The sequence below is a fragment of the Bidens hawaiensis genome, unplaced genomic scaffold (genome assembly GCF_021521415.1).
Source record: "Bidens hawaiensis isolate Kalapana, Puna unplaced genomic scaffold, B.hawaiensis_p1.1 tig00008634_1, whole genome shotgun sequence".
NCBI lineage: Eukaryota > Viridiplantae > Streptophyta > Magnoliopsida > Asterales > Asteraceae > Bidens > Bidens hawaiensis.
The window spans coordinates 230,563-302,651 of NW_027491623.1; the positions used below are offsets into that span (position 1 = coordinate 230,563).

The 72,089-nt window shown below is 36.9% G+C and overlaps 1 protein-coding gene, 1 long non-coding RNA gene and 2 pseudogenes across 3 annotated transcripts in view; 2 read left to right on the forward strand and 2 right to left on the reverse strand.

Moving 5' to 3' along the window:
* Positions 1-2,981, reverse strand: part of LOC143529666 (uncharacterized) — a 4,430-nt gene extending 1,449 nt beyond the window's left edge. The window contains exons 1-4 of the mRNA XM_077025408.1: positions 2,915-2,981; positions 1,138-1,911; positions 251-1,049; positions 1-119 (exon numbers count right to left, since the gene is read on the reverse strand). The exon at positions 1-119 is cut by the window's left edge and continues 1,064 nt beyond it. Coding sequence (XP_076881523.1) covers positions 1-119; positions 251-1,049; positions 1,138-1,669 — 1,450 coding nt within the window. The 5' untranslated portion in view covers positions 1,670-1,911; positions 2,915-2,981. The remainder of the gene's footprint in view (positions 120-250; positions 1,050-1,137; positions 1,912-2,914) is intronic.
* Positions 2,982-8,827: 5,846 nt separating this feature from the next.
* LOC143529650 (uncharacterized) lies at positions 8,828-10,610 on the forward strand. The gene is made up of 3 exons (XR_013134706.1): positions 8,828-9,106; positions 10,118-10,371; positions 10,454-10,610. It is a non-coding gene; the product is annotated as an uncharacterized LOC143529650 (long non-coding RNA).
* A 5,046-nt stretch (positions 10,611-15,656) lies between these two features.
* Positions 15,657-17,004, reverse strand: LOC143529651 (transcription termination factor MTERF15, mitochondrial pseudogene; annotated as a pseudogene).
* Positions 17,005-31,826: 14,822 nt separating this feature from the next.
* Positions 31,827-36,022, forward strand: LOC143529652 (RHOMBOID-like protein 12, mitochondrial; annotated as a pseudogene). Its single transcript, XR_013134707.1, has 8 exons — positions 31,827-32,307; positions 33,246-33,369; positions 33,467-33,586; positions 33,684-33,793; positions 34,876-34,920; positions 35,007-35,111; positions 35,436-35,477; positions 35,660-36,022. The product of XR_013134707.1 is annotated as an RHOMBOID-like protein 12, mitochondrial (transcript).
* Positions 36,023-72,089: the final 36,067 nt, after the last annotated feature.

A 72,089-nucleotide genomic window follows, 5' to 3' on the forward strand; every position in this document is an offset into this window, starting at 1 on the left:
GACATGTGGCCCCACGAAAGCACCTGCCCCGACGAAAATCATGACAAATTTCTTGTGATTGATTTGTATTCCTTCTACTATAAGGAGACCTACTCCTGTCTCTTTTCCTGGGAGACCAGCTGCCAAACACACATTTTGAGAAATCTTAAAAGCTTTTAGAACACATATCGATGAGTTTTAGCATAATAATATCATAGTGATAAGGTGACTACTTGCGAATTAAAAAAACAACAATAAATTAATATGGTACCTGCGCGATGGGCTACGTTTATCTCTCCTCCGTGGACTCCTTCTCCACCTTCCATAAGGAGACCGACTTCTACGCCTTTCATAAGGAGATCGACTTCTACTCCTACTTCTACCTCTTTTAACACGCTTCCGGGAAGAATAATCATCAGAATCACTATCACTACCACCTCTTTTCACCACTCTCCCAAACTCATCGGTTTTTAATTTAGCATTATTATTTTCCTTCTGGGCCCCACTATTTTTAGGACCAGAAGTACTATCACCTTCCAAACGATTATTTTGTTTTGTGGAAGCACCACCATCAGTTCTGTTCTCCAACTTCTCCTTCTCTAAGGAAGGTTCCGAAACTTTAGATATTATATTCAAAGAACCTTCCACCACATGCACAGGTAATGTAGAGTGTTCTTTGTCTTGTGGGGAGACTGCTACAGGACTAACATTTTCAAAATGAGGGTCGTTATCATTTTCAGAGTTATCATCAGAAGCATAGCCTTGTATAAGTCTAAACGGGCTTTGCTCTGACTGGTTCGTCTCTTGATATAAATTTATCTTGTCTTCTGTTTTGCAATCTAAAGATGATTCAGAAACCGCAGCGCCAAGTATCAACTTTGACTTTTCAATATGTGTATCTTTGAGAGTGAGATTGGGCCCTATAGTGTTGTTGTTTGTACCTTGTTCAATCGCTCGAGTGGATTCATTTTCTGCTTTTATATCAACTTCGTTGGATATAAAGGCAGCTTCATGTTTTACGTTCCCAAATGTATTGCCAGTAGCTGGCTCTTCGGGATGTGTAATATCATCTAAGAGAAAAAAAAAAGCCAAATAAAGTGAACCCTTTGCAGTATATAAAAATTATAACACATATATCATAAATTGAAATAAGTTAACCTTCCATATCCATGTCAGAACCACCAGGGGAATGCGAGGTATCTTCTTGCAATGTGGCAACCGCTGATGGTTTTAAAGATAAATCCCTATTATGCCCTTTTTCAAGCATAAATTTTCTTTTCATCCATTTAAAATACTCATGTGAAATTGCAGCTTCACTTCCTGGTGCTCCACCAAACAAAAACTCAAAATCTGGATTACCAGCCTCTTTCTGACGTGTTATATCTTCAAACTTTTCGCCATTTTTAGCAATATACTGACATAAAATCTCGATTTGCTTGGCAATTTTCTCATCTCTAGGTGGAGGTGGAGGGACATCAGAACCAATAACATGACTGTTGCCATCAATAGGCGGAGGAAGAGGTGGTGGTCCGGGAGGCGGAGCTGATGGTTGTGGCGGTAGCACAAACGATCCGGGTGGTGGAGCAGGTGTGAAGTAGGCTGAAGACGGTGGAGGAAGCCGCGGGTGGCGGTTGGACTCTATAAAACTGCTGCCCTGGTGGTGGAATTCTTGGAATTTGATGTTGACCATGAGGAGGAACCAGAGCCGGTGGCGGCATGCGTTGACTCTGACCCCAGCTCATGTAAGTTTGACCCGAGGTCAACGTTCCACCTGAAGGAACAGGAGCAGGAGCGGGCGTGACATATTGTGGACGGGGTGGTACCAGGCCCCTGTATTGCTGATAGTTCCCTTGATTATTCATGGCACCGGTGCCTCAAACTACACTAAAACTCAGACTCACAGCAACAGATTCACCAGCAAAGCCTCCATTACTGCCATGTCACCATAAATTAAAACGTTTATAGTTAAATGTAGAAAACACTTCATTCTATAGAAAAAAAAAATTATAAAACACCTAGATAAACAGAAACCTATGGGCTATGGCAACATCTGCAAACCCTAACTTACAGTGCACTCTGTTATATATATTGAAAGTTTGAAACCTAACAGATATGATTCATGAACCATGAACAACACCTAGGGCAACATCTGCATACCCGATAACATAGCACTGGCTAAAACTTAGACTCCCAACAACAAACTCACAAGCAAAGGCTCCACAACTGCAGATTAATGAGATTAAGGGGCTGTTTGGGATTCCTTATTTATGCTCCTTATAGCTTATAACTTATGGGTTATAAGTGATAAGGTGTTTGGGAAAGTTGAGTTTTGTGAGCGTATAAGGTATAAGTTACAACATTGTAACTTATACCTTATGCCTTAAATAAGGTATAAGGAGGTAAAATAAGGAAACCCAAACACCCCCTAACTACGTAGAAACTTTGACAGCATATATTCAAACCCTAACTCATACTGTGCTCTGTTATATCTACACAAACCCTAGGGCAACATCTCATAATCGATTTCCGACACAGCGAATTGTATTTAAACAAAATCTGGATACCTAATTTTCGAAACATAGAACCGGCTAAAACTCAGGCTCTTAACAACTAATTAACCAGCAAAGCCTCCCTTACTGCCACGTCACCATAAATGAAAATGTCTATAGTTCAATGTATGAATCAGAGATGCAAATTAATGATATTAAGTTATAAACTACGTACAAACTTTGACAGCGGATATGTAAACCCTAACTTATACTGTGCTCTGTTATGCATACGCAAACCCTAGGGCAACATCAGCAATCATATTCGAATTATAGCATGGCGAAATGAATCTAAACAAGATCTGGATACCTAATTTTCGATTCGAAACGAAACGTAACGTAATGTAATACATGTAAATTTAATGAATCAGATATGAGAATTGGATTACCTGTGAAATGAAATCACGAATCGAGTATGTTGGTGCAGGAATTTGCAAAGCTTATAGGATTGATTAACTTGTAGAATATAAGTTAATCCAAACACTTAAAAAAAGCTTATAAAAAAAAAAGCTATAAGCTAATTTTATATATAAGCATAAGCTTAAAAATAAAAGCTAGGCCAAACACCCCCTAAAACATTTCTAAAACATAGATCCTACAAAACTCATTACCCACCTAGTTTAGTTTATTGTTATTAAAAACCTTTTATTCCAATCAGGAAATCGCTTTAATGTAGCTCCATTATGCGGGCTTTGGCTGTTTGGAAAGATGGGGCAGGTTTAGAAGAGCTGGTGCTACCGCTCCTTAAACTTCCAGTGATGTGGGATTGCCAACATAAAGAAGAGGGGGGGGGATATCAAGCAGTGCCCCCGGAAGGTAGCGGACGGTCATTACACAGCGACGATCAAAGTCCTGTGTTCATCCAGGGTCGCGCCTGCCGGGGGGAATACTTTGAGAGCATTGATTGATAAACATCCTGTGGTGGACCCCCCGACCATGCCCTCCGTCGTGCCATCGGAACCAACCTTGCAGGTGGACGGTGATTGTGTGTTGGAATGTATTAAAACCTTCCCGAAAGGTACATCTTGTGGGAGGGATGGTTTGCGGGCCCAACATATTTTAGATGCTTTCTGTGGCTAGGGGTCTCCGACCGCCTTCGGGCTCTTAAAGGCCATCACTGATGTTGTCAACTTGTGGCTTGGGGGGCTTTGTCCAAAAGTTCTAGCGGAGTTCATTGCTTCGGCACCGTTGACCCCCCTGTTGAAGCCTGACAATGGAATTAGACCCATCGCAGTGGGGGCCATTTGGATAAGATTGGTGTCGAAAGTCGCTATGAGTAAAATAGGGAAAAAGGTTGCTGCTTATCTAGGGGATTTCCAATTCGGGGTTGGGATCCCTAATGGGGCAGAAGCGGTATTGCATAGTGCTAACAGATTTTTGAGCGCGTTTCATTCTGACGGGTCCCTGGCTATGCTCACTGTTGATTTTTCTAACGCCTTCAACGAGGTGGATCGGACGACCCTTCTCAGGGAAGTTAGCTGCATGTGTTCATCCATCTTCCCATGGGTCCAGTTTTTATATGCCCGCCCCGCCCGTTTATATGTGAGGGATACTCATATCGGGGCTTTTACTGGGGTGCAGCAAAGGGACCCCCTTGGCCCTCTTCTTTTTGCGTTGGTCCTTCATCCGCTCATCCTTAGGGTGCAGGGGACCTGTCCCTTGCCCTTCCATGCTTGGTATTTAGACGATGGCACTATTATTGGTAAGGCTGAGGAGGTCGCTAGAGCGTTGGGCATTATTCGCTCAGAGGGGGCGTCTCTAGGGCTTAGGCTTAATATTCGAAAAACAGAGGTTTTTTGGCCGTCATGTGATGATTCGAAGAAAGTGTCGGGTTTATTCCCTGGAGAGATTAGCAGGCCTGCGATGGGAGTTAAACTCTTGAGGGGAGCGGTTAGTCGGGATGCAGGGTTTATTCGGTCTTTGGCAACTAAAAGAGCTTTGAGGGCGGTTGAACTTATGAAATGCCTGCCGGACCTGAGGGACCCCCAAAGTGAGCTCCTTTTGTTGCGCTCGTGCATGGGGGTTGCTAAGTTAGTGTTTGGGCTCCGGACATGTCAACCTGAACATGTCAAAGAGGCTGTGTCCATCTTTTATGCGGGCCTGCGGGGGGCAATTGAAGATATTGTTGTGTGTGGAGGACCGCATTTTGGGGACCTCCAGTGGAGGTTGGCTTCCTTCCCTATGCGTTGCGGAGGCTTAGGAATTTTCTCGGCTGAGGATGTCTCCGCGTACGCATTTGTGGCTTCCAGGTCTCAGTCGTGGAAATTGCAAGACCACGTCCTGCGAAACGCTGGTGTTACGGGGGTAGATCCTGACTACTCTTTTGCACTTGGTAATATTGGAACAACTCTCCCGAACTGTGACATTCGTCAATTTCGGGTCACTTTTGTTATGTAAACCCGACCCGTTTGTAACCCGAACATTTCAAATATATAAAATATTGGATCTTGTCATTTAAAATATATAAAATAATGGTTTTTTATATTATGCATTGTTTGACCATTTAAACATACCCATTTTTATGCAAACCATAAAAGAATCTTTATACCCAACCCTTCACTCCTTCCCTATATATACACACCCATCTTCTTCATTTTACTCTTGCTACATCTCCAAAAACTCTCTCAAAACTCCATAGATTCAAGGTTGTTATTTCTTATATATTCTTGAAGTTTTGACTTCTCAAGTCAAACTAACTATAGTCTTTCATTCTAACTTGTTCATCTAACATTACTAACTCTTGAATATGGTGGTACAACATATATATAATACACACCCCTTGTTTCCTTTATTTGTTACTTCACCGACTTTGGTTGGTTAAGTTTCAAATGTCATAAGGCAAGGCTTCATGGAGGACTTCGTGTTCTTGATATATATTTACACACACATAACTTATTATACATATCACTTATGACTAACTTCTAACCCTTTAGTTTGTTCATCTTATTTACAAGTTCCATGGTGTGGGTTTGTATAAGACTAACCTCGGTTTAACCGAAACTAGTCCAAATCGGAAACTGAACTTTTGTTTACTAGTTTTGTTAAAATAGTTGTTTAAACATGTTTATTGCTAGATTTGAGTTTCAAAAATCATTTTTACAAGTTCTTTGATATTAAGCATATGAAATCCATCTATGAACTCGTTGAGAGATGGAAACCGAACTAAACCGAAACTTTTGCTTAAAAGACTTGTAGTTAACTTTTTTTGTTGTAAAATTTAAGTTTTCTTCATTTATAAACCAATATACAAGTTCTATGATATTTGGGCATGTAGAAACCATCTATTAACTATTTGTGAGATGGAGACCGAACCAAACCGAACTATACCGACTTTTACTCGCTTAAGACATACAAGTATGTTTTTAGCTATCAAGACTTGTATATTTCTTTAAAAACATAGTTTACAAACTGATTTTAATTATTTTCTTAAGTACTTGGAATAGTTGGATCCAACTTGATCTCATAACATAGTTTGGACCGACAAAACCGAACACTCGCTTAACGTGCGTTGTTAGTTCTAAACAATAGATCTACATACTTGGTTAAGTGTTAGTATGTTTTAATGAGTTATCTCATAACAATTAATATTTTGGAAAGTTGACTTTGGGTTTGACCATTTGTCAAGACCCGAACCGACAACCCGAACACTCATTAAAAACCCGTTTAGTATCTTTAGCCTAATGGAACTTGCATTTTAGCATTTTCCCCACCTTATTACTTAACATTGGTTAAGTAAATATTAAGGTTAGATACTTTAACCCGGTTTTGAGCAAACTTACATTTTTTAAAAGGGTTATTATTATAAATTCTTAAATAGTTACATTTTAAACCTTGAACTTTAATTGATTAGTTTTTGCAACAATTATTTTATTTAAAGATCTTCAAGACAACCTTTCTAAATCCAAGACTTTCTTTTATTTAGGCTTCATACGTTAAACTCGTCGTTCCGGCAAATCTCCAAATAATCAATCTTTCAAGTTTATTACTTGAATGTGAGTAACTTCATACCCCGTTTTCTATCTTTTATTTTGGGGGTGACATTTCAACTTATCTAAACTAAATGTTTTATACTTGGGTCTTAAACCACAAACGTTGTTGTATACATTACTTGAATAATTGCTCGATTTGGTGTTCTATGCTTATTTGACTATGTGTTTATCGCTTTTGTATGGTGGAACTATAAATCTTAGACCATTTGGCAATCCCTCATGGCAAGTTGTGGTTAACGTAATGCAATTAACGATAACTATAAAATCCTAAACTATTTGGCAACCCCTTATAGTTGGGTGTCGCTAACTTGTTAGCGATAACTATTTATCCAAGTTTATAGCTATTATTTATGGTTTTGTATACTAGTTTTGTGGCCTTTCATACTATATATCTATTGTTCAAACTTATGAATTGCTCACCAACCTTTGTGTTGATAAACTTTATTTTATGAAATGTTACAGGTTTGCATCTAGGTTGATTATGGAGTTCGGTGAAGAAAACGTCACAAATACCGTTAGGATATTAGCAAAAATGAACAATATTTGATTTGCTATATTTTGTTATATTTTGTTGTATTTGAGTTATGAATATTTGGTTATGTGACATTTTCGATGTTGTGAAATGAAATGAGTTTGTTAAATATTGTCGCTTTAAATAGTGTCATGCGCTTATGAGCAATCGTTGCACCCCGGCATGTTCCGCCGCCTTTGGTCGGGGTGTGACACGAACCTTGATATAGGCGATTTTACTGATAAGGAGACCGCCCCCAAGAAACCTCAACAAACCTTGGCGAGTGCTTTTTATGGTAAACACGTACATGATTTGGAGGAGCGATTCGATATGACCCCGAGACAAAAGGCAGTTTTAGCTTGTCTCAAGGGGGCTCATGCCCAGGATTTTTTGACTGTTGTGCCCATTGAAGGTCTTGGGCAACGGATGTCGGCAGTTGAATACAGAGCCATACTTAAATACCGGCTTATGATTCCCCTTTTCCTTCCAGATGAATTATGCCCCATTTGTAAAAAAGCTTGTTTGGATAGATTTGGTGAGCATGCCCTCCACTGTAAGGAATTGTCGGGATTCAAGTATCGTCATGACTGGGTTAGAGATGTGTTATGGGATGTGCTTAGACGTGCCGGGATCTCAGCCAAGAAAGAGGCACCTGTTAACTTTTTGACTGATCCGCGTGAGGGAAGATCTACCCTGCGTCCTGCGGATGTTCTTGTGTTTGGCTGGGCAGGGGGTAAGCATGCGTGTGTTGACCTCACTGGGGTGTCCATGTTGGTGGGGCTGAGAGACAGTGGCTTCGTACCGGGACAGGCGGTTTTGAGAGCGGAGTCTAGGAAGGTTGCTAAGCATGAGACATTGTGTTTGAAGAATCAGCACGTGTTCATTCCATTTGCCTTCGACACTTTTGGATCCCTAGCTCCCGAGGCAGTTTGCTTCTTGGAGCGGGTGCAGAAGGTGGTCCAGAGTTACTCGCAGAGCCCAAGTAACCAAGGATTTATATTTAGTAGAATAAGCTTTGCGATTCAAAAGGGGATAGCGGCACAGCTTGTTACTCGTTTACCCATTATCCAGATGTAGTTCGGTTTGTGTCTGAACAATATTTTCTCATCAAACCTAAATCCCAAAATTCTTCCAACTCATCGTACTATAGCCCCTCTCCATGGCCTGCACCACCGCCGGTGCCGACAACAAAATAGCCCCTCGATCTCCATTGTCGCCACCACTACCATCGCCCCTCTCCACTATATCTACACAGTACACATTCATTCGCAACACCCGACAACCTCAAAACCCCTAATCTCTTTCTCTTATCTTCACCTGGTAATAATAATAATAATATTATTGTTATTAACTCTTTTTTTCATCTAATAATATTATTCAATTGTATTTAATTTCACAAATCATGCCGATTTCATCTTTTTGTAAGTTTAGATTATGATTGAAGGTTTAGGTTTAATATGTTTAATTTGAAATTTGTGTATTAATTAGCTGATTTGTTGTGATAACGGTGATAGGTTAATCGTTGTTGATTGATTGATTGATTATTATTATTATTATGATTATGATCTTATACAGTAGTTAAGGAGATTTATGATTTTCATGCTGGCTGTAGAGCTATGTTGTACATAAATGTTCTTATACAGTGGTTTTTCCATCAACAATCTTTGTGGTGGCTAATATTTATAAAAGTAAGCGGTGAAGCACTTGCGGTGATGGTGAACAAACCCCAAAGGTAACTTAAACTATATTTCGTTTTTATTTATAATATATCTATATTTTAATTTTAATAAATATTAGCATATGATGCTACCTCTGATTAATAGGTTACCATATCTATTGCAAGAGAAGTTGCTGATGTCACTCGCCTGGGCATTGAGGTCCGTCTTTTTTTTATAATTTAAGGGGTGCTTAAATGCGTGTTTTTAAACTGGTTATATGATATTGAATAATCATATATACTATATTTTTGTAATATAAATTATTTAATTTTAGGTAGCCATAGTTGGTGAAGGAAACATCTTCCGTGGAACCTCATAAGCTAGAAGTTGTGGTTTCGATCGTTCATATGCTGATTACATTGGGTAAAACTTCAGTCACTCTTTTCTTAGTAAAGCTATAATTTTCTCTCTTGGGGTCTATAAAGTTTGTATCTTTTTACTATAGAGATTTTTAATAATTTTTTTCTAACTTTTTAGATATGTTAAACTTGTGAGGAAGCATGAATTAGAAATATCTCTCCGCGGTTTGGATCCTATCAGTCTAGGCTTAACATGGAAATCACTAGGAGACGTGGAGACCTGAAGTTCATAAGTAAGTCCACGAGTTATTCTTTTTGTTATGTTTTGCATATGTTTAGAGATGATAAAATGGTCAAAATGCGTATCTTTATTTCTGTGGTTATGTCTAATCCTTTCAATTATAAATGTAGAAAGATTTGGTTCACGAGTGGGCTTTAGATTTTTCTCTCCATAAATTTGTTGAGGTAATTAACCACCTCTTTCATTTAATTTCGTCAATTTTAATGATCATGAAGTTGATCATGTATTCTCTTATTATTATTGTTATTGTTATTGTTATATATTTGGTGACATAGCCTACGCTTAAAAAGATTAAATTTTTCTTATCAAAATAAACACAATGAGTTTAGTACGCAATGGGTCTTTTAAATTTGTTAAAAATCTAACTCAACATAGCATATTATGATTTTGAGGTTTTAGATTATGTAAAAAATTGTTATTTTGCAGTTCTATTCAAGGTTTTTGATTTAGGATTGTAAATTATTTTGATTTAGGAGAATATCAAACTCACTTTATTCAATATGAGATTTAGATTCTTAGTCTAGGTCAATATTTCTAAAGCTATGGAAATAATGTGTGAATGAATACGCATTTGAATGGGTGTGGCTGATGCAACTTGAGATTTAAGTCTAGGCTAATATATTGTTTTTAAGTTATTTATTTCACCGTTTTTAAATCTGATTATTGACATAGTTACATGTTTTTATTTAGGCTGGAATTTCCATTATGGAAGGTTATTGTACTTGATTTTAAGTCAATTTGTAGTTTATACATTTTATTAATCGGAACAGATAGATAGACGGTTTGATTTGATGGTTGGTGGAAAAGAGAATTTTGATTTCACTGAACTTGGATTCACTTTATCTTCATTGAGTTGTGAAAGTAGTTACGACAACATTGCTAGACCTCAATGCAGCTACACAGGTAAGCTTCTACAAGTCATCTTTTTTCAGCTTTCATAGGTCAATTTTGACCAATATTTAATGAATCATTACCGGACTTTGACTCAGATATTGGTCACAGTGAAAGTTATTTTAATCAATTATGAGGTTAGTTTCGTCTTCTGTTTCAGTTTGGTATAGATTGTGTGCGTATTGTGATGATATAAATAATCCTTTGTTTTCATTGTAGAAGACAGAAAACTTGAAAATAGAGAAAAATGGTGTAAATGAGATTGAAAGCTATTTCAGATGGAAAATTGGTTGTGTTACTTTTATTTGGTTGACATGTATACATTAATTTCACTTTTAATAAGTCAATAATCATGCATGTGTTGATTATTTAGGAATTATTGATCATAATATGTTTGAATAATCAGATTTTATTTGATCTGGTCCGAAATGACTTTGAAACCGGTTTGGGTAAAACGGGTTTCGATTTGATCCATAATTTGATTCTGGTTTGAGAGTACACATGCTCAAGCCTGTTAGAAGCGAACCGATCTAGATTTTCCACTTATAAGTTGGTTTCTAGACTAATCTGTTTTGGGCCGGACCGATATTTACTTCGTTTTGAGTCGAGCTGAACCGATTTTAAAATCAATTTGATTCGGTCCAAATTCAGGTTTTGTGCATCTCCATTTGGATGTTATCTAACTTTATTGTATGAATCATTTTTATTTGTGTTGATAAATTATTCGAATCAGCGTATTTTAAGTGTGTGTTCATCTATTCTGAGCTTCCAAATGATTTTAAGTTATATAGTTTTTACCTTTTACTTTATTGTTGAATTGTCAATTTGGTGAAATCATATATGTTCCACTTTAGTTTTATGTATGTAAGCAGTTTGGAAAGTTTAAAGCGCTTTGCTAATCGTTTGGAGAGTGGCACGATGGTCAATTTTTTTATCATGGATCTTAAGACGGACATAATTGCAGGTTTCAACAATTAGTTTGGAAAGTTTAAAGTTTTTTTCCTAATAGTTTGGAAGGTTAACGCACGATGCTGAAGTTTTTTTGATCAATAATGTTATGCCACCTTGAAAGTTCTTTAGTTTGGAAAGTGTACTATGCCACAGTTTTTGCAAATGTTCTTATGCTTGCTAGAAACAGTTGCTAACTATCTATACCAAAACCATCACCCTATATGTATTACATGAATTATATTTATTAACGTTTTAAAAATAATTATTAACGTTTTAAAAATAATTTATATACATGGTCTTGCTTTATACTCTTCTGAACTGCTTAATGGTCTAGGAATATCCGGACTACCAAACCACAAACTGGTGCTAAAAGTTGGTGTTCCTGTTATGCTCCTTAGAAATCTTAACCAGAAAAAAGGCTTATGTAACGGTACTCGACTACAAATTATATCTTTAAGTACTCGTGTAGTTGAAGCCAAAATTATTTCTGGAACTAACATTGGTCATAGAGTTTTGATCCATAGATCGCCACTGACTCCATCAGACAACAAAATAGCATGCAAATTTCAAAGACGACAATTTCCCCTTGCAGTATGTTTCGCGATGACGATAAACAAAAGCCAAGGTCAATCATTATCAAGGGTTAGTTTTTACTTAAAAGAATACGTATTCTCACATGAACAACTATACGTCGCCTTGTCAAGAGTTACAAGCATGTGTGGGCTTAGAAAGTTTCTGATTCTTGATAAACAAGGTAATCTGACCAATACAACCACAAATGTTATGTACAAGAAAAATTTTTCTAATTTATAAAAGACGTGGGTAATGTTTTTTTATAATTCTTGTAACTTTAATGTAATTTGTAATTGTATTAACAATATATGACAATTGCGTTATTGATTGTATATTGCTTAATGTTTAAATATTAAAATTTTCATTAATTGCCCGTGTAATACACATGTCTCAAACTAGTTAACCATAAAACGGTATAGCAAGTCATGTGTCACGTTCGGATGAAAAATAACAATGAAGGATTTGAACTAGGGCTTGTAAAAAGGTTGTCGGTTCGAATCCGAAGCCTACCGGGTTTTCGTCTCACCGTGTGTTACGCCAGAGAGATTTGCTCGTATGGTGACACGACTGTCAAGTGGCAATCGGCGGTATGGTTTTCCGGGGGACGTCCAATCCAAACTCTGAAGCCAACGTGGGTCCGGTTAAGACAACATAGTATGGCCAAAGTGGGGCATCGGAGCTCTCCAAATTTGGAGAGTGTGGTAGCCTATATACAAGAAAGTCGCCGTTCTAAAAAAGGTTATTAATCGGGTCAGGGAAAAACAGACCTCCTGGTACTTCTATATGGGGGTGCAAACTTGCCAAGCTACTCGAGCTTGGATCGATAAAAAGCTCGAAACGAGTCAAGGCCGAGCTCGAGTCTTGTATGTAAAGCTCGTTTAGAGTCGTCGAGCCTTAACGAGCCTTTTGTATTTTTATTTTTTACCTCGTTTGGACTTCTATATATTAACTTAACAATTATCATCCGAACTCGAGCCAAGCTTTGGCTCAATTAAGGTTTTTTTTTCCAACATATATAAAAATAATAAAAATGTATATAAATTAATTCGTAGATAATAAACGAGTCAAGCTTGAGCTCTCATGAATCCAAACGAGCGGAGCTCGAGCCTACTCAAGCTCGGGTTCGGTTCCTTTACACCCCTAGTCCCACTATCCAAAACAAACATAAAAATAAAGGAATGTGTAAGGACAACATCAAAGCTGTTCAAAAAGGAAAATCTGGTGTCTTTTTTGTCTATCTTTGGGTATGGAATGTAAAACATTTTTGTGAAAGACTTTAACTACATCTTTCACATCTAAATGTCTCATTGTTTTAAATGTTGTTTCCAGTGGCATAGCTTTATTATTGTATACCGATGGTAGAATAACTCATTCTCATTCTCGATTTAAAATTCAAATAAATTTGATGATATAAAACGACTATATTTGTAATACATTTTTTTTACATAATATGAAGAGATTTAATTATCTTTTTTTTATTTGTATTAAATTAAAAAAAAATTAAAGAAAATTGTATTAAATTATTCATTGTAATTTATATATTAATTTATCTCGTATAATACACAGGTTTCTAAACATAGTAGTAATATAACATACATTAAGGGATTAAGGGACATGGCAATTAATGGTTAAAGCTTATATATTTGAACCATCAATCCACCGAGTAAGAAATATACCCTCCCGTGAAACGCGAACATCACATACTAGTTTTAAACACACAATTGTTGTGGCTGCAAACACAGGAATGTATATGGGTCGACTATTGCCAACATTTGAACCTAAAACTGATATATCGATCTGATTCAACGAATAACTTATGAGCATAGATAAGGTGTTTGATAGAAAAAAAATAGAGATAATTATAATTTTTGTCCGGTTGAATTAGCTAAATTATGAAATGAGTCTTTTTTGAAAATGACTTTCACTATTTATCATTTATATGAATTTTTGGCTCATTTTTAGTCCTTTACACTAACGGGTGTTAAGTTTTTCAGTTAGATCACCTCATGACATTTTAGTCATTTTTTCATTCAAGGGCCATTTTAGTCATTTATCTTTAAATTTAGTATTAGTCTTACAGTTATATTCATTTGCACAAATAGCCCTTCAATGATAAATTGACTAAATTGCCCTCATATGCACAGCATATGAGGTGATCTAACTAAAAAACTTAACATACGTTAGTATAAAGAGCTAAAAACGAGCCAAAAATTCATATAAAAGATAAAGAGTGAAAGTCATTTTCGAAAAAACCTATTCCATAATTTAACTAATTCAAAAGGATAAAAATTTTAAAATTTTAAAAATATATATATATCACCTCATCACACGCCACCCACCCCATTGGTGGCAGCGGTTGGCAGGAAAGATAGCGATGAGGGTGTGTTGGTCGCAGCGATGGCGACAACGAAGGTAGAGCTGTGGTAGCGGTAATGGATGGTGCCGACAGTGGTCGCAGTGATGGCGACAACGAAGGTGGAGCTGTGGTAGCAGTGATGGGATGGTGCCGGCAGCAACGACTATGGTGGAGCGGCAGTGGCGGCAACAAATAGGCGAAGTTAAACGATGGTAATGGGGGATGCTAACCCATTTTAAAGGTAACTCAATTTGACCCGTTGACGAATTTAAGTTAGGAAAACAACATAGGAGAGGCACACAAGTGAGACGTAATCTTAACAAACATAAAGTATGTTTTGACATCATGAATGCGATAATGTGTTCGTGTAAGAAACGCTACCGGATCTGTGTATCTTGAGGACCATGCCATGGTTTGGAACAACAGTCAAATCAAAAATACTTTCCTAACCAGTTTTCATATAGACCAACAACCCCTTTAACTACTCTTTTAACATAAAAGTCCGGTCATGAGGTCTAACCATCGGGGATGGCCTAATGGTGTTTTTCATGTTACAGGTTACACAATCAGGCCTTCGAGCACATGACAAGTTACAAAATTGATGCAACACCATTCTTTGAATCGACCTATTGTTATCTTTCAAGATTCTTTTAATTAAACGTTCACCTTTTCTTCCATGATTAAGTTTGATCCACGTTTGCCCATGATCTTTTACATAAAAGTCATTGTGGCTGATCGTTTGTCTGCAGTTTTCATGATCTACGTCCTCCACGACGTTAGCTGCGAGACCAGACAGTGGTGGTCCCTTTGAGACACAACCACCTGAACTTTTTACGGGTAGGGTTCAAACAAGCATCCATCCTGCAGTAAGCAAAACAAATAATGAAATCCATCAATACGTGTGAAGAGAATAACTACATTTTCAAGTGATGTGAAATTAAATACACCGGAAGCAACACATACCCATGAAATAACATAATGCGCAACAAATTTAAAATAATATAACGTGACAATTTCGGTTCAGTTACATACAAATGGGTAGACTTGGATTGTGTTTAATCTATTAAAACAGGTAAAATGAGGCTAAACTTATAACTGGAAAAAGAAACAGGTCAAACTAGCTGAGTGGATCATGTGAGTCAAAATTCACTTGAACTGTATTCAAATGTGTAAAACCTACTAAATCGCTTTGTTAATAATCATAGATGCATAAGTCACTTGAACTGTATTCACAGCATATTCTTTATAGACTCAGTTGCATTTCTTTGAAGGATTGAAAACAAATAATTCAAACTAATTCTCAACTCTTGAATCACCAGCACATTAAACTAAAAACCACCAAAAAGAACATATCTTTCAAACTTTAATTCTTTAAAAGTTAGTTTTTTTTATATATTTGGTTAATTTGCTTGTTAAACATGAGTGGCTGAAAACAAATCTTTATAACTATAATGCAAGTGTCATATAATAAACTCAATGGAAACACAAATATCATGATACCTTTCTATGGTTGAACTTTACCCAAATGCTTCAAATAATCATTCGTTAATCCATTAACGAATGTGTTCCATAAAAGACCTAATGTTCTTCAAATCCTCTTTAGAATCCGAATACTTTGGCGGCTTAAAAAGCTTCCACAATCCTTCCGGATGCCCACATCTAACCTTAACATCCACAAACCTCCCATATATCTTCTCACATTCCGGATACGGTTTCACATAAAGATTATAAAACCTCAACCTACTAAACTTAACCAAAGACCTCAACCCGACTTCATCACCTATCCCGCCTTTCGATCTCAAATACTCAATCACATTATAACGAGGAACGATTTGTTTCTCAAAACTTACCCCTAAATACTCGGGAACATCAACCAAACAAATAACATCAAACCTCATTACGTTCGTTAAAAACTCGATCTTTTTATCAATTTCATCCAACTCATACAAAATCACCCTCGGTTCCCGCCACAATACACCAAACGCGTCTCTATACAACAGCCCGTGTTCGTGCAAGCAATCGATTCTCAACTTAACATTATAACAAGCCCTAAACGCCCCGTCACTAAAAATCCTTTCTTTAATCGGAACCCGACATTTCAAACTGTTTAACATCCTCAAATACCTCGACAACTCTCCCACTTCCGAACTAAGAATTCTCGGGTTCTTAACAATCTCATCCCTAATCTCGTTCGGTTTAAACCCCATCTCCGTAAACTCACAAACCAACGGCTTCAACTTACTACCGAACCCGAAAATCCCGGGATAACTTCCGATCACCGAGTCTATCCTACTCCTATGAATCCCAATCCCTAACAAGAACTCAACTTTCCCCCAAATTTGCTCTTCACTCATCGTAATAATATCCGGAAACTCCTCTAAAACCCTAGTTATCGTACCCGAGCTAAACCGAAACCCCTTTAAATGTTCAATAGACCGTAAAACCTCATCCGGGGACAAATCAAACTTCCGGGAAACTTCAAGAATGTTCCGAATCACCTTTGGGTTACCACCGGTGTCTAAAAACGATAATCTTGAAATACCCAATTCCCAATTTTTTAAAAACTGGATATCTAGAACCCTGGGGCAGTTGTAAACGGTGGGGATGATGAAATTGGTTGATGGGTTGAATGAAGATAGGATTTTTAATGATTTTTCGATGTGGGTATGTGTTGAATTGAGTAAAAATTGATTCTTTTTGAAGAAATTGTGAAGGTCGGATAGTGGGAAGCCGTATTGGTGGAAAAGATTTGAGAGGTGAGTTGGGTTGGTGGTGATTGGTGAAGAGGAGTAATTATTATTATTATTATTAGGGGTTTGAAAGATTGGTTTTGATTTGGAGAAGAAGAGTGTTTTTCTTGTTGTGAGTCTATACGCCATTGACGATGAACTGTAGACCAGCTCACCTCCAGGATAATTGGAGACTTGGAATCCGATTTTTGTTTATAACTGTAGGGGTGAAAACAAGCTTAGCCAAGCCCTCGAGTTTGACTAGGCTTGAGCTAAGCTCGTTTAATTTATACAGAGTTCGAGCTAGAGCTCGGCTCGTTTCGAGCTTTATTTTCAAAGCTCGAGCTAAGTTCACTAGCAGATTTTCAAGCTCGAGCTCGTCTTAGGCTCCACTCGTTTACTATACTTATCAATTAATATTTTATATAATTATAACTATTTTCATATATTTAATAGTTTTATGTATAAAATAATACATATTATTTGATTATTTTATTTATTTTATCATAATATTATATATATTACTTAATAGTAATTAAATATATATTTTAAGAATTGTATTAATGACAGTCCCGTGACTTGGCTCAAGCTCGATAATTGAAGCTCAGGCTTGTCTCAATGAAGCTTGGCTCGATCGAGCTTTCAAACAAACCGATCACGAGTAGCTCACGAGCAGCTCGACATTTTACACCCCTAATTATTATTAGATGCAAAAATACAAGGCAACATTTCATGTAACAATTTTTTTCATAACAACCAACAAAGTTTGACAATCCGGGTATATCAATTGCAAAAGACTATCTACGTCTGTGATTTCAGATAATGACGTTAACCCGTAATGCCACAAATTCTTGAGGAAATCCACTGCATGAAAGCTCATTATGATAAAACCGTTGTCTCGTACACGTCTTTTTGTCATAAACCAGAGATCAACAAGTGAAATAATACTTTTATTTTTTCATGACAAAGCAAATTTCCATTAAAAACAAAGCATCTAGCAAGAAGCTAGGCTATGAGTACATAAACACACAGTTGCTACTTACAAGCTAGAGTTGAAATCATACTAGTTGTTTCACGAAATAAAGTTATGGTGGAAGATATTTTAACCAATTTAGGGAATGACCTTCTCCACTAAGTAGATGAGTAATATCCAATTCTCCATTTTATGTGAATTATTATGTCTATATAGTTAATATACTTAGTAATGCCAACTCTTTGAAGAGGATGATTCGATAACTAATATCTATACATTGTATATTCATATGTTTGTAATACAAACACAATTGTAGTGTTGCACTTCCACCACCATGCATCAAGAAATATGCGAACTACGTGGAGTCCTACACTAGGGATGTTAATGGGTTGGGTTTAGGTATTTCTAAACCCATACCTGATTATGAAAGCCTGATTATGAAAACACATACCTGATTATGTAATTAATTAGGTAATTACATGTCGGTTTTCGGGTTTTGTCAAGACAAAATATAGCTCATCGATTACAAAATAACAATTACCTTAAAAATAAAATGCCTCAAATAATTGTTATAAACAAGTTATAACAAATAATATATTTAAAATAGTTAGAGAAGACTTTATATTAATATAGAAAAAATTATGTCAGATACATCATGTATATAATCAGGTAAGTGAGTCAATGTTATCTGATAATCGGGCATATTACAATTCCCAAATTCATCCCAAACCCACGAAGAATTTCAAAACTAATCCAAACTCTAATGGGTGATGTATTATTTACCCATACCAATTATGTCAAGTTTCGGGTTACACTATCTTCTCTAAGATAATCGGTCAAAAAATAATAATAATTAAAAATATATGTTTGAAAAGTTGCAGAGGGTTGATCATCATTCCACTCTCCCACTACACTATGCAGAGGCTCTTCTCCTTCAAACCACCATCGCACCACCACCTGACCACCGATACGCCACCGCATCACCACCGCCGTGCTTCCACCCACTGTCCACAGTCATTACAGCCACCACTGCGGCTTTCGTGTAAATATAATGCACTACTCTTGAAACGCAAAGTTACGTGCAACGTTTTATTTAACGATGACGGAGAATTTAGGTCAACAAGTGTTCAATTCCGAACTCGCAATTCTCTATTCAATCAGCCGACTAATTACCGTAACACATGGTAGTTCCTTATTCCTTATGTTATTAATCGTCACTCATTCCATCATTATTCCCGGGCCTCAAATAAAGCTCCTTTAGTTGTCGAGCCTTGTATGGGAACCTCTTTTAGGCTTATTTTTTAAGTTTTACCTCTTTTGGAGTTCTGTGTATTAATTTCATGTTACATTGCCGATTTGCCGAGCTCGAGCCATGCTTTAGCCGTTTTAGGTATTACACTGAGTTTAGGCTTGTTTATGGTTTTTTTCAAGTTATAAAAAATGTGTATAAATTAATATAATAAAATAATATTCGAGCTTGAAAAAACTACTCACGAACTGAGCTCGAGCTTTAGAAAAAGATATCGAGTTTGAGTTCTCATAAGTCAAAACGAGCCGAGCTTGAGCCTAGTCAAAGTCGGGCTAGGCTCGTTTACACAATTACACTCCAGACTAGAGGTGGCAAATGGGTTGGGTTGGGTCGAAATGGGTCATGGGTCGGAACGGGTTAGGGTCGAAACGGGTTAGGGTTGAAACGGGTCACTTAAAAAAAAGGTTGTTTTGGTTCGGGTCGGAACGGGTTAGGGTCAACAGGTTCGGGTTAGAACGGCTCAAGGTTGGAACGGGTCAAAACGGGTTTGGGTCAAAACTCATTTAAGTGATTTTTCACTTCGTTTCAGCGCGTAACAGCTCGTTTAAGCGATTTTTCAGTTCATTTCAGCGCGTAACAGCTCGTTTAAGCGATTTTCAAATCGTTTCAGCGCGTAACATCTCGTTTAAGCGATTTTTCAGCTCGTTTAATCGGTTTTTCAGTTCGTTTTAGCGCGTAACAGCTTGTTTAAGCGATTTTTCAGTTCGTTTCAGGGCGTAACAGCTCGTTTAAGCGATTTTTCAGTTCGTCACAGCGCGTAACAGCTCGTTTATGCGATTTTTCAGTACGTTTCAGCGCATAACAGCTCGATTAAGCGATTTTTTAGCTTGTTTAAGCGATGTTCGTTTCAGCGCGTAACAGCTCGTTTAAGCGATTTTCAAATCGTTTCAGCGCGTAACAGCTCGTTTAAGCGATTTTTCAGCTCGTCGGTTTCAGTTCGTTTTAGCGCGTAACAGCTCGTTTAAGCGATTTTTTCAGTTCGTTTCAGCGTGTAACAGCTCGTTTAAGCGGTTTTTTCAGTTCGTTTTAGCGCGTAACAGCTTGTTTAAGCGATTTTTCAGTTCGTTTCAGCGCGTAACAGCTCGTTTAAGCGATTTTTCAGCGCGTAACAGCTCGCTTAAGCGATTATTCAGTTCGTTTCAGCGCGTAACAGCTCGTTTAAGCGATTTTTAAGTTCGTTTCAGCGCGTAACAGCTCGTTTAAGCGATTTTTTCAGTTCGTTTCAGCGCGTAACAGCTTGTTTAAGCGATTTTTCAGTGCGTTTCAGCGCGTAACAGCTCGCTTAAGCAATTATTCAGTTCGTTTCAGCGAGTAACAGCTCGTTTAAGCGATTTTTTAGTTCGTTTCAGAGCGTAACAGCTAGTTTAAGCGATTTTTCAGTTCGTTTCAGCGCGTAACAGCTCGTTTAAGCGATTTTTCAGTTCGTTTAATCGCGTAACAGCTCGTTTAAGCGATTTTTCAGTTTGTTTCAGCACGTAACAGCTAGTTTAAGCGATTTTTCAGTTCCTTTCAGCACGTAACAGCTCGATTAAGCGATTTTTCAGTTCGTTTCAGCACGTAACAGCTCGTTTAAGCGATTTTTCAGTTCGTTTCAGCGCGTAACAGCTCGTTTAAGCGATTTTTCAGTTCGTTTCAGCGCGTAACAGCTCGTTTAAGCGATTTTTCAGTTCGTTTCAGCGAGTAACAGCTCGTTTAAGCGATTTTTCAGTTCGTTTCAGCGCGTAACAGCTTGTTTAAGCGATTTTTCAGTTCCTTTCATCATTTAACAACTTGTTTCAGCATGTTTTTGTTTCGTTTTTGTCGACTTTTTAGTTTCGGTTAATTTGTCGATTTTTTTAACGAGGACAACGGACGAAACCTTTTAGTTTTTTTACATTTTTTGTCTTTGTTTTATTTTTTTAGTTATGATTTTTTTATTAATTTTTTTGAATATTTTTTGATGGTTTCTATTAAGATCAAAATCCCTCAAAAAAATTCAAAAAAAACAAATAAAAAATCATAACTCAAAATATAAACCGAACAACGGCTTAAAAAAACTAAAATATTTTCGCCGTTATTCTCGTTCATCAAAAAAAAAAAAACCGACAAATTAACCGAAACCGAAATGTCGACGAAAACGAATCAAAAACCTTAATCGACCCGTCTAGTGCGAAAACTCGAAAGAAACCGAAACCCAACCCGTCCAGTGCTAAAACTCGTGTCGGCACGAAAGCTTATCCGAGTCGAAACCTAAACCGATATCGTTCCAATCTAAAACCCGTTTCAACCAAAACATGTCACTTTTCCTTAAGAGTCTAAGACACTAACCCACATCGACCCATGTAATTAAATTTGTCAACCCATTTTGACCCAAAAATAAGAATGTAAAATTTCAAGTGACCAATTTTGACCCATTTAATTAAAACCTATGACCCAAATCAACCCATTTAAATTTTAAAACAACCCAAATTGACCCATTTGGAATGGTTTGGGTCAAGGTTGCCACCCCTACTCCAGACACATCTAAAATAGTGTAGTCTGAACGAGTCAAACAAGTTGTTATCCTGCTGTAAACGTGTTGTAATAAATGAGTTAAAACGGGATTAAAGGAGTTGGTAGTTGATGGTTTAAACTTTAAATAGTTCAACCCGAACACAACCCGTTTAAATTAAACAATGCAACTTGAGCATGACGGTTAGATACGACAACTCAAAACTTGATTTATTACATGTTGTAAATTGTAAACTTACACTAAGACCTTGATATATGAATAACCGGACCAAATGTCTATTGTTGTTATCATTATCGATAAATAATCTTGTTTATGCGAGAATTTACTTGTAATCAAGCAAGTCAACAGAATAACCATAATCCTCTGTGAGTGTGGTGAAATTTACAGAAACAAATCCTTTTGTTTATCGCCACTAATTATTCGATCATTAGTATACATATTCATAGGCAGTTACATTCTACAAGGGGACTCGCACCTGCAAATTGTGCGGTTAAAGGCTTGATCTTCGCAAACGTGGCTGTGTTTCTGCTCTGGAAAGTTGCAGACAAAGAGTTCATGGATCAACACTTCACTGTGAGTCTTTCTTTAATGGGTCAAATAAAACATTTAGCTTAAAAGGAAACTTTGCCAAATTAGTTATGGTTCTCTACATAATATAATTTTGTAATCATATTTGACATACTGATTGTGTAAAACTTTGTTTTGCACAGTTACAACTAGATAACTTTTGTAGCGGACGGTATCATACTCTGATAACTTCTTCTTTCAGTCATGAGGACATTAAACATATCATCTCAAACATGCTCGCGCTTTATTTCCATGGCAATCGTGTATGTAATAAGTCCACATAATGTTCATTCTTTATTAATGCTTTTTAAATTTGTAACCATGCTACACAGGTTGGACAACGGGTCGGGTCTAAATTTCTGATTAAGTTGTATTTTGCTGGGGCTTTTGCTGGCTCGGTTTCATACCTGGCCCATCGGGCTTGTCTAGCCCGATCTTCAAAGGTACAACATCCAGACGGTAATCAATTGTGTGAAGAACCGGACCATTCAAAAGTCGCAGCACTGGTACTGCGTTAACATTCTTGTTTCTCTCAGAATCTTAGATACTTTGTTTGGAACATGCTTTTATTTTTTTTCTTTCTTTTTTGCATGTTAGGGAGCAAGTGATGCAGTGAATGCTATCATGATGCTTGATATCTTACTCACCTCAGTGGGCATTCCAGTTTTCAAGTTTACAATACCCATCAGTGTTCTATCAGCGGTAAATGAAATCTTCACGGTTTATCCAAACATGTAAATTTATAAAAAGTTACGGCTTAGGAATGGTAATTATGTATTTGCCAACACGTCACCTGTGTGAAGTGACGTTCACATCACCTGACACAGGTGATGTGATGTTTCGTTATATATATTCAATAAAAAACTGTCACTGCCCATTTAGCATGAAAGCTTATAAGTTTAAGAGATTTTATTATCTTAATGTGTTAATGCTATAAAAATAGCTATAATTACTTATTCACTTGATTAGTTGAGTGATAGAAGGTTTGTTTTTACATCTTATGATTATTTTGTTTCATGTGATCATTTCAGGGAAGGCATATCTGGAAAGATATAAAAAGAGTAAAGGTATGATCCTTAATATGCTATGATCAATTTATTTACCTTTGAACTAGTCAAAATCCTGACCTAAAACCATAATTTTATTGTCAATTTTTGCAATTTAGAAATTTAAATCCACCTTCATTTGATATACATACACATACTAACACTAAATTATTGAGAAACCAAAAAGAACGAAACTAAATTGTTTAATTTTGTTATCAGTGGTTTATATTTTAAAATGTTGTACTTCTTACGTACAAACGTACGTGTATGTTGTGTACACAAATAACCATCAAACTAATTTATTCATATGTTTTTTTTTTAATCATTTACCTACACATGTGTAGGTTCTATACATAAAGGAAATTTGTTCATACATTCTTTTTGAATTGTAAGGAGATAAATAAACATTGCATCTCAATTCTCAACCATTTTCTTATCTAAGAAATTAAGATTGAAAAAACAAATGTTTTTTTTTTGCTGCATACTGTTTACTATTTCAGGATGATGGCGACTATTCAGGAATTGCTCACTTGGGTGGTAGTGCGGTTGGAGTCATCGCTTGGGCATGGCTAAGAAATGGGTGGTCGTAAATTCTGTTAATTAGACTCGCTTTTATTTGAGTTAAAGTATAGTTTTATCTGATAGTTCTTTCTTTCTTTTCAAGTTTATACACCATTTACATCAACATACAGTTAAGTTTTTAGTCCCACCACCTAAACTGAATCTTCTTTCAAATAATATGTCCCGTTAGCTTACCCGACCCGACCTACTGTGTTTTGCCATGTCTATAATAGAATATGACTAAAAGAGTAAAAGGAGTGAGTTTACAAGCCTTCTCTAGATATCTACTAATGTGCATTGCAAACATATTTTGAATAAATTTATATGTTAGGTATGACAACTCAAAACTTGATTACGTGTTCTCACTTTACACTTAAACTCTTGCTATCCCTATTCTCTTATACAAATATGTACTCTTGGGGCGGAGGTTGTTCAAATGAAAATCCATTTCACACTGATGATATTAACAATGATCTCGATCTGTTTTATAGTATCTCTGCTTGCCTTATGTGTTCAAAGCTCAATACACGTGAACTATCTACCTTGAACTAGGGGTGGCTCAATGTTTTCAGAGGATTAAAGCGAAACAAAAAATTGGGGCCCTTAAATAAAACCCTTCTTTACCTTGGTTTTTTACGAGTTTGAGTAGGGACCTTGTCGTTGATTAACTTAAAGCTTCTCGATTAATAGTTTTGGCCCTTTGGAATTTTACCCGATTCGGGCAATCTAAAACACTTAACCCCTAAAACGGTATGTTTAACAAGTAAAAACTAACACGGCATAGAATGTAGCAGGTAATAGGCACATCATAGATCAATATGCAACAGATTATGAACTAGAAGAGAACTTACTTGAACATGCCAAGTCCAAAATGAAAAATCAAGAAGTGTGTTAAAACTATATGATTCAAGTATCTATAATGTTTGTATATCTATATTTATTTGTTTTTAGTTGAAAAGAGTTGTATTTATTCAATGAAAAATGGATTTCAAGAAGGTTGATATAAAGACCACACATTTTACATACATAACCCTCTAAATATAGTAAATATGACAAACATGGTTTAACATTCCCCTCGAGTTGAACGTGAGGAACGACTTGCAACTTGGATCTTAAGAATATAAATCGATATGATAAGGGCTTTGTGAAACATCCGCAATCTGATTGCTTGTAGATACGATTTGAACATATAGTTGACCTTGTGCCACTTGCTCACGAACCAAGTGGAAAATAACCCAAAAGGGAATATCTCAATATCAGGACGAGAGATGGTATCATCAATGGTCAAGACTTGTGAGGTGCTCATTGGAGTATTAACTGGTTTGCAATCCGAGAGGCCGAAACGATGGACATCTAAGACATATTTTCCTTGTGACAATATCTTTCTCAAGGTAGAGCACTTCCATTCCCGAAAAATAGTGAAGCTTGCCGAGATCTTTGATGGCAATGTATGGAGTTCAGGCAGTGAAGAACATCATCAATAGCAATTCTATGTCGGGGAACAAGATCTTTGCGAGGGACCGTTGGTGTCTTCTATCAAGAACCATATCACTATTATGAGATCATAAACAATACATAATCTCATAAAAGTTTTTTAAGTCTTATATTATGTGATTAATCTTTTCCTCAATGCTTAGAAACAAATGTGATTGTATCTATCGTTAAAGCAGTACCGGCTCAACGTCCTCGGAGGCCTAAAACTAACAAAAATGTTGAGGCCTTTTTATTTTCTTTTTTTATGCGTATAGCGCTAGAGAGTATACGGGAATTATAGAATATGAATGATATGCTGTGATAATGAATATTAAGCAACAATTCTTAGCTTGTGGATTATCATTGAGTTACTAATTTTAAAAGAATTCTACTTTCAAAATCTCATAATACATAACTCTTATTTAAGATGGAAGCCCTGTAAAATTGGAAGCCTAAAGCTATTGCCTTATTTAGCTTACCCACGAGACGACCCTGCGTTAAAGTGGTGTAGAGTATACCTCTTTCCAACTCTATGTGTGTTGTGAATTATGTATGTATTTTGAGTAAAACTATCTCTTCGAAGGAAGATGATTCAATGAGGAAAATCTCTTAACACACTTTGGACTTGTATATTCAGGGTGTGCATAAGTCAATTCAGTTTGATTTTGGGCTAAATCGAAATCTTAGTTTTTGAGTTTTTAAAAACTGTTCGGTTTAAGGTTTTTTTGTTTTGGTTTTTTCGATTTATATCGGGCTTAGTTTCGTTTTGGCTTTTGAATTTGGGAAAAGTTGGAAAAAAATAATAAATCTAGTCCGATTTTCTTTTTGTTAGTTTATACTTTATTTGATAATCACTAAAGTATATATTATATTATCATAACTTATACTTCAAAATAAATAATAAAAATTTATAAGTTCGCTTTAACCTTTTCTGTTTTATTTACACGCAAAACAGAAAACCCAAACCGTCGGATTTGGATTGGTTGGATTAGACAAGATTTTTCTTTTTGGATAATTCATATGTACTTGTAAATAGTTATAACTAGTTCTTTTGCCCGGCGCATGCGCCGGGGTTGTTTTGAAACGTAGAACTTCAACTGATGTATATACATACATACCATTAGCAAATAGGCAAAACAAACACCATATATGTTACCTATAGTTTTAACAGAAATCTACATGATTGCTCTATACATGTTGTCATTTTACAAACTGGTCACTTAACAAATCCATTTGTCATCCTAAATAGTCTTACAATCTTTTAATGGTAATGCAAACATGCAGACCTTTGAAACAATTCATACAATAACACCATGGTCATGACACACTACAAATTACTTGAACGACAACCTACCCATTTGTATTAGAATTTAGCATAAAGAAACCACGTCAGTTAACCAACAGCCCATTAAAGTGACTACCTTAATTACAAACTAAAGAAAGCAATTAAAAGCCTAAATGCATCACTAAAATAAAACACAAACATCAAAAACCTTTAAAAAAATAAAATAGGTTCAGCAAAATCTAGAACTTCTATATTGGTTGTTCACGGGTCAACCCAAGCCCACCGAAATCAATTGACCTGTCGTCTGTTTTGAGCCAGCATCAAAGTGTACTGAATATATGATCATGTCGATTTATGAGCTTACCATTCTCTTGCTTATTTAAGACCACCAAGATATTGACTTTCATCTTTAACTGGCTTCTTAGCCTCTATATCCAAAACTTGATGGTGCGAATTCTGCAATATAGTAATTTGATTCAGAACACCAAATAAGAACGATACATACAAGCAAACAAAGCAAATATATATACATAAAACTTTAGTTTATAACAATACTCGCAAAATCAGATTGACCGTCAGTATCTAAATAAGAAATTAACTACATATCTCAATCGAGGTTTGCCTTTCGCATTATACTTCAATATATTACAAATCACAAATTCATGAGTCTTTAGTCGGATTTCAAGAGATAGAGATAACAAAGGTTTTGAGTCCGTGTATGGTAATTAACATGCAATTTAAACCTTTAGAATTGTAAAATTAACATGTACGACAAAATCTGTAATAAATTCTTGGTGTATACCCACTTTATTAAATCTTCATCAGCTCGATTTCAGTATTACTTTCTGCGGTGAATATATTAGTGATTCACTGCCAGTGAAGTTTAGTTTTCAAATATTATGGTTGAAGTACTCTAAACAACAATATATAGAACCATAATATTTATAGTATCGTAATACTGTTAACAAATATAAGTTTATGAGTCCCATTCCTTGTTACTATTCACATGATTAGCAATTTAAACAAATGTTAACTGTCTTACAAATAATAAAAGCACAACAAAAAGTACTCATAAGACTAAAAATTATCAAATGAAACACACTGGTTAATAAGGGAATAAAGAAAGAACCATTAGTGTTGGCGCGTTCAGTTTGCTAATGTCAAAAATAGTGTGTAACATTAATATAATCAAATCTAATTAGAAAAAAAACCTAACTACCAAAAGCAGAAAGCAGAAAAATCAAACCTTTTTAGCTACTTGCATGTCATCATACACCAGTCACACAAAACATATTGGTCAAAAAAGCAAACCGATTGGTGTTTCTAAACCATGGATTCAAATAAGATTAAACGAAACGACATGCATAAGAAACATTTACCTTTAAATCTCTAGGCAGCAGCAACAGATAAAACCAACTCCACACGGAAACCTTACACTACAATATAGCAACAAAAAAACACATTAGGAATCATCACATGAATGCTGCAAACCACAAAGAGAACAACCACAATACATGAACACATAATCATGCATGCGGCTTTGCCACTGACCAATGACAACTCTTTAAGATCAAGCATCCCATGACTGCATTAAGCACATATATAGCAATATAATGCTTCGATTTGTAACATTAGCAGTTTCATATATATTTAAAAAAAAATTGATTACCTTATAATGATATTGGATAATTGTGGAGAGAACATGTGCTGCCATGTCTAACAATAGGAGAACAAAATGCAGGTATGTGGAGATCGATGGCTGGTTAAAAATAATCAAATACAAGTGAAATAATATAAAAAACATAAACAAACAGTTAAGATGATATTAAAATGCATCATAATGAAACTTCTGCATCCTTCGCTTGTAGGTGTCATGAATTCCATTTTAACTGCAGCTAGCATATTATTTGGTTCTTTTCATGCTCTCAATTTCTCTGTTATTAGATACTATATTGCCTACAGAACATTTCAAAGAAAACGTATTATTATACATGGATCTTATCATCCGCAATAAATTGATAATAACCATAATTAGATGCTTTATTGCCTATATTAATGATTGAATGGTGAACTTTTTGAAGATAAAACTAACCTGCATATTATCCCTGTTTGTATAGGTTCAGATGCAGATGCTCCATAAGCTGTAGCTGGAGTTGTTACAAATGTTTAGAATTAGTATCAATATCAATTCCATTAAGTAGTCATATATGACCAAGTGGAGATAATCAATTGATTTGTGATTTCTAATTTTTGAACAGGGAGTTGTTATTTACTATAGATAGATAATAAAAGACACATGACTGACATAGAGCATTTAATTTCTACTAATAAGCTCAGTCCCTTGGTTTTGTAGCATGTATTTTATGAGTGAACCTAACTAAACTATAAAAAAACATGATTTTAAATGCTCACGTACAGACATACGAAATAACTATAATCGGTATGGAATTTAATTTACTTGAAAAATTTGTTATTTTTATTTAAATAATTTGATATACGTCATATTTAATTTCTTCATAAAAAGAAACGTACATTTGAAATATTAGTATTCGCGTTGATGATCATCCATCCATCCCATGATTTATTGCATGTAGTTAAGTAGTCCAGGGTTTCTAATACAGATACGCCTAGGGGTGCAAACGAGCTGAACCACTCACGAGCTGCTACTTACTCGAGACAATATCAATTTAAAGCTTGTTTAGTTATCCAGCCTAGCCTACAGGGTATGTGTTTTTAAGTTTTACCTTTTTGGACTTCAATGTATTAATTCCACTCCGCACTACCTAGCTTAGGCTCGTTTAAGGTTTTTCTTAAATTATATAAAAATAACAAAACATGTATTTAAATTAATTAATAAATAATAACCAAGCTAAGCCTGAGCTTGAAAAAACCACTCACGAGCCGTTAACCCGAGCTCGAGTTCTCATAAGCCTAGTCAAACTCGGTCTTGGCTCATTTACACCCCTAGACACACACCTAGAATAGTGTAATCTGAATGAGTCAAAGAGGTTTTTGTCCGGTTGTAAATTTGAAAAACTAGTTGGAAATGAAAAGTTTTCTCAAACGCGCCAAATAAAAAAGGTTAGCTTAAAAGAAAACCAAGACAGATTAAAGGCAGCCCAAAGTTGCGGTTTTCTAAATAATGTATTCATATATGACATACTAATTGCTTAAAAGTTATTCTGGATTAAAAAAGATATCAACACGACCTGTATGAAATGTTTGTTATTTCATTTGTGCAGGTACAACTGGAAAACTTTAAGAGTGGACGGTATCATACTTTGATAACTTCTGCTTTCAGTCAATATGGCGTTATACATTTCGTTTCAAACATGCCCGGGCTTTATCTGTGTGGAAAAAGTGTACGCATTAAGTTCATAACACCCACCAACACTCTACAAGCGGTAAATTAAATCTTCACGATTTATGCAAAATGTGTAGAAATAACATATCCGTGTTAAAATAATAAGCATGTCTGTATATTTCAAGCTTGTGTGATGTTGAGTGTAAACAAGGGGGTCATTGTTAAAAGGGCTAGAAACGTAATTTTGTATTTGCCTACACATCACCTGTATGAGGATAGAGTGATGTTTAATTATGGGTTGTGTTAAACGTACCCTCCTATTAATTTTAACTGTGATAAAAGGTTTGTTTTTCTGCATCTCAGGGGATGTGTATTTGGGAAGATATGGAAAGAGTAACAACTTAAAACATGCATGATTACTTAGAACATTAATACCTCTAAACCTGGCAACAAACCTCTTAATGAATAAGTTAAGTTTCAAAATGATGTTATCGTACTTTGCCTCTCACTTGAGTTCATAAACCTCAGTTGGAACCACCACATTTGCCACAACCACTAGTTTCTTCTCGAGCTACGTTGCAACATTGTCGCCATCGTTGGGAACTAGCGTTCTCAAGCAACACCACCATCGCTGTTCTACTATGGATTCTGGCATTGTGCACAATAGCACAACTGTTGCTTGTAACATCAGAAGCCACCATCGCTAACACATTTACTTGCTGGAGTCGCTATAGATTAAAATTGATCTTAATTTAATGAAGATGTTTTGTTGGTTTACTCCATAGCACAAAATATTTCAAAAGAAGTAAAATAGTCATTATGTATAATTATTAAGATGTCCAACCAAATAATACTAGTGACTCACATACTCTTTCTTACTAACTCGACATAGCATTTAATGACGCAGAGGTAGCCAAACAAACTTTTTGTTGTTGGCTTCAAACCCACACCTTTAATTCACACCCTTAGTTTAAACTATCATTTAAAATACATAAAAATATACAAATAAATAATTAAAAATATATGTATTATACATATATATTGTTAAGTAGTTTGTTAACCAACCATCGGGACTTGCTCTAATGGTTAGGAACATGATGGATAACCCGGATGCCCCGGGTTCAAATCCTGATTCCGACCGGATTTTACCCGAGCATTAAAACCTGTCGTGTTTTCGGGCGGGGTGAGCCAACTGGGTTTTACTGGGATCGCCAAGCCAAACTCGGATGCCAGCGTGGATCCCGATCATGTCAACATAGTTGGCCTGAGTGGGGTGGCGGGGCGCGACGTGTTCGCGTAGTGAGATAACTTAAATGTGAAAGTCACCGATCGAAAAAAAAGTAGTTTGTTAACCGAACCGACTAGAAATAGAACCGAAACTAAACTGGTTTGAAATTAACACAAACCGAGCTACATCTGGATAATGGATAAGCGAGCAACAAGCTGCGCCGCTATCCCCTTTTGAATCGCAAAGCCTATTCTACTAAATATAAATCCTTGGTTCCTCGGGCTCTGCGAGTCACTGTGGACCACCTTCTGCACCCGCTCCAAAAAGCAAACCGCCTCTGGAGCTAGGGATCCAAAAGTGTCGAAGACAAATGGAATGAACACGTGCTGATTCTCCAAACACGTTGTCTCATGCTTAGCAACCTTCCTAGATTTCGCTCTCAAAACCACCTGTCCCGGTACGAAGCCACTGTCTCTTAGCCCCACCAACGGGGACACATGCTTACCCCAACGGGGACACCCCTATCAAAATCGATTCTAATCGGTTAATCGAACCGAAACCAATCATAACCTGACCAAGAAATATGTTTCAACACGAACAAACTGATCATAAACCAATTTTCAATTTTGTTAACCAAATCAAACCAGTTTTAACCCAAACCGATTTTAAATTTTAAACCCTTATGTATAGTTCACACATTTCCTTTTGTGCCATGGTGTTTTTCATCTTTCAGGTAGTTAGTTTATACATGTCAACACTATAGTATCTCACACTAAATGACCTTCGTTTTCATTTATAAATTAGGGCTTCAACTTTCAAACATCTTGAGTATTTCGAATTCATTCGCATACTATAATATTATCACACCATGCGTAACCTATTCACTCTTAAACTAATCACCCAAAACCCAAGAAAATTTGTCACACAAACCTTCCGATCAAACCCACTTCCCGTCCACCGGACCACCAATGCCACACCACACCACCACCACCACAGTTTCTCCAACCACACAGGTTGTTTTCAGCAGTTTCAGGAAGTGCCCACCAGGTGTTTGATGAAATGTCTTTCAAACCCGGTTGTATTTAACCGGGTTTTATTTGATGGTTTCTTGAAGTTGAAAGAAACCAACAAGTGGGTTTTGGGTTTTGACAAGTTTGGGTCTTTAAGAGCTCAGTTTAGTAGACACAATTTTCGGTTCAATCAAACAGTTGGTTTCCAAAGAAATTGGTAATTTCTTTTTTATTTTTTTTTACTATTTTTATGTTTAATTGCTAGTTGTAGTATAATTTGTGAAGTGGATTGTGAGAAGTTTGGGTCTTTAAGAGATCAATTCAGTAGACACAACTTTCTGTTCAATCAAACAGTTGGTTTCCGAAAGATTGGTAATTTTTTATTTTTATGTTTAATTGCTAGTTTCTTCTGCAAAGTATAATTTGTGAAGTGGATTATGCTTGCAATGGATTATTATACTCTTTTTATCACTTGATAATGTAATTCTTTTTATTTTTATAGTTTTGTTGGTTCAATTTGGAGAGGGAGGGGGGGGGGGGGTTTAAAATCAAGAACCCTAGGAAGAGCACATTCTTTTTAAGTATCAATACTGATCATGTTAGGATTAAAGACACACGAACACGAACGAAAGCAATAAACGACACAGGGATTTAACGTGGTTCGGTTTGAACTGACACGTGTCCACAGGGCAACTAGGTTAGTCTTTTATTTGAGTGATAAATGATTACATGTACATTGGCGTGTATATATTGAGAATTTGAGATTACAAATATAGTGTCCACGTGTTTAAGAAACAAACAGACAAATGGGCTAGGGCTGGCAGCCCCTCAAACCTGTGCGCCTCACTCTCTTTCTCATGATCTCGTCTTACCCGACCCAAGGCTTACGAAACCCAACAGATCAAACTATATGTTTTGTTGTTTTTTGTTTGAATAAAGTGAATAACTGATTATTGTCGTGTTTGTATTTCAAACCATTGCTTCTGTAAATCCAAGGTGACACGTTTTCATCATCTGAAGGCAACAGTTTAGCCATAAAGTGAATAGTTTTCTCCACATAATATCTTGTAGTAATTCACCTTTACAACTTTGTGCTTTGTGGAATCAGTGTAAGCATGTTTACGTATGATAACATGTTCATTGTTATGTTCACAGGTTGTCACAGCTGAGAAGGAGACTCACAACTGATGGTGTTGTAATAGGCCTGATCGTAACAAATGTAGCTGTGTTTCTGTTATGGAGGGTTGCTGACCCTAAATTCATGATGAAGAATTTCATGGTGAGTTCTATATATTTATGTTGTTTGTTATCAAAACACCATGACCTAATGACCTAGTCTTATCAGTGTCACTAATTTAATCATTTGATCAGTACAGATACAATTGGACAACTTTAAAAGTGGACGGTTACATACCATGATAACGTCTGCATTCAGTCATAACGAAGTTGGACATATCGTTTCAAACATGATCGGTCTTTATTTCTTTGGGAGGAGTGTAAGTTCATTATATAATAAAGCTAGGATTTATGTTTACAGAGTTACTTGAATTAACACTTTTGATCGCTAGTATTTTTTATTGCTTCATTAAACAAATTGGATACCAGTTCGGGCCTGAATTTCTGCTCAAATTATACCTAGCCGGGGCTTTTGTTGGTTCAGCCTTCTACTTGGTGCGCCATGCTTTTTGGCCACATCATCAAAGGTACAAGCGTAACAACGCTTCTAACCATTTTAAGAATTAATTTATTATGAATTATTTTGATTTGTCACTTGCTTCGCCCCATCCCGTATGTTTTAATAATTTTGTTACACATAGCACACCAGTTATATTTGTTTTTGCACTATGACTATCATTGGCATACATAGAGGTGTGACTATTTCGACCCACCATTTATGTAGGGCTGTAAACGAAGCGAGTGTTCGGTGAACAATTCGTGAATTGTTTGGCGGAAAGTTCGTTTCCGGACATGAACAGAACTTTTTGTGCATTAAGCTAAACGAACGAACAGAACTTTTGCAGTCATTTATGTTTGTTTATTTACTTCATTTATGCTTGTCGGTAAAGCCTTGTTTGTTTACGTTTAAATATATATTTATTTAGGCCATAGCAATCTAGTTTTAGTTTTATGAATCAAAAAGATATCACCCAATACAATTTAGCCTAGTTTTACTATTTTTTAGGCTCACCAAATTGATGCCTTGTTTACTTTTAATTTAAATGGTGTTTGCTTAATTATGCTCTTATATATTTATTTATCTATGTTCAGTTATGTTCGTTCATTTATGACCGTTTGTGTTTGTCTACCTTCATGAGCCGTTTGTTAATACTATTAACGAACGAGCATGAACACACACGAACACGTTCATTTTCTAAACAACCGGACACAATAAGAACACAAACACGAACAACCTCTGTAATTATTCGTTTGGGTCAATCGTTCATTCATTTGTTCAGTTAACGAATGAACACGAACAACCTATGTGCGTATTTGTTCGACTCATTTACAAGCCTACTGATTTATTTGTGAACGGGTTAATATAGGTTATAATTTTCTTCTTAACGGGCCAAGTAGGTAAACTCTGAAAAGTAAGCTAAACTGAGAAATGGTTTGAAAGTTGCCTAGAGTGTATTCTGAATTCATAGAATCTAATGAATCCTATATTAACAAAACTTAGATTATTAAATATTGCTTGGCACATTAATTATTAATAAATAAAAATTTAAGCAAATTTCACAACTAAGGTATAACTTTATTGATGCAGTTTTTTTTTTGTTTACAACAGAACAGGCGATTGTTTGAACCAGACCCTTCAAGAGTTCCAGGGCTGGTACGTTAAAACGTTTTCGTTTTACAAAGGTTTGATCGCCTAATGACGTTACATATGACTTGCAACTGGTTTTTTCATACTTTTAGGGAGCAAGTGGTGCAGTGAATGCTATCATGCTACTTGATATCTTTCTTAATCCTAAAAAAGCTATTTATCTTGAGTTCATAATACCAGTTCCCGCTATCTTACTGGTATGTTTACTTTTTTTTTTTGATAATTTCATATGTCTCCTTAAAACTTGGTATAATATATAGTATCATATTTACACGATAAAAAATCATGATATCAAACACACGTATGACCCATTTTTAAATTTATGACATTTAAACCCTTTTTTTAAATCTTGCATTAGTATATGAGAGTTTGGAGTAATGAGAAAGTGAAGTGTATAATGGTCATATTGTATTGAATGTAATGGGTAAATATGAAATCATTATTTTACTGCAAAAATCATGCAAAATTTAGGGTTTTTTTTTCCGTATTTGTTACGCGTTTGTTTCATGTGTTTGTTTCAGGGGATATTTCTAGTTGGCCATGATGTGATGAGAATATTAGAGGTATGATTCTTAAATGTTAAATCTGAAATCACAAGTCTATAACAGAAATACACGTTGACTTTATTTTTCGTTTTCAAAATAGAAAAATTGACTTTCTTTAACGGAAAGTCAAATGAGAAGTTGAAGGCCACTTGCTTCTTTTTACATTTTATGTGTGTAATTGTTATGGTCAACTGTTTCAGGGAAATAGTCAAATCTCAGGATCTGCTCACTTGGGTGGTGCTGCGGTTGCTGCCATAGCTTAGGCACGATTTAGAAGGGGGCGGTTTTAAACTTAATTGCTTTCGTAGTGTCTAATTATATTTACTTTCATGAAAACTAAATGTATTCGGTGAGCTTGTTGGCTGGTCTGGTCGGGTTAGGTTAAATGGTCAGTGAGCTTGTTGACTTGTGTTAAAAGTCAACACCATTTGGTGGGTATTTTCAATCTTTGAAGAAAACTTGTGTCATCAGTCATGATGAGAATGCATTCTCATTTAATTTAACTAGTTTTTTTAACACGTGCTTAGCTGTGGAGGCATAAACTCGGGAGAAAACAACCAACACTGAAACGTTACCACCCTAGTGTTAAAACGTTAAAGAAAGTCTTTAGATTAACGAAAAGCAACGAAAGGGTTTAAACACCTCCTTTTAACGAACAACTTGTTGAAGCTCTTAAGTACTACACAAAATACTTACGCGTTTTACATCAACATTTTCTAATGTACGAAAACGAAACCCTAACCAAATAATGTATCGTCCAAAGAAATGCAACTGAGAATAAAAACAACTTATTTATTCAGGATACCTTTGTAGAACACCAATCCCTATCACCAATCAACTACTTCAACTCTCCTCATCAATTTCCTAAACAACAGAATTATGAAAATATTAAGTAACAAAAACATTAGTTCTCGTTTATTCAGGATAAACTAGTTAGGACTTTGTACCAAGCCGTAAATCACCACCAACCATCACAACTGTAAATCACCATTGCCATCGTCATCGCAAACAAACAACCGTAAATCACCGTTTCCTAAACAACTATCGGCGGTTGACCGGTGGTTAAGTCGAAGAAAACCATCAGAACTGTGTTGTATGAAGAATGATCGGAACAATGGGGTTGAAAAGTGCAAATGTTTTTGACAGATAAGACCAAGGTATTGAACAATAAGAAGGGATATCTACAAACGTTTTGCAAAAAATGATCATGTAAAAACAAAACATAAGCTACTTGGACATCTTGCAAATTATATTGAACAATTGTTTAATGGTGTTTAATGTGAGTATGAAATGTTGGTTTTTAATACATACTGGTATTTTGACCCTCGTGTTGCGACGGTGTGTGAAACCTTAACCAAAGAAAAACGTTACCACGAAATCAGTTGATGATAACATTATGAAGTAACAAATTAAAGAAATCGCAGTGTGGAATTGCAATAAATACAGACAACACAAAAACAAAACTCAAATTCGTTGACCGATAATGGAACATGATCTCGCTCAAAATCTTTTGATATGACTTATATTGAAAAAGATTAAACTTCAAGATCCTTTAAAAGTATGTGCATAGAAGAGTTGTAAGTTAAGTTTTGAAGTTTGTACAAATCATGAATAGTAGAATTTGTGAAGGAGTAGCTATATATATATATAATATAAACGAAGATATAAAAATCCTACGTGTCGCGATGTGGTCGCTCCCCTCTTTTTTTGGAGTCACCAGATTTGCTTGATTTTTAAATGGAGGCTTCTCATGCATTTGACCCGAATTCATGGATATGGGTGTTACCAAACCCAAATATTCCTTAAATGAGTTATAACATCTCATTTAATTAAAAATTATTCTCACCAAATTATTTATGTAAAAATCTTATAAAATAGGATATAATAAAAAATAATATCTTATTTATTTTAAAAAAGATATATATATATATATATATATATATATATATATATATATATATATATATATTATTTAAATTACAAAACCAATTTGATAGTAAAAAAAATAAACAGGTCTTGGGTCATCAAACCATAACTATATTATTAACTTTCATATATATTATCTATAATTAAAAAACCAATTTCATAGTAAAAAAAATAACGGGTCTTGGGTCTCATCAAACTATATAGCTTTTAAACCAGGTTATAACATCTCATTTATTTGTAAAACAATTTATTATCAAACCATAAGTATATTATTAACTTTCATACAATAAAAAAAATATAAATTAAAAAATAAATAAATATTAGAACAAACAATATAAAACAACCCCCGTAATACGGGGGATAAAAACTAGGGTGTGTGTATTTATATATATATGGTTGGTATAATTTAAGAACTGTAAAAAAGTTAAGTACTCTTAGGAACCCTTAACAACCAAACATTTTTAAATTTTTTATGTATATTAACATTATTTAAGAGTAGTTTTATCATATTTTATATAAGTTTTTTTGATTACATATATTAATCACAAGTTTACATATATGTAAAATTTATGTACTAACAAATTTACATAGGTGTCAAACAAAACATAGATATGTATAAAAACTAATTTTCGAAATTGTAATTGTAGATATAGATATAAAAAATGATAAAACTAATCTCAAAGAACATTACCATACAAATTTTTTTATAAAAAACATTAGTTTTCAAAGGTTCCTTCAAGTTCTTAAATAATTTTACAGTTCTGTAATGATATTCATCATATATATATATATATATATATATAGGATGAGTATCATTACATAACCCTTAAATTATTTACGAATTTGAAACTAACGTTTTTTATAAAAAATTTTGTATGTTAATGTTAGTTGAGTGTAGCTTTATCATTTTTATATCTATATTTACGATTACAATTTTGAAAATTAGTTTTTATACATATCTATGTTTTGTTTTACACCTATGTAAATTTGTTAGTACATAAATTTTACACATATGTAAACTTGCTATTTATATATGTAATAAATTTTTTTTATATAAAATATGATAAAACTACTCTTAAATAATGTTAATAAATAAAAAAATTTTAAAAAATGTTTGGTTGTTTAGAGTTATTAAGAGTTCTTAAATGATACTAACCCTATATATATATATAGGGTGGAGTTAGAATAAGTAGTGTGAGAAGTAATATCGGGCGTTGGATGTGATCATCTGATGGTGGATATTGTTAGTGTGTTTTTTGCTCGGTGTGTTTTATTTTGTTAGTTCGGTGTGTTTTTGTTCGGTGTGTGATCATCTGATGGTGGATATTGTTAGTGTGTTTTTTGCTCGGTGTGTTTTATTTTGTTAGTTCGGTGTGTTTTTGTTCGATGTGTTTTATTTTTTTAAGGGTAAAAACCATTCCTTACACTACTTTGGATAATTTTACTTCTTATTTTAACCTTGCTATATATATATATATATATATATATATATATATATATATATATATATATATATATATAGGGGAGGGTTATCCTAAAAACAAGTAGTTTCATAGGAAGACTAGGAATAAATCATAACCATTGGATCATGTTAATCAATGGTTGAGATTTAAAATTATCAAAAACCGTCATAGTTTCCTAGAATTACTCTTTTACCATTATAACCGACATAGTTTCCTAGATTTGTTCTTTCATCATATGTTGTAATGACACATGTTAAAAATCTATTGGTTCTTACCATTCATAGGAAACTCTTTCTTTTTAATTGAATCCTTATATATATATATATGGGGTGGTTAATGTACACTAATATACTATCGTACATTACGTGCGCGAGAATCTGGAGCGTACAAATAGAACGCGGTGGCAAACTTGTAATTAAAAGGAAATTGACAATATACTGGTTATCAAAAGGACAATTCCGTCCAAATAATATTTCAAATTCCTCCCCTTTCACGAATCAGTTTCCCAACTTCCCCCAAATCAGTTTCCATAAAACCCCCTATTCCGTTCGTCAATACGTTTTTGCAGTAAACATAGTACCTCGAAAACCATTGAAAACAAATGGAGTTGAATGCGAGCTCGGCCGGAAATTCGATTTCAACAAAGCTTGTTGTTAAGGATAAAGAACGAAGGTCCAAAGCGAGAAACGACAGGCATCAAAACGTACAAAAATCAGGTAAAACATTTCTAATTTGTTACCCTAGAACGTATATTATATTAAGTTTGAAGTTGTTAGTTGTTTTTATTTGTAACAACAAAAAAATTAGCATAAGCTGTAACTAAAACTTTGTTGATTTGAAACAGAACATGTTAATGTTCAATTTTGTTTAGTAAAAAAAGTGGGTGATTAAAATTGAATTAACAACAGAACGTGTGAGAACGTTTAAAAAATTCTTAGGTGTTTTTAGGTTGGAAAAATAGAGGTATAAATCATGAGAACGCATTAAAAAATGTATACCTATAATTTGTTACCCTAGAATATATATTAATTTAAGTTTGAAGTTGTTATTTGTTTTTATTTGCAACAACAAACAAATGAGCATAAGCTGTAACTAAAACGTTTTTGATTTGAAATAGAACGTGTTAATGTTCAATTTTGTTTAGTAAAAAGTGGGTGATTAAAATTGAATTAACAACATAACGTGTGAATCATGAGAACGTACTAAAAAATGTATTAGACAACACTGATCATATTCTTTTGTATGAAGATGTTGAAAATAAAAAAAGAAATGCAGAACCGACTGCAGAAAAGGAGCATGAACCTGCAAATAAGAAAGTAAAAAGAAAACAAGCCGAAGAAAGAACTTCCGACTCTGACTTTGAAACACCAATCAAATCATTGAAATTCAAAAAGAAAAAGGTGGAACACAAGCAACATGATAATAAGAAAAAAAAGGGAAAATCAGAAGCAGAGTTACACAATTCTGATTCAGATTTTGAAACACCGAAAAAAAAGCCAAAAGGCCAAACCCTCAAACAACACGTTGTAGAAAACCTTTTCAAGAATATGTAGATACAAAGATTTGGATGAGGTGTGCACCAGGTAATATTTTTGAAGCAATTAAAGTGATTAATGAAAAAGAAAACAAATGGGTTGAAGAAATGAGATTTGGGTCATTGTTAACAATGAAGATTACCACAATACCTGGTCAATTGGCATATTGGTTGGTTATGAACTATGATCATGATCTGAATGAATTAAATATGGGAAACCATATTATTAAGATAACACTACAGTTAGTGCATGAGGCATTTGGGATACCAATTGGTGGAGAAACAGTGGTAGAAAAAAACAGACCAAGATTAGGCTCAAGCATATGTGCAGATATGTTTAGAAATCAATTTGAACATTCAAGGATAAGTATTCAAAATGTCTTGGATAGAATGAAAAAACATAATGGAGAAAGAGAAGAGTTTAAATTGAATTTCCTTGTGTTGTTCAACACATGCATTGGGTTGATAACTGTAACACCCTTGGCAAACACAACATCGGCCCACTCTTAGGCAAATCCACATCGGCTGTGGACAAGAGAGATCCTTGGTTCAAAAGTAAATGTCCTGCCTCTTCAATCACCAACGCGTTTTGGGCTTAGTTGGCTGTGGAGCACATGAAAACTCCACGGTTAAGCGTGCTTAGGTGGAAGTAGTACTAGGACGGGTGACCTCCTGGGAAGTCTCCATCTGGGCAACCAAAAACAAATCCGTGAGCTCTTTGGGCAGAGCGGACAATATTGGTGGTACGAGGAGCCGGATGTTACAGGTGGTATCAGAGGCACTCTTGTGCCGTTCAGGATGATGGGACACGCCTCATAGAGGACGATGAGCCCAAAGGGGGGTTGTTTGTAACACCCTTGGCAAACACAACATCGTCCCACTCTTAGGAAAATCTATCCTTGTCACACCCGGCCCTAAACGGCGGAAACAGCCGGGCGCGCGCGCGTGGGAATTGATAATCAAGCACGGGTCATTGCAAACATTCAAATAAATTTTCCATTGCGCATGAAATGTCTAGTACAAAATACATTACATTGTTTAGAATTACATATAAAAACATCCACATATGAAAAACGTTGAAGATTTCCGCGCCATATCCCCTTACACAGCGGGAACAACCACGCGTGTGGAAGGGATAGAACTAAAATCTTCCAAAAATCATTTTTATAGATGTTCTGCGTGAAGTGCTCTATGTGTGACTCCTTGCGCTACTAATTATCACCTGAAAGACACGTAAAAACATTTGAATCAGTATAAACTGAGTGAGTTCACAAGTTTTGGCGACTTGATAAATCGTATTGCATCATATCCTTGATAAAACCATATTGAAACATATTTCTGATAACACCATTAAAACATATGCTTGATAAAACCGTCCCACGGGTTACGCGCGGACATTTCTGAAAACCGGGCTCGTCCATGCAAAGTGGCGCTGCCACTACGAGCTAAAACAATACCGTCCCGCGGGTTACGCGCGGATGTTGTGCTCGGAAAACTAGGCGCTCGTCCGTGCAAAGAGGTGCGACCCCTACGAGCGGGCTTTACCAGTAGTACTACCCCATGACCATACTAGGCACTCGTCTATGCAAAGAGGTGCGACCCCTACGAGTGGGTTGATCAAACACAGTAGTCCCTACCCTTAGAGTTCCACTGACGAGTGATCACTGTCTAAAACTTGCGCACTTACATTGAAAACCAAGATAAACACCATGAACAGATAATCGTTTGCATTGCTTGTAAATATACCATGATAAAACATAATTTAAACACGTGTCCCTCGCCCCGAAAACAGTTTAAAAACAGTGAAAATAGGGGCTGTGAGACTCACCTGTGATTCTTGTTAAGTGATGGTTTAGAGAGAGATTAAACGAGATTCGGGTTTCCTGATGTTAGCCTCGAAATTGGAAGTCTAGAATATGTTTAAATAACAAGAAATATGTGTATTAAGACCAAGTAATCGAAGAATATAAGGGCTGGTCAGAAAAGTAAATCTCAAGACTAAAGTTTCGGTTTACCTAGCGATGGAACTGGAACTGAAAACGGATGCTCGGGAGATGGTTAGTGCAGAATTACAGGTTTAAGAGAGGAGTTTGAAGTGTGTTTGTGTGATATTTTTATTCAAGAATTGATACTTATTTATAGTCAAATTCAAGGGAACACAATCCCTTGATTTAGGGGATTGAAATCTGATTTATATTGGGTGTACTGATGACAAGGTATGGGGTTTATTATTATTATTTATTTAGGGATGGGGGTGATGGTCCTAGGGAGTGGTTATAAAGATTCTGATGGATTTGACAGTACATGCAGGACTGTGGTTGGTGAGAGTAGGTGCGGCTGACAGCTGACATTTCGTGTTACAGTATACTTTTCCTGGTACTGTAGTCAGTGTGCAGTCAAAAGGTAAAAATCTCTGAAACACGCAATTGGTTCTTTCTGGGCGGGGGTAATCCCCTTACATCTGAAGAATAGACTAAGTGTTTTGTGCGTGTAGCCTTGCGCGTATAGCCTTCTGCGTGGAGGCCATTTCTTTGAACGTTGTGGGTCCGGCGGCTCCAGTTGGTCTTCGCGCAAGCGTCCTTGTAACGAATCCTGCGCGTATCACTGCGCAGGCGCCCTTATAAGGAATCCTGCGAGTCCATCTGGCTCTGCTGGAACCAGCGTTCTCAGAGTTTATTAACAGGCTGAACTTTTGGATTTAAGCGAAAAGGTGGTTGGTTTCTGTGCAGACGTTCATGCGTAAAGGGTTTAGTTTTAAGGTGTCCCGCGAGGATTCTTCCCGCAGGTGTCGTACATAACTCCTTTTTATTTGATGCGGGTAGGTGCGTAACCTTCTCGTAGTCAGGGACGTTGAGTTTCATTTGTAGATTCTCCATGAGGTCTTGGTATTTCAACATAGTGATCAGTTATGTTGAAGTCAATTCCATCTTGGAGCTTCACACAAACTAGCTCTCAATGTTCCCGCCATGCGGGGAGGTTAGTTCCCGTTTTCCACGCGCGCGTAAATGATTTGGGTCTTAGTTAGGAAATTAGGATATTGTTTGAACATAGTTTTACTTATTGATCATTGAAGAGGTATGCAACCCATTAGACAGAAACGACATAAAATTAAGTTATGAAAACACGAAACCTGTGCGCATGGCGCATATAACATATGCCCGCGCTGATCATAACATGGCGCGCATCGCATCAGCGCATGGCGCATATAACATATGCCCGCGCTGATCATAACATGGCGCGCATCGCATCAGCGCATGGCGCATATAACATCTGCCCGCGCTGATAATAACATGGCGCGCATCGCATCAGCGCATGGCGCATATAACATATGCCCGCGCTGATAATGGCGCGCATAACATACACAATCTCCTAATAGTTAGGTTGGTTACTTGGTTTATGGGATTGGGAAATTACCGGGTGTCACATTCTCCCCCCGTTAGGAGAATTTCGTCTCGAAATTTAGGAGGTGTCGCTGGTAGGAGCTATTCCTTGGAAGAGGTATGGGTAGTTTTTGCGCATTTGGTCTTCTCTTTCCCAAGTGAATTCAGGTCCACGCTTTGAGTTCCATTGAACCTTTACTAACTTGATTCGGCTTCTTCGCAACTTTTGTTCTTTCCAATCGGTTACTGCTATAGGCTCTTCCACGAAGTGTAGCTGTTTGTCGATATGAACCTCGTCCAATGGTAAAATTAACGTTTCATCAGATAAGCACTTCTTGAGGTTGGATACATGAAACGTGTCGTGAACTCCACTAAGTTCGGCGGGTAAATGGAGTTTATAAGCAACTGGATCGATCCTTTCCAGGATCTCAAATGGTCCGATGTATCGCGGATTTAACTTTCCTCGCTTGCCGAAACGGGGGACTCCCTTCCATGGAGAGACTTTCAAAAGTACTTTATCCCCTACTTGAAATTCCAACGGTTTTCTTCTCACATCTGCATAGCTTTTCTGTCTGTCTCGCGCTGCCTTAAGGCGATCCCGTATCTGGAAAATTTTGTCCGTCGTTTCTTGGATCAATTCTGGACCAGTCATTTGCTTGTCACCCACTTCAGCCCAACACAGTGGGGACCTACACTTGCGCCCATACAAGGCTTCAAATGGCGCAGCCTTGAGGCTTGTGTGATAACTGTTATTGTATGAAAATTCAACCAATGGGAGATGAGTATCCCAGCTACCCCCGAAATCGATTGCGCACGCACGCAACATATCTTCTAATGTTTGAATGGTTCGCTCGCTTTGTCCATCCGTTTGGGGATGATAAGCCGTACTCATGTCAAGACGAGTACCTAAAGCCCCTTGTAACGATCTCCAAAATCTTGAGGTGAAACGACTATCTCTATCAGAAATGATGGATACCGGAACTCCGTGTTTTGAAACTACTTCTCGAATATACAATCGGGCTAACTTTTCCATCTTATCGGTTTCCTTGATCGGCAGGAAGTGTGCTGACTTAGTTAGCCGGTCTACAATAACCCAAATCGTGTTGTAACCCCCAGGTGTCCTTGGCAGTTTGGTAATGAAGTCCATGGAGATTTGTTCCCACTTCCACATGGGAATTTCTGGCTGTTGAAGCAACCCCGACGGTTTCTGGTATTCAGCCTTCACCTTCGAACACGTCAGGCACTTACTGACATACGTCGCGATGTCGCCCTTAAGATTGGGCCACCAATACAGCGCTTTAACATCTTGGTACATCTTGTCTGCGCCAGGATGTACGGAATACCGCGTTTTGTGAGCTTCGTTTAACACTTGCTCGCGCAATCCTCCCTTGAGAGGGACCCATATGCGGTTAGCAAAATATCGAGTGTCGTTCTCTTTGAGCTCCAAATTCTTAATCATACCCCCAAGGGATTCGTTCTTGACAAACTCTGATTTCAAGGCTTCTTGTTGAGCTTCTCGGATGCGGGTAGTGAGGTCTGCGCGAATGGTCAATCTTAGAGCCTTAACTCGTAGCGTCTTTGCTCGCTCTTTCCTACTTAAAGCGTCTGCTACCACATTCGCCTTTCCAGGATGATACTTTATTTCACAATCATAATCATTCAGTAATTCAACCCATCTTCGTTGCCTCATGTTTAAATCCTTTTGATCAAATATATGTTGAAGGCTCTTGTGATCCGTAAAAATCAAACACTTTGTACCATAAAGATAATGGCGCCAAATCTTTAGCGCGAAAACAACTGCTCCAAGTTCCAGATCATGCGTTGTATAATTCCTTTCATTGGCCTTGAGTTGACGAGAGGCATACGCTATGACTTTGTTTCTCTGCATAAGGACACATCCGAGTCCTTGATGTGAAGCGTCGCAGTAGACGACGAGGTCGTCCGTCCCCTCGGGTAGCGACAAAATTGGCGCACTACATAACTTTTGCTTTAACATTTGAAACGCTGCTTCCTGGTTTTCGCCCCAATCAAACTTCTTATCTTTCTGAGTTAGCGCAGTCAGAGGTAAAGCTATCTTGGAGAAGTTCTCAATGAAACGTCGATAGTAGCCAGCTAGTCCTAGGAATTGCCTCACCTCAGTTGGTGTTTTTGGCGTTTCCCAATTCTCGATGGCTTTGACCTTGGAAGGATCGACGTGTATTCCTTTCTCGTTTACAACGTGACCGAGAAAGTGAACCTCTCTAAGCCAAAACTCACATTTAGAAAACTTTGCATACAACTTTTCTTCCTTCAGCAACTCCAAAATTAATCTCAGATGTTGTTCATGCTCAGCTCTGGTTCGGGAGTAAACCAGAATATCATCTATAAACACAATCACAAACTTATCCAAGTAGGGTTTGCACACACGGTTCATCAGATCCATGAATACAGCAGGCGCATTAGTTAGCCCGAAAGGCATCACTAAGAACTCATAATGGCCGTATCTAGTTCGGAAGGCTGTCTTCGGCACGTCTTCCTCATGGACCCTAAGTTGGTGGTAACCTGACCGTAGATCTATCTTCGAGTAATAACTGGATCCCTGCAACTGATCAAATAAGTCGTCAATCCTCGGTAAGGGGTACCGATTCTTGACTGTCAGCTTGTTCAGTTCCCTGTAGTCAATACACATTCTGAATGAACCATCCTTCTTCTTTACAAAAAGTACTGGAGCTCCCCAGGGTGAAAAGCTTGGGCGTATGAAACCCTTATCCAATAGTTCCTGCAACTGATTGGATAGCTCTTGCATCTCGGATGGAGCTAGTCGATAGGGTGCTCGAGCTACTGGTGCAGCTCCTGGAACCAAGTCGATTCGAAACTCGACTTGTCGCGGTGGCGGTAATCCGGGTAGATCTTCAGGGAAAACTTCTGGAAATTCGCGCACCACTGGTAAGTCTTCAATCTTTCGCTCATCTCCTTTCTTCTCTACTACGTGCGCCAGGAAGGCGTAGCATCCTTTCCTCAGGCACTTGCGCGCCTTTAGACACGAAATGAGTTTTATCGCAACTCCACTCCTTTCCCCTTGAATTACTAAGGTTTCCCCGCTCAACAGTGGGATCCGAACCTGCTTCTCATGGCAAATAATTTCCGCGTGGTTCTCGACTAACCAATCCATGCCTACCACAATGTCAAAGCTTCCCAGGTCTATTGGCAATAAGTTAATATTGAATCCGTGACCTCCCATGACCAATACACATTCCTCAGTCCTCTCGTTCGCGCGTATATGCCTACCATTGGCTAGTTCTATAGTATAAGGCGTGTCTAGCCTACTGGTTGCTAGGCCTAGGGAGTTTTTAAACTCAGTGGATATGAAACTTAGGTCAGCGCCAGTATCAAATAAGACAGATGCAAAATGGTCGTTAAGTAGAAATGTACCGGTTACCACATTCGGTTCTTCTTTTGCTTCGCCAGCGCCGATCACAAAGGCTCTCCCGCGAGCTTGGTTTCTCTTTTGCGGGCAATCCCGACTGAAATGTCCTGGCTTCCCGCATGCGTAGCAGTTGTCGTTTGCTCCAGCTTCCTTCTGGCAGTTTATCGCCTTGTGCCCTGGTCTGCTACATTTGGCGCATACGATGCTTGCGCATTCACCCTCGTGGTGATACTTGCATCTGCTGCACCATGGGCGAGGCCCATTGTACCCTTTCCGTGGCGGCTCCAGGGCTTGTATCGCGTAAGCCCTTACGCTCTCCTGTTTCTTGAATGGTGGTTGCTTGGAGTCGGACCCTCGGTGGTGAGAGTTCCATTTTCTCTTGGAGTCAGAGGTTCGCTGCTCGTTCCCGCGCGAGGTCAACATGCCCGCACGGACCGTATCTCTTGTAAGAGTGATGGCCCGCGCCACTGCCTCATCAAAGGTTGGAGGCGCTGCGGCATTGAGCGGAACCCTGATAACATGGGGTAACCCAAAAATATACCTCTCTATCTTTTTCTCCTCCGTGTTCGCCATATCCGGCACCATCTGGCAAAGTTCGTTGAATCGGTTGTTGTAGGCGTCGATATCAGTTCCTATCATGGTGTGGTTCCAAAATTCCTGCTGTAGACTCTGAATTTCGGCGCGAGAGTAGAACTTTTTCATCATCATTTCCTTCAGCTCCTCCCAGGTCTTGTGGAGAGCAACTTCTCGTCCCAATGTTTTCACTTGAAGCTTCCACCAAGACGAGGCCGCTTCTTGGAACATGCAGGTCGCGTAAAGGACCTTTTGATTTTCACTACACCCGCTAATGGAGAGAACCGTCTCCATTTTGTCGATCCAGTTGTAGAGCCCAATGGCCCCTTCGGTGCCCTTGAATGGCCAAGGCTTAAATGTCTTATAGGAGCATCCTTTGTCCAAAGCTCCTGATTCGGGTTCTGGGGTTTCGGTCTCTTGACGACCCTGACTTGATTCGGCCTTGCTGGCCTCATGCGTTGCGATCGCCTGTGCGATTATTTCTGCGAGTTCCTCGGGTGTCATGGTAATTCCCTTGGCTCTGGTTGGAGGCATTCTCGTTTTTCTTAAAAGAGAACGAAAATATATCAACTTAGCGCATGTACCCTGAGCACATAATGTTCTTATTCCTAGTGTTCACTAGACATTGTGTGACCCGTGTTCCTAAGTGTGTGTGTGGTTTTTCTTTCGAAAATATTTTCTTTGAAAAATATTTCATGCGATTCCTCTATGGTTATAGTCTAGGTTAAAACTTCTTTCCTAGTTCGCTATAACCAGTGCTCTGATACCAATCTGTCACACCCGGCCCTAAACGGCGGAAACAGCCGGGCGCGCGCGCGTGGGAATTGATAATCAAGCACGGGTCATTGCAAACATTCAAATAAATTTTCCATTGCGCATGAAATGTCTAGTACAAAATACATTACATTGTTTAGAATTACATATAAAAACATCCACATATGAAAAACGTTGAAGATTTCCGCGCCATATCCCCTTACACGGCGGGAACAACCACGCGTGTGGAAGGGATAGAACTAAAATCTTCCAAAAATCATTTTTATAGATGTTCTGCGTGAAGTGCTCTATGTGTGACTCCTTGCGCTACTAATTATCACCTGAAAGACACGTAAAAACATTTGAATCAGTATAAACTGAGTGAGTTCACAAGTTTTGGCGACTTGATAAATCGTATTGCATCATATCCTTGATAAAACCATATTGAAACATATTTCTGATAACACCATTAAAACATATGCTTGAAAAAACCGTCCCGCGGGTTACGCGCGGACATTTCTGAAAACCGGGCTCGTCCATGCAAAGTGGCGCTGCCACTACGAGCTAAAACAATACCGTCCCGCGGGTTACTCGCGGACGTTGTGCTCGGAAAACTAGGCGATCGTCCGTGCAAAGAGGTGCGACCCCTACGAGCGGGCTTTACCAGTAGTACTACCCCATGACCATACTAGGCACTCGTCTATGCAAAGAGGTGCGACCCCTACGAGTGGGTTGATCAAACACAGTAGTCCCTACCCTTAGAGTTCCACTGACGAGTGATCACTGTCTAAAACTTGCGCACTTACATTGAAAACCAAGATAAACACCATGAACAGATAATCGTTTGCATTGCTTGTAAATATACCATGATAAAACATAATTTAAACACGTGTCCCTCGCCCCAAAAACAGTTTAAAAACAGTGAAAATAGGGGCTGTGAGACTCACCTGTGATTCTTGTTAAGTGATGGTTTAGAGAGAGATTAAACGAGATTCGGGTTTCCTGATGTTAGCCTCGAAATTGGAAGTCTAGAATATGTTTAAATAACAAGAAATATGTGTATTAAGACCAAGTAATCGAAGAATATAAGGGCTGGTCAGAAAAGTAAATCTCAAGACTAAAGTTTCGGTTTACCTAGCGATGGAACTGGAACTGGAAACGGATGCTCGGGAGATGGTTAGTGCAGAATTACAGGTTTAAGAGAGGAGTTTGAAGTGTGTTTGTGTGATATTTTTATTCAAGAATTGATACTTATTTATAGGCAAATTCAAGGGAACACAATCCCTTGATTTAGGGGATTGAAATCTGATTTATATTGGGTGTACTGATGACAAGGTATGGGGTTTATTATTATTATTATTTATTTAGGGATGGGGGTGATGGTCCTAGGGAGTGGTTATAAAGATTCTGATGGATTTGACAGTACATGCAGGACTGTGGTTGGTGAGAGTAGGTGCGGCTGACAGCTGACATTTCGTGTTACAGTATACTTTTCCTGGTACTGTAGTCAGTGTGCAGTCAAAAGGTAAAAATCTCTGAAACACGCAATTGGTTCTTTCTGGGCGGGGGTAATCCCCTTACATCTGAAGAATAGACTAAGTGTTTTGTGCGTGTAGCCTTGCGCGTATAGCCTTCTGCGGAAGGCCATTTCTTTGAACGTTGTGGGTCCGGCGGCTCCAGTTGGTCTTCGCGCAAGCGTCCTTGTAACGAATCCTGCGCGTATCACTGCCAGGCGCCCTTATAAGGAATCCTGCGAGTCCATCTGGCTCTGCTGGAACCAGCGTTCTCAGAGTTTATTAACAGGCTGAACTTTTGGATTTAAGCGAAAAGGTGGTTGGTTTCTGTGCAGACGTTCATGCGTAAAGGGTTTAGTTTTAAGGTGTCCCGCGAGGATTCTTCCCGCAGGTGTCGTACATAACTCCTTTTTATTTGATGCGGGTAGGTGCGTAACCTTTTCGTAGTCAGGGACGTTGAGTTTCATTTGTAGATTCTCCATGAGGTATTGGTATTTCAACATAGTGATCAGTTATGTTGAAGTCAATTCCATCTTGGAGCTTCACACAAACTAGCTCTCAATGTTCCCGCCATGCGGGGAGGTTAGTTCCCGTTTTCCACGCGCGCGTAAATGATTTGGGTCTTAGTTAGGAAATTAGGATATTGTTTGAACATAGTTTTACTTATTGATCATTGAAGAGGTATGCAACCCATTAGACAGAAACGACATAAAATTAAGTTATGAAAACACGAAACCTGTGCGCATGGCGCATATAACATATGCCCGCGCTGATCATAACATGGCGCGCATCGCATCAGCGCATGGCGCATATAACATATGCCCGCGCTGATCATAACATGGCGCGCATCGCATCAGCGCATGGCGCATATAACATCTGCCCGCGCTGATAATAACATGGCGCGCATCGCATCAGCGCATGGCGCATATAACATATGCCCGCGCTGATAATGGCGCGCATAACATACACAATCTCCTAATAGTTAGGTTGGTTACTTGGTTTATGGGATTGGGAAATTACCGGGTGTCACAATCCTTGGTTCAAAAGTAAATGTTCTGCCTCTTCAATCACCAACGCGTTTTGGGCTTAGTTGGCTGTGGAGCACATGAAAAATCCACGGTTAAGCGTGCTTAGGTAGAAGTAGTACTAGGATGGGTGACCTCCTGGGAAGTCTCCATCTGGACAACGAAAAACAAATCCGTGAGCTCTTCGTGGGCAGAGCGGACAATATTGGTGGTGCAAGGGGCCAGATGTTACAATAACGAAATCTACAACAATCAATTTAATGTTCGTCACATCGATTGATGACTTTTCAAAAATCTCAAATATGAATTGGTGCAGCTACATGATTCATAATTTGAAGAGATCAAAAAATGAATGGAAAGGTATAAAAGAAAATGGAAAAAAAGAACAATTCAATGGTCCGACAACATTGCTTGCAGTGATTTACATACACGAGTATCAGAAACGTCATGGAGCATTTGAGAAGCCAATCAGAACACCAGCAATTAGCTACATTACCTCATCCACTCTTGTGAGCATGGATAACTACTTGTATAATAATGGTCCATTAAATGATACCGAGGAGGACAACAAAGACTCAAGTAAGTAACTATTACTCTCTAATGTTAAAACTATGACTACTAATGGTATAATATTTTTATCTTTGAAAATACATAAACAGTGAATGACGGTCCTTCAAATATTGAACCAACTGAAAAAGGTAAGGTTATGATGATCACGGCATCTTGCAATGACCAAGAAATAAACAATGAACAAGTGAATGATCATAGAACAAGCCATGTTCAATTAGTGCAAAAAAAGATGACTGAAGTGGATAAAGCTGTGATGAACACTACTGCTGGAAAGGAGAATGAAATTGTGACATTCGTCAAATTCGGGCCTCGATTTGTTTTCGTGTTGTAAACTTTTATTATGTAAACCCGACTCAACATTTTTGTTTCCTTCTTTAAGTATTATATAATATTATTATATACCTCGATCATCAATAAATCGACGTTTTGTCATATTATAGTGTCGTTAAGAAAAACATAAGGGGTTCAAACTAATTTTCGTTAAGTTGTTATAAGCTTTTAGAACCTTTAAACTCATTTTAAACATTGTCTGAAACTTGGAGGGCCTTTTATGTAAATATGTAATACATATATATACCACTAAAACCTTAACCCTATCTCATTCATCCTAGCCGCCCTCTCTTTCTCTCTCAAATCCCGGTAGCCGTTTTCCGGCGGACCTCCATTTCCGGCGAGAAGCCTCCGGTGACCCCACCACCTCCGACGAACCACCACCACTCCCCATTTTCCCCTTCGCGTTCTCCGGTAACCGCTCACCCTTTTCTCTCTTCCCTCCCTCGCTTTTATTCTCCGACAGCCCCCTCTATCTACTCGTTTTTCCGGTGACTGAAAAACCGGAACCTCCCTCTCCGTCTCTATCTCTCCCCGTCTCTCTCTCTATATATATATATATATATCTCTATCTCTCCCCATCTCTATCTCTCTCTATCTCTATCTCTCTCGGCTCTCTCTATCTCTCTCCGTCTCTCTCTCTACCTCTCTCTTCGTCTCTCTCTCTCTGATGCTTTTTCTCGGTGCGCCTACGGCAGCTGGAATGAGATCCGACGACCTTGTTTCTCCGGCAGCCTATATCTACGATGACCCTGCTCGGCTTCGACAATTGCTCTCGGTCAAACATCATATGGTAAGGGATTTAAATTTTTTTTTCTTGTCTTTATATCTAACAAATTAATCGGTAATCGAGTCCAAGTCCGATTCCCCCTTAAACCGTCTTTGGAGTGTATTTTTGGTATCATTATTATTAATAACATCAATCTTATTAAAACTTATTATTGTTATTATTATTATTCTTAACAAGATTATTATTATTATTATTATTATTATTATTATTATTATTGCTATTATTTGCTTTTAATAAAACAATTATGATTATCATTATTTTCACAATTATAGATTATTATTATGACTATTATTATCATTATTATTATGATTATTAAGGAATATTATTAAAATCTAATATTGTTAATATTATCCATTTGTTTTATCGAACCGAAACCCATGTCGGGCCTAGTTGTCGTTTAACGACATCATTACTCGAGTTATATTCTTATCACTAATACTACTATTATTAAAATGTGACAAGTATTAGTTATTATTAATATGACACATACAATTACTTATGTAAAAATAATTATTAATAGTAAAATTTATAAAATCTGTTAATAATGTATTCAACAACAAAAGTAATTACTATTATATTTATTATTATTATTACTATTATTAGTTTTAACAAAAATCCTCGATTTGGTAGTATATTTATATATTATTATCGTCATTGTCATATATATACATATATATAACATATTTTAAAATCATTATTATCATTACTATCTTTATCATTAATAACATCATTATAAGCTTTATTATCTATTCATTTTTATAAAATCGAACTCTTGATTTAAACCCGTTTTTTTATATTTAATATTAGTTTAATTATTTAAAAGCCCAATAAAATAATATTATTTTATTTTAAATTACCAATTAAGTACGAGTCCTTAATCGTTAACAAATTAACCGGTAATCCGATTAACAACTGAACCTTCTCGTTCAATGTTTCAACTGTAATTCCAACAAAAGTTCAAGTTCATTAATATATTTTATTTATTCGTTTTTAATTAGCTTTCAAGCCGGATTCGTTCGTTTCGTTCACAAGCTTTCTATATGTCGATCATTTATTATTTCTCGATTCGTCAATCGAGGTGAGTACTTTCATACCCCTTTTTCCATCTTTCGTTTTGGGGTGACATTTCATACTTATCAAACTAAATGCTTTATTTACTTGAATCTTAAACCCACAAACGTGATTGCATACTTTACTTAAATAATTGCTCGATTTGGTGTTCTATGCTTACATGCTTATATGCTTATGTGTTTACCGCTTTTGGAAGGTTGATTCTTAAATCCGTGAACCATCTGGTATTCTCTTATAGCACGGTGCCATTAATGTATTCTTATTAACGACCTCATGAAATCCGAATCTATTTATAGACGGTGTCATTAATGTATTATTATTAACGACCTCATATAAAAATCCTGAACCATCTGGTATTCTCTTGTGGCAGGTGTCGCTAATGTGTTAGCGATCTCATATTATCCATATTGTTGCTTTTATTTATCGTTTCGTATACAAGTTTTGTGGCTTTTTATTATTATATACTTATATGCTCAAACTTATGAATTGCTCACCAACCTTTGTGTTGACAAACTTTACTTTATGAAATGTTACAGGTTTGACTTTTTTTGACTCAAGGACTTGACGGAAAACGTTATCAAGACTATTAGGGTATTAGTAAAACGAACAATATGATTACTACTTGTTTTCAAATTAGTTTATATGAATGAGATGTGTTGTTTATTGATTTATGAAATAAAATGAGTTAATTAAATATTGTCACTTTATATAGTGTCTTGTGTATTTGGGCAATCGGTTGCACCATAGCATGTTCCGCTGCCTTTGGTCGGGGTGTGACAGATTGGTATCAGAGCCACAAGACTATAGGATAGGTGGTTAGATGCAATGACCTAGTATAGTATTTACTTTAGGGTCCTTATACGTGTTGCCTATACGTGTTTACTCTACTTGATTGTTCAATACACTTGTTTATTTATATACTTATTTATTTTATCAAATCATAAATATACACATACACACACTTTCATAGTACTCCAAGGTATCCTTACCTTAAAACGCAAAAACATTAGTTTTTTATTGTGTTTTATGGATCACGAGCTTAACTTGGATCCCGTTGTTTCAAATCTCCTTAAAGATTGTCTCACATGAGATGACCACTTTAAGTAGTCGAATGCGAGCGTTCCGCTCGCCATCCAAATTTTCGGTGTTGAAACAGTAGAACCACGGTGGTACGTGGACTAGTGTTTCGACATAACGTTGTATTCCGATTAATTATATTTGTTGCAATCGTTATTTGAGTCGAAAACATGAAAAAGACGGGGTGGTACGTGCACATGTTTAGACCCCAACATGGTAGTTTTGTAAAAAAGGTTTTTAGTGTCGGAATATCAAGTCATGGTGGTTCATGCACGATTTTTCCACCTTTAAATCTTAAAACATTATTAATACGTTTCAAGAATTTAAACCATTTTTCTTTTATTTTGTTATAAATTCTTAACACAAGTCTTCGTTTATAAATGTTATATTTTTTATTGTTAATAATTCTTTTATACATCGATTTTATATGGTAAAGTTTTACACCAATTTCCTCATTTTGATTTCACAAGGATTTTTATTGCAAATTTCATTCATTAAAATCTCTTCGATATAAGTTAAATAAATAAATAAATAAATAAATATATGTATATATAGAGTTTGATCTATTCATAATATTTTTTTATAGTTAATGGCCATTTTCGTCCCTGTGTTTGGCTACTTTCGCCACTTCAGTCCAAAGTTTGAAATTTTGTCAATTTAGTCCTCATAGTTTTAAATATGAGCCAATTACGTCTCATCCGTTTAACAAAATCTTGCAATGCCGTTAGTTTAAGGGCATTTTTGTCTTTCTTTATTTTTATTTTGAGTTAATGGTCATTTTAGTCCTTGTGGTTTGATACTTTTGCCACTTAAGTCCAAAGTTTGAAAATTTGTCAATTTAATGTTCGGTTTATTCAGTTTATTTATTATTTTCTTTTAATTTCTTTTTCTGTGTATAAACCTGAAGAGCATAATCCAAGCCCAAAACCATCGAGCAACCTCCAATACAGGTATGCATTTACTCTGTTGACAACAGTAATCGTACCCCCCTTGTATTTAGTTTCTAAACATTTCCTAAACTCTCCCATATGGTGGAATTCAATGGTAAAGTGGTCAAGATAATCCCCTGAAACCGAGTTGTACAGAAAAAAAAATTAAAAATCGTTTCTTTGATTAATGTATAATAGTTGATTTCGACCCAGATGTTTGTTACGATGTGTTAATTTCTAAACCCTAACTATTATGCATTCATCAAAAGAATGATTTTAAGTTTTTTTTCGTACAAATCATTTTTAGGGAGTTGCTTTGACCACTTTACCATTGAATTCCACCATGGGGGAGAGTTTATGAACCGTCTAGAAACTAAATACGAGGGGACGAGACATGATTACAGTCGTCGACAGAGTAAATGCAGACCTGTTTAGTTGATGCTCGATTGTTTTGGGCTTGGATTATGCTCTTCAGGTTATTGATGGTCGGGTATTTTGTATATATATATTAGTGTATTAATTATGTAGTTTTATTGAGTATATCGTTAGAACTTTGATACTTCATACGTGCTTTTGTATTTCAGATAATTGATCGTTAGAGATGCTAAATGCGAGACCTGTACGAGCATGGAATGATATCTTGGGAAGACTGAAGCATGATTTGATGTCTTGGGAAGTGTTACAAGGATTCGGGAAGAGTATGGATGAGAAATCATAAGCCAATGCTAAAACTGAACAAGATGGGTTGACAAAATGCGACCTTGAAGTAAAACGAGCATATCCTGAGCTAGAAAATGAGTTACGGGAGCCATAATATATGAATTTTGGGTTTCTCGACGAGAGGAATCCAAATATGAGGTTTTCTTAGGTCGCAGTATGCGACCGGTAGGGTCAATGGCCATTGCGATACGCGATGGTCTTAAAACACGTGAAAAAACGGATTTTGAACTATATCTTCTATTTTCCGAACCCTAAACAAGATGGAGGACCAGCAACAACTATTAGGAGATTTTGGGTGAATTCCAGGGCTTCCAATCATCTCTTGATCAATCCTAATGGCCTTCCTCATCATAATTGAAGATCTATCGATGACGATGCTCGGCTAGTCTTCTCTGAATCATACCTGGGATGTAAAGTTTGTAACAATTTCAGTTTCTTCATGTGACTAAGAACATTTATGTATAATTGTTTATGGTTAATATATGATTGTTGATGTTTAGTATTTCTGTGTGTTCAGTGGTTTAGGCTTACGTTGATCTGAACGATTAGTTACTAGTTGCTATAATAATTGATCATAGGGTTGTTTGATTAGGTTGAATACGACAGAGCATATAATTGCCCTTAACTGAGTCACACTGGCAGGGACCGTTTGATAACCACTGCCGTGTGTAAAGCAATTATTGTTGCCTAAGGTTTTGTCTAGTTGACCAGTCTGTAGTTAACCGTTAATGATTAATCTGTTAGGTTGCATGAGATTACTGTAAGTTACCTACTTGAAATCCCGGGTGTGATTTGCTTTGTTAATTGATTGAAACTCGTTTACTTGTTTGTTTGCTTAATTCTCTAAATTCAACTTAATTGCTTGTGTGATCATCACTAAATCTGTTACTTCATAATATTGAAATTGTTTACACGATTACATTGACCACATACTCCTGATGGATACGATACTTACTTATCCTATCTATATAGTTTAACTAGGTTTTTGATTGACTCAAACGACGGTCATCAAAATGGCGCCGTTGCCGGGGAGTTAGTGCGCTTAGTGTTTTTCGTGTTATTTGATTTCTTTGTTTATTTTAGTTTAGTAATTTTTAATTTAATTTTATTTTTCTGTACTTTACGCGGGTTGTGTTAGTTGTGCAGATTACAGGTTTATGCACACCCGTCATTCGGGCAGACAGTCTCCGTTAATTTACAAGCCCGAAATAGAGAGGTTAGCTCGGCAGAACCGAGTACAAAACAGAAATTCAGAAATGGCAGACCAGAACCAGAACCAGTACCAGAACCAACACGTAAACCAGAACCAGAACAATAACCAAAACCAAGACCCACTCCCACAAACTAACGCGTTTCACCCAGACAACATACCTGACCTACCATACTTCAATAACCAAAATGACCAAAATCACTCAGCTCGTGCTTCCAGAACCCGAAACCAAAACCCAAGACGAAACCTAAACCTCAACTTTGACCGAGCCGGACCATCCGCTCCAAATAATAACCCCAACCGCCGAGTTCGGATAAATATCGATGATTTTCAACCAAGTGTTTCGACAGAAGAGGAAGACGAAGGGGAAAATAATAATGGAAACGACGGTTTGGAGATTGATAATGAGGTAGACAGATGGGTTATAAATAATCGGGCAGTTGAGCCCGAGAACGAAGGTTTTGAGCAGGAAGATGTGGGTTATGGTAATCGGTATGAGGAGGTAGAAGAGCCGGTTAATCGAAGACGAGCTGAACCAGTTAACAGAAATGGAAGGGGTCGAGACAGGGTGAATCGGGCGGAACGACCTGAAAGATTTCGTGATATTCAGGTTAACCGGGGCGGTTTGGGAAACCCAGGGGGGCTTAGGAGGAATTATATGGCTCCGGTTCACGGTGTTAACAGTCGATTCAGACCGGCTATCTCGGACGGAGCATCCCCGTTGGTCCCACGGGAACCAGTGCAGGGACAATAAACTTTCAAGTCCCGACCATCTTACATTAACATCGTTCCTCATTTCCACGGGTTGGCTTCGGAAGACCCGTATTCGCACTTGACTGGTTTTTCGGCTATTTGCGGGTCTATTGGTGATGGTACATTTGATCAGGATGAAGTCCGTTTGCGATTATTCCAGTTTTCTCTAAAAGATAAAGCAAAACTCTGGTTTAATTCACTACTGATGCACAGTATCAGAAATTGGGCCGAGATGCAGCAGGTGTTTCTAAACGAGTTTTATTTACAGTCGTAGACTACTGAGGCCCGTTCAGACATTCGCAATTTTTCACAGTTATCTGGTGAGTTATTTCATGAAGCCTTTACTATGTATAAAGACATGATCAGGAAATGCCCACATCACCAAATCGAACTGTGGGAACTGGTAAAGTGTTTTGTTGATGGGTTGACATACGAGGACCGAAAGCATCTTAAGGCCTCGTGTAATGGTCTGTTGCTGAATCAGCCTGAAGAAGATGATTGGGACTTTCTAGAGTTTATGTGTGAAGATTCGAAATCTGAAGCAGCAGCTGAAAGAAGAAGACGGGGTAATTCATCAAGGTCAGTTGCGAGTGAGTCTGAAAGAATTACTGAGTTGGAACGTGAACTGGCTGAGTTGAAAAAAGGTAAGAAAAAAGAGGTCGGGAAAGTTGGAGTGAAATTCCCGGTTTGTGAAGATTGTGGTAAGCTCGGGCATAAGGCAGAAAATTGCCCCGAGTTTTATGATGACGAGGAGGATGAACCCGAGGAAGTTAATTATGCTTACGGGGATTCCAATGGTCAAGGGTTGAATTCAAACACTTATCACCCGGGCCTGAGGAATCACTCGAACTTTCGTTACGGGAACGCGTCTACACAGTTGAACCCGAACTTTCAGGGATCGAGCCAGAACATGTCGCAGGGTAATTACCGCAAGGGCGGTTATCAGCAGCAGCAAGGTTCGTATGATCATAATCGGGGGTATAACAGAGACGGTAACCGGGGTGGAAATTCATCGGGTAATCAGGACCAGCAGAGGGGGTCCTCGGGAAATTCGGATGAGTCGATGCACTCAAAGTTGGATGCGTTGCTGAAGGTTATGATTGATCATAAAACTGAAACGAAGCAACAATTCGAGTTACGAGATAAGTCGTCAGAGGCAATGATGAAGCAGATCGGTCAGCTCGCTTCAGATGTGGCAAAGTTACAGAAGAACACGAGCCAACTCTCGAGTTACACTACAGTCAACCCGAACCATTACTGCTCAAGCTCCAAGAAGGGAAACAATGTGCACATCAACGCTGTAAGTCTTTTACTTCATTTTGAAATTTCTGTTGTTGAAGTTGATTCACCACCACAGTTTGTTGAGGGGGTGGTGGAAGATGTTAGTGGTGAGAGTGATTGTGTCGGTCAAAATGAACCAATTTTCCAAAATGAATCAGAACCAAAAACATATGAAATGTCTTTTTGTGAAAATTGCACATGTGAAAAATGTTTAAATGGTAAATTGAACAACATGAGAGATGAGGATGTGGAGAATAATACCACCTCAAGTAAACTCCAAGACCCGGGAGTGCCACTTTTATCAATTCAAATTGGGAAATTTAAAACTGATCGGACACTTTTAGATCTTGGAGCATGTGTTAGTATCATGCCTGGTAGTTTATATGATCAGTATGAATTTGGCCCATTAGAAAGGGTAAACACCACCATGGTGTTGGCGGACCAAACTCATATACTTCCCCCGGGCATGGTGACTAATGTAATGGTTCAGGTGGAGGAATTTTTCTACCCAGTTGACTTTCTTGTACTTGACTATGCCAAACGTGTGAATAATACACAACCGCAAGTCATATTGGGTAGGCCATTCCTTGCCACAGCACATGCGGTAATTGATTGTGCTAAGGGGATATTGGAGATTAAGTGTGGGGATCGTGATAACCGGTTACCATTGTTTGAAAATGCTACTAACCATGTTGTTGACAAGTGTGAATCCTTGAGAAAGGATCACACAAAAGAGAAATTTTTTGTGTCTGACAGGAATGAGCTAAGGAGTAGCATGAAGGAGAAAGGATGGAATGAGATGTTGCATGGAGTTAGAGATGGTGAGGAAGCAACTACAAGAAAGGGAAAGAAGACGAAAAAGAAAGATGTAAAGAAACCGCCAGAAGTAAATGAAAAATGGCAGGATCATGTCGTTCCAAAAGGTTGGGAGGAATCTCTTGAGGAGCATGCATGTAACGAGAAGGCTGCACGGGGGCAGGCTAGACACCCACCTTGAATGTCATAAAATTTTCAAAAGGGTGGTATTTGTACATTTTGTATATTTTTAGTTTGCATTTTTTATTTATTTATTACTAATTGTATTTCAAGCGTACCATCATAGCAAAAGCTAAGTGTGGGGATACCACTCCACGAAAAAATGAGGTTTCAGTTAAGCGACCCAGAGTGCTTTAATGTTCCTTTTGCTGTGGTTAATCCAGGTACGTGTATATTATGTTGTAACCGAACTTTGTGGGTGTAGTTCACTATAAAACCTCTCGAGACCCCACTCGTCCTCCCGGGCTACCGGGAGGTTTACAGGGCTTGTTGCATATGCTAAATGCAATCGTGATTCCTACGAAAGTGAGTTAGGTCTTTTATCGTTTTTAACTTGTTTAACAACATTTATTATGAAATGACTTAATTTGGCTCGGTAATTGTTTTAATAAAATTAGCAGAAAATCATTTTCATAACTCGTAAAAGACCTATGTCTTACACTTGTGAGAAGCTTACTTCTACACATCTAGAGATTTCGCAGGTTCGGTTGTCAGTTTGGTACTTGGTCGAGACGAGAGTATACGAGTGTTTATGAGAGTTCGCGAGCCGATTGGTCCTTTTCCAATCTCATTGATATCAGGTGATTTCGGTTTCATAATTTATTTTGTCTTATTAGTTTAAATGTTAAAAGTGTAATTGTATATTTTCTAGGAGATCCGTCACATTTGAGCCCCGAATTTTTAAAATTGTTGAACAGTCAAAAAGTCAATTTCAACCCCGTCTATAAAATGTTTATTAATCGTTTTATCTATTTTAACATTGAGGACAATGTAAACCTCAAGTGTGGGGATGGGGGAAATTTGAAAATTTTAGCCCGATGGTACCTCGAAGAGTGTTCGGAAACCGAAGTTGTTAACTGTTAATTATTGCCATTAATGCCAAGTTATAGGTTTCTGGTCATGGTTGGTTTTTCAGCTTTTCGATAGTCTTACTCACAAATGTTTTCAAAAATAGAAGTTGAAAATGGGGTCGTTTAGGCGGGGATAACGAGTCAAGGGGACGGGTATACATGTTTCATATCAGCAGCCCATTATTCCAGACATATTGTGAGATGGCCCCCTATACTTAATACACATACTATGTAATATATATAAAACATGTCTTATACCATTGATTGAGGGAAACCAGTATGTTTTACAGAGTTAGAACTTGCTTGTCACATGCTTATAGAGATCTTAATACCACCACCTGTATGGAGATTAGGATTTTAGAAATCCCTTACGTACACTTTCCCCCCCACTAAATAAATTTTCTTACCCGACATTATTCCCCTAGGAGCCCATTTGGACCATATTCCTTTTCATTTATTAAACTGAACATTACACTCCATTTCAGCCTTGGCCTTCACTTTATTTTAACCCTGTGTGATGAAATCCAGTTCGTTATCGAGTTGTATATAGTCAGTTATAGCATAGTACACAATGTACGTATGTCTCGGTTGAGTTGTAAATATGTGTTTATCAGAGTTGTATATTTATTTGCTTCAGTATATTGTCTATCAGTTGCAAAAAAAAAAATCAGCAAAAAGCCAAAAAGAAAGTTAGTTCTTATTCAGTTATGTAATTAGCAGCTTGTTTATTTTTGATTAGTTGTTTGTGTATTTGTAAACCGGGTTACATCCACCTTAGTCACTAAATATGCCTATTCCGCACCCAACCTAAGCCCTAACAAAACCTTAGACCGAGTCTTTATGCAACCGGTGGGTAATGGGTGGAGATAATACTGGCCTGCAAGCTTATTTAGTTCTGACTCATATTTGGTATTTGAGGGCAGATACATATACTGGCACATCTTTTGCTAGTCCAGATATTAAACCGAGAGGAGTGTTGATAGTGTGAGGGGTATGAACATGTATGCTTTAACCGGAAACAAAGTACACTCGTCTGGACGGCTCTATTGTTTTTATTATATCACTTAACCGTATTTGTGGGATATCAATCTAGAAAGAGTTAGTCTGGGAAACTGGGTATGACCTTAAACCTTACTAGTATTAATGGCGATAATTCACATACCTATGATGGAGGTTAATGTTTACTTTAGAGTTTTGCTTGAGGGCAAGCAAAAGATAAGTGTGGGGATGTGATGATCGGGTATTTTGTATATATATTAGTGTATTAATTATGTAGTTTTATTGAGTATATTGTTAGAACTTTGGTACTTCATACGTGCTTTTGTATTTCAGGTAATTGATCGTTAAAGATGCTAAATGCGAGACCTGTACGAGCATGGAATGATATCTCGGGAAGACCGAAGATTTGATGTCTTGGGAAGTGTTACAAGTATTCGGGAAGAGTATGGATGAGAAATCAAAAGCCAATGCTAAAACTGAACAAGATGGGTTGACAAAATGCGACCTTGAAGTTTAACGAGCATATCCTGAGCTAGAGAATGAGTTACGGGAGCCATAATATATGAATTTTGGGTTTCTCAACGAGAGGAATCCAAATATGAGGTTTTCTTAGGTCGCGGTACGCGACGGGTAGGGTCTATGGCCATCACGATACGCGATGGTCTTAAAAAACTTGAAAAAATGGATTTTGACCTTTATCTTCTATTTTCCGAACCCTAATCAAGATGGACGACCATCAACAACTATTAGGCGATTTTGGGTGAATTCCAGGGCTACCAATCATCTCTTGATCAATCCTAATGGCCTTCCTCATCATAATTGAAGATCTATCGATGACGATGCTCGGCTAGTCTTCTCCGAATCATACCTGGGATGTAAAGTTTGTAACAATTTCAGTTTCCTCATGTGACTAAGAACATTTATGTATAATTGTTTATGGTTAATATATGATTATTGATGTTTAGTATTTCTGTGTGTTCAGTCGGTTTAGGCTTACGTTGATCTGAACGATTAATTACTAGTTGCTATAATAATTGATCATAGGGTTGTTTGATTAGGTTGAATACGACAAAGCATATAATTGCCCTTAACTGAGTCACAGTGGCAGGGACTGTTTGATAACCAGTGCAGTGTGTAAAGCAATTATTGTTGCCTAAGGTTTTGTCTAGTTGATCAGTCTGTAGTTAACCGTTAATGATTAATCTGTTAGGTTGCATGAGATTACTGTAAGTTACCTACCTGAAGTCCCGGGTGTGATTTGCTTTGTTAATTTGTAGGTTCCCTGGACGGATCGCACGAGATATCGCGGTCTACTCAGGTGCGGAATCCCTGCGTAGATCGTTACGAGTATAGAACACCAACACACGAATACACGAAACACGTTATATATTATAACCGAACTCACGTGATGTAAATATCACTGTTACAAAACACACGTTACCGAACAAACTCGATAACCAAATGAACGATTAAAACGATTCCCACTATCAACACTAAACCAAGCCGTAGGCTTGAGTTTATATACACGACAACTTCGCCTGATATGTTCAGGCGAAGTTGTCCATAACTTCGCTTGTTCAACAAGTTCGCCTAGGCGAACTTGTTGACAACTTCGCTTATAAACAAAAACATAAATAACAATACAGACTCGATTACAGACACTAGACTATGAACTACTGACATTCATGCACCAACATAATTGATTGAAACTCGTTTACTTGTTTGTTTGCTTAATTCTCTAAATTCAACTTAATTGCTTGTGTGATCAGCACTAAATCTGTTACTTCATAATATTGAAATTGTTTACACGATTACATTGACCACATACTCCTGATGGATACGATATCATACTTATCCTATCTATATAGTTTAACTAGGTTTTTGATTGATTCAAACGACGGTCGTCAGTTATAAAAAAAAATAAAAATAAAAAAAAGAATTAAATTGAACATTAAATTGACAAATTTTCAAACTTTGGAATGAAGTGGCAAAAATATCAAACCACAGGGACTAAAATGACCATTAACTCAAAATAAAAAGAAAGAAAGACAAAAATACCCTTAAACTAACGGCATAGCTGGATGCCGTTTGATGGATGGGACGTAATTGGCTAAGATTTAAAACTATGAGGACTAAATTGACAAAATTTCAAACTTTGGACTAAAGTGGCGAAAGTAGCAAACCACAGGGATGAAAATGGTCATTAACTCTAATTTTTAATATATCATTTATTTTCATTAAGACTATTTACAAACAAAAATCTTATTATATAAATTTCATCATATTAAGAAGGTTTTATGATAAATTTCACATCAACTTTTCAAGTAAATTTCCTATTGTATAAACTTTAAATTGTCTTTAAAGTCCTCGTACAAAATTTTATAAAATTTTATTTTTATAACTATTCCGTTTATTTTGGACGATCACTTCAAAATTTTAATTATTTAAATTTCTCACGACATTTTTAATTATACTACATTATATAATACACGTGGTAAAAAAAATTTTTCGCTACCCAAATTTATTTTCATAACAACTTTCATCATGCAATCTTTGATTCGTTATAAATTTTCGCAAATAAAAATTTACATCATACGATTTTCCGCGTTTTAAAATTCTTATGATTGTTTTGCCATGATTTCTGTAGGTTCCTGCGCGGGGCGTCGCCGATCGATACGAGATCCGCACGAGGTCTAGGAGTGCGGAATCCTCCTAGACTCGTTTGATGGTGTAGAAGACGAAGAACACAATTACACACAAACACATACACGAACAAACACACGAATGGGATAAACACATCTGCAGATCTTTTATATAATAACCATAACTCGTTACATACCAAACACGAAAACAAAGACAAGGCCGACCCGAGGTGAGCTCTACCTCGGGCCGTCCCACACGACTCTCACTCTCGGTTTCTCTCTAGCTACTTGAACTGAACACAAAACACACTCTAACTTTTCTGGATACTCAAACCTAAACAAGACACACACACACACACACACACACACACACACACACACATATATATATATATATATATATATAAACAACTTCACGGGCTTGAGCCTGTAGGCGAAGTTGTTCTAACTTCGCCTATGGCAGAAGTTGTTACAACTTCGCCTATGGCGAAGTTGTTCTAACTTCGTACTTCGTTTCCGCTGAACAGAATTGCATAACGACGGTCACAAAATGCACCAACAGACTCCCCTTTGACCGTTGCTCTCAATTCTAACAAACACAAAAGATCATCTGTTACAAAACATGCACCAACAATTTCTCAAGAAAGTCACAAACTAATAGCTTGTAATCTCCTTGAAACTCTCATGCAAAACTTCATAGAAATTTTACTTTAAAGACAAAAATCATTTATTTGTGATTTCTCGATTTACAATGCCGGTCATTTTAACTTATCATGATATTCTTCACTACACGATATTAAATAACGAACTTGGTAAAAAAATTTCATTTCGCAACTTTATATTCCCAAAATGACACTTATCATTCAATATTGAGACATCATAACAAATTTTAACATTCAATTTACGTATTTTAAATTTCCTCATAATAAAAAAAATAAATAAAAAAAATAAAATAAAAAATTTAATGGATATTTCAAACATTATTTATAAATTATGATATTTTCAATTTAATACCTACTATTAGTCAAAATCTCCCTAAACGCAACCACAAGTTCCTAAACACCCGTATCCCACTTCAAACTACTGTCTCAAAAAAATCAAACCATCATTCCACTACAAAAACTTTCCCACGTACTCAAGTCTTTCCTCAATATGAACGAAATCCTTAACATCCAAAAGTATACCCTCACCAACTCAAGCCCCATGCAAAATCCAAGATGTACAACATTAACCCAACAAAAAACCTTAAATATCGACACTCCCACGCCACGAAAACCTATCAAACTTGCTATCCTAATACTTTAAAGACACCGAAAAACACACTCACGAATGACTTGGACATATACAAACTAAAGTTTACTCAACTATGACTCGATCGTTCGATCCTTGCTATGTCGAGTCACAAACCATATCGCCACACCGTTCACATCCAACCATAGAGTTTGACAGCAAAATAGCAACCCAAACACTCTTTAAAAAATATCCAAATCTCAACCCAAACTAGCCAAGATCAAAATTATCCAACCCATTAACTTAACCTGAGCTCAAATAAGCCCAAACCTCACCTATTAGCCCAACCACTACTCTCACAAATCATCAAAGCCTAACTCAATCAAAAGACCTAAACTCAATAAACCCCATCGATTCAACTCAAGAAAACTCAACTATCCAAGCCGACCTAAAACACTCCCACTTACCAAAAAATTTCCAAATCATTCACCCTACGAAGCCTAAACCCCTCCCTACACATGAAAGGTTTGTTTTTTCCCTAATTTTTTTTGTATTTATATATATACAACTAGTGTATTTATAACAACCTCATGTGTTCAAATAATCACTTTTAAATTACAAACTCTCTCTCTCTCTCTCTCTATATATATATATATATATGGTACGGTCATGACAACAAAAATTTGATTATGATTATTTGTTTTCAAAGAGATTTATTAAACGATTATATGTATGATTTGAAGATTTTAAATATTGTCACCTAAGGTGATAAAACTCATAAAGACTTTATAAATACGAGGATTAATTTTGAATGTTGAATGTGGGATTTATTTAGTAATAAATTACAACTTTCCATATTTTGCATAAACGCAATGACCATGACTCTACAAATCTTTTGGGACGCGGTTATAAATATTTTATATATGTACACAAATTTTTATTCTATAACAATTTACGCAAACTGTTACCTCTTATTATCGCAAGCATTATTACATAAATATTTTTCGTCACAACCGCTTCATGTATACACATTCCCTTAACAAATTGGCTTACAAGATTCATATTTAGTAATGATTTAAATGTTTCTCTAGCTACGCGCTACAGTGATGCCTTGTTATTATGTACATTTCTTAGAAACAATAAAACGACTTTACTTGAGATTTCATTTTCGATGTTATTCTTATATTTTCAATGAGCATATAAAACGCGATTTACATATTTAGTCATTAATTCGAGTCTCACAATTATTGCGATTTTGTTTTCAATTGGTGAGATGTTTCGATGACAATATTTTGCACTTGAGATTTCATTTTTGTGTTTTGATTTTCGTGACCGAATGCAAACTATTCAATAACAATTGTGTAATAATTTCAAAACCTTAACTTCGCCAAAATCTCGTTTATCTTTTAAACGATATTATCATGACTATGTTATGTATATTTGAGCATTTATGTAAACACGATTCTATACATTATTTTATATCATTTCATCTAATCTATTAACGGCCTATGTGTGGCTGTCTACAAGTTATGGCGCTATTAGAAACCATTATTATAATGACGATTATATAAATGGTTTCACAATAGTGGCCGTATTCACGTTTTATCACATTTCATCGATTGTTTTGGTTGTTAACTAAATGCTATTGTACTTATGTTATACATGTACGCGTCACCCCAAAGAAACTCACCTCATCATCGTGATTTTACGCAATCGTATTCTCAATTACCTATAACCTCAAGTTTGTACACGTATGAAACTCATTGCACGACATTATTGAAATTGTAACGTAGTTTATCCTTACCTCATGTACTCACCTTTCGGGTTTCTCATTTTCACTCTTTGGATCCTAGTTTCACTTATTGGATTTTTCTCATTTTACACTAAATTTTAGTGTCCCGACGTACAACCATGGAGCTTAAGGATTTGTTTATTCTTTTCACATTGATGATATTTGACTTTAAATCTCGTTTCGTAATTGTTTACTTTGAATTTTATATATTCGATCGTCTTTACTTATTTAAACCAAATTGATATTTTCACTTTGGTTTATATTTTAATATTTAATTGTTCCAATTATTTATTCCATTTTCCTACTTATTTAAAAAGTCAACCCCAGAATTTCCAACCGCGGGTATCATTTATTCAACATGTGTAAAAATTCAACAGATTCATGTACGTTTCTAGTGTTTGAGGTTTCAAAATAAATATGTCTTTTAAACCACATATTGGGACGAACCATGTGGACCATACGACGATCGAAATAATTATGGGTGCACACTTAATTATCGAAATCCCCGTATGGAAGCCATAGTAAGTACACTTGTGTGCGATAACTCAGGTCCGAGGATGATAGCGGAAAGACGGTAGAAATGTGAGTTATGTTAAGGGCATGGTGGATACACCGCTGGTACTTCCTATATATAAGTGCCTTTATTATGTTCTCATTTGTGGCGTTTTTCTAGCCATCCAAGGATTTGACGTTATTCTTTTGTCAAAAGTTTTTCTTGCAAATTATTTTACTAAAGCCAATATTCGTTTGTAATTATTTTTCTATTTAATTTTAATTTCGAGATGAAATTTCCAAAAAGTTGGTGATACTGTGACATTCGTCAAATTCGGGCCTCGATTTATTTTCGTGTTGTAAACTTTAATTATTTAAACCCGACTCAACATTTTTGTTTCCTTCTTTAAGTATTATATAATATTATTATATACCTCGATCATCAATAAATCGACGTTTTGTCATATTATAGTGTCGTTAAGAAAAACATAAGGGGTTCAAACTAATTTTTGTTAAGTTGTTATAAGCTTTTAGAACCTTTAAACTCATTTTAAACGTTGTCTGAAACTTGGAGGGCCTTTTATGTAAATATGTAATACATATATATACCACTAAAACCCTAACCCTATCTCATTCATCCCAGCCGCCCTCTCTTTCTCTCTCAAATCCCGGCAGCCGTTTTCCGGCGGACCTCCATTTCCGGCGAGAAGCCTCCGGCGACCCCACCACCTTTGACGTACCACCACCACTCCCCATTTTCGCCTTCGCGTTCTCTGGTAACACCTCACCCTTTTCCCTCTTCCCTCCCTCGCTTTTCTTCTCCGACAGCCCCCTCTCTCTACTCGTTTTCCGGCAACCGAAAAACCAGCCACCGGTGTACCGCCAACCTCCCTCTCCGTCTCTATCTCTCTCGGCTCTCTCTATCTCTCACCGTCTCTCTCTCTTCTCCTGTAACATCCCGAAATTTTTAAGAATAAATACTTAATATATTATTTATTTAAGATGGAAAAGTTTACTTGAGTTAATAGAAAAATAGTAAAATGATAAAGATGGAAAGATAAGTAAGCTAATTAGATGTAATTAATTATGGACCAAAAAGGAAAGATGGGCCTAAGGTCCATGGGCTTAAGGGAGTATAAATACCCCTTAAAACCCTAATCCTTTCCATTTTCATACATCTCTACACCATAGCCTACACCATCAAAACACACACTTAACCCAATTCCCGTTTTTAAGAAAACCACCACAAAGACACAAAGATTCCCGAAGATCTAGCCGTCGGATCGGTCTCAAATTTTAACTAGTGTTCAAGGTATATAAATGAAGATTCCCACCGATTAGCTCTTCGATCAGAGGTCGGGAAGTACGGTTTTTATTAGCAAAACCGTAGCAGCTAAAAAATGAAGATTTCCGGCCACTGTTCCACTATTCCGGTGACTATAGCGGCCGTTTCCAGCGACGTTGAGCTGATGGGTTTGTAGATCGGGACAAGACGGTTCCGTGGCCACTTTAATCACTCAAATCGAAGTTCATTTGATATGGTTTTGAGCCTCTCGAGTGATTTCAGACAAAAACCTCAATGGTACGTTTTTGCTAAAAAGGCTTACTTTTTATGAACGGATTTACATGAAAATTGGTAGGATGATTGAGCGGGTCATGATTATTGATAAAGTAATGAACTTAATAATAAACAGGTTAGTTGGTTCGTTTCGGGTAAAACGAGTAGTGTTCGCTTTGTGAAAATAACGAGTAAACGAAGTCGGTTTTGCATGAAACTTAGTAGGATAGTAAATCGGACCTTATTATGTGATAAAGTTGCAAACTTGATGTTAAAAATGAACTTAACGAACCTACGGTTATGAACGGCTCGATAAAGAAAGTCCTAAATCTAGTTTTGAACGTTTTAGGTTAAAGGTCCAAACTTTATGCTTATCCGGGCCGAGTCTTACCCGAAAATGACCTTGGGAATGATCACGGGTTTGGTTAACATCATATACAAGAATTTCACAATGAAACGAAGATGATTTTGGGGGTTAAGATCGAACAGTGGCAGCTGCTGGGCAACTTCGCCAAGTTAAGTTCGCCCGTAGATAACTTCGCTACATGCAAGTTAGCCTGTGGTTAACTTCGCTGTACAAGTTCTCTGCTAAGTTCGCTTACGTAGTTAAGTTCGCAGCACGCCAAGTTCGCCAATTGTAAACTTCGCCATATCTAAGTTCACCTGGTCTTTAAGTTCGCTAAATGTATAAGTTCGCCTTATAACCAAGTTCGCTTATATTGTAACCCAGTTACATGGCAACCTGTATATGCATACCTATATGTGCATACATGTGAATGTATGTAATGTAAGAATCTATGAGATAAAATGCTATAATGTTAAAATAAAGGAACACCGTAAAAGTGCTAAGTAAAAGTGAGCTAATGATAGGCCACTAGACTAGATCAAACGAGTATTGATACTTGTAACTCTTATACAGTCAGCAGAGTACAGTTAAAGAAAGGAATTACGATTTATGGTGAACGCAACAGGATACAGGTGAGTTTCTAGCCCCACTTCCTTGTTATGTTTTTGGGGCTGTGTGCATACTCGATGTGATAGTTAATACACTTACCTTTAGTGGTAAGTGTATGCCCTGTATGAATTATGTATGATGATTGCTTGACGGTGCATGAACGATCTTCGGATATTGCATGGACCGTCAGGTGGTAGTTAACGATATGATTGATATATGATGTATGAATGTTGTATGTATGAATATATATGATGTATAAATGATGCATGAATGATTAAGTATGATGTAAGTATGATATGTTGCTGGTACGTGAACGCTCTTCGAAGATTGCACGTATTGTCAAGGAAAGTACGTAAAGGACAGGTATGTTATAGTAGTACGAAACAAAGGGAGACCGGACCTTAATAATATTCGAGGATGGAGGGTGACCGGACCTTAATAATATCCGCGGATGGAGGGTGACCGGACCCTAATAATATCCGAGGATGGAGGGTGACCGGACCCTAATAATATCCGAGGATGGAGGGTGACCGGACCCTGATAATATCCGAGGACGGGGGGTGACCGGACCCTAATAATATCCGAGGATGGATGGTCACCGGACCCTAATAATATCCGAGGATGAAGGGTATCGGACCCTAACAATATCCGAGGTATGTTGGGCGAAATGCTCTTTATAATGTAAGGTTAGTTACGTGTGTATTGTGTATGTTAAAAGAAAGAAAGTACGAAAGAATGAAAGTATGTGTATGGAAGAACGATGAATAGGTT